Here is a 71,058-nt window from a genome sequence, read left to right on the forward strand (position 1 = left end):
GAGAGGTAAGCGCGACTAGGAGTGAGGGCCCAGGTGACCTATGACTGTTCGCGGGGGATGGGGCCGTCAGGAGGGGCGTGGCCTCCACTCCATGCCTCTGAAATGTGCTGGCCTCTGTCTGGAAATTGCTCATTTTTCTTACCCCTGAGCTTGGCAGTCATTGGGGAATTTCTGGAGGGAGGGGGGATCCTGGAAGGAAACTACCGTGGGACCTGTTGTTTCCCCAGAAGCTCAAACACAAAGAGAGGATGGAGTGGAGGTGGTGCTGCAGAGGGGGCTGTTTTTTCCCTTAAGAACAAGCCGCCTCCTGTCGGAAAAAGGAAGGCCGTTATCCTTTCATCTCATGTTTTTTTCCTCCAACCCCGGGTCTCTGTGTGGGATTTCAGCAGCGGGAGAGCGGGTGGCAGGAGGAGGTCTCTGCATGAAACAGCGGCAGTCAGGTGGGTGCCCGCCCTCGGTGTGGATTGCACTTCGAAGCCCCACAGTGACCTTGTGACTTGCCTGTTGTTATCCTCATTTGCCAAAGGAAGCTCAGAGAGGTAAACAGACTTGCCTGGGGTCACACAGCATGTACTCATGGAGCTGCTACTTTTTTTTTTTTTTTTTTTGAGACAGGGTCTCCCTCTGTCACCCAGGCTGGAGTGCAGTGGTGTGATCTTGGTTCACTGCAACCTCCACCTCCCAGATTCAAGTGGTCCTCCCACCTCAGTCTCTTGAGTAGCTGGGACTACAGGTGCATGCCACCACATCTGGCTATTTTTTTTTTCTTTTTTGTATTTTGTATTTTGTAGAGACAGGGTTTCACCATGTTGCTCAGGCTGGTCTCGAACTCCTGGGCTCAAGGATCCGCCTGCCTTGGCCTCCCAAAGTGCTGGGATCACAGGTGTGAGCCACCGCACCTGGCAGGAGCTGCTATTTGAACCCAGGTCTGTGTGGTGCCAAAGTCATGTTAAAGCTTCCCCCTGGATGGGAAGAATGGCAGGCCTACACAGGCCTGCTATCCCCAGTCTTATTCTAGATCATGCCAGGCCTTCCCTCCATCAGAGCTTACTGTTTCCATGACCTCCTGGGTGTCTTTCCTGTCATGCCTTCTCCTGCATGTGCTGCTGAGTCAGTGTGAGGTTGGCTTCTGGGCACCTGGGTGAGTGTGTGGGGACTTGGGGAGACGGCATCTGGTGGGATTTCAGGCTGCCACATACTCAGCCTTTGGGTAGACAGAGAGAGCTGGGTTTTGGGGGACTGGAAGCCTATTGCTAGGAACTGGGAACAGAAGCAAAGTCTGTGCCTACAGCTGGAAAGGAGGCAGCAGTCACAAGGACCCCAGATCCACTGTCATGGGGTGTGCGTTTGTCCTTAGTCCTGTGGGAGCTGACGGACGGGTTAACTTGGAGGCACCAGCAGAAAGCCACAAGGCTGAGACTGCCCAGTGGCGAAAATCGTGCACCATGTGTCTGGGCCCCTCCCTTCCACTCTCCCAGAAGGGCGCATCCTCGAGCCTGCCCAAGAGGAGAACAGAGGTGGCCCTGGCTGTAAATAATCCCCAAGAGCCACAAGGCCCAAGGTGCCCTACAGGGAGAGAAACAGCCTGTTTGCCTCCTAGGAGCCAGAAGACCAGGGGAGAAAGCTCAGGAGAGAATCTAGTTCACAGGGTGAAGATCCATGGAGTGCCTGCTACGAGCGGGGCTTGAAGGTGTGTGGGTCCAAAGAGGTAGGAAACAGCCTCCTCACACCCTCAGGATGGCTGCTATTAAGAAAGCAGAGAGGGCCAGGCATGGTGGCTCATGCCTGTAATCCCAGCACTTTGGGTGGCCCAGGTGGGCGGATCACCTGAGGTCAGGAGTTCGAGACCAGCCTGGCCAACATGGCAAAACCCCGCCGCTACTAAAAATATAAAAATTATCTGGGCGTGGTGGTGTGCACCTGTAATCCCAGCTACTTGGCAGGCTGAGGCAGGAGAATCACTTGAACCCAGGAAGTGGAGGTTGCAGTGAGCTGAGATCGTGCCATTGTACTCCAGCCTGGGCAACAAGAGCGAAACTCCATCTCAAAAAAAACCAAAAAAACAAAACAAAACAAAAAAACAGAGAAGAGCAAGTGTTGGAGGACATGGAGAAATTGGAACCTTTGTGCACTGCGGGTGGGAATATGTAATGGTGCAGTTGCTATGGAAAACAGTATGATGGTTCCTCAAAAAATGAAGCAGAATTAACATAAGATCTGGCAGTTCCACTTCTGAGTGTATACCCGACAGAATTGAAAGCAGAGTCTCAGAGATATTTGCACACCCACATTCACAGCAACATTCTCACGATAGGCCAGAGGTGGAAGCAACCCCAGTGTCCATGGGCAGGTGAGTGGATAAACAGAGTGTGGCACACGTGACGGAATGATCCCTCAGCTTCAACAAGGAAGGAAGGACAGGCCATGACACAAGTGAACCTTGAGGACATTATGCTAAGTGGAATAAGCCAGTCATGAAAAGACAAATACTGTATGATTCCACTGAAACCTGGTACCTGGAGTCGTCAAATTCACAGAGACAGAAAGTAGATTGGTGGTTGCCAGGGGCTGGGGGCACAGGAGGGAAGGGCAGTGAGTGTTCAATGGGTGTAGTGTTTAGACTTCTAGGGATGGATGGTGATGATGGCTGCACGACACTGGGAATTTACTTCATACCACTGAACTATACACTTAACAGCTAAGATGGTGACTTTTATATCATGTATATTTTACCACAATTAAAAATAATTTTAGGCCAGGCACAGTGGCTCACGCCTATAATCCCTTTGGGGGCTGACGCCTATAATCACTTTGGGAGGCTGAGGCGGGTTGATCACGAGGTCAGGAGATCGAGACCATCCTGGTTAACATGGTGAAACCCCGTCTCTACTAAAAATACAAAAACAAAATTAGCCGGGCGTGGTGGCAGGCGCCTGTTGTCCCAGCAACTTGGGAGGCTGAGTTGGGAGAATGGCGTGAACCCGGGAGGCAGAGCTTGCAGTGAGCTGAGATTGCACCACTGCACTCCAGCCTGGGCGACAGAGCAAGACTGCATCTCAAAAAATAGTAATAATAATAATAATTTTAAAATTAAAACAAAAAATAAAGTGGCCTGGTGTAGTAGCTCATGCCTGTAATCCCAGCACTTTGGGAGGCCGAGGTGGGAGGATCACTTGAGGCCATGAGTTCGAGACTAGCCTGGGCAACACAGCAAGACCACCATCTCTGTTTTTTTAAAAAGTAAATAAAAAAATAAACAAAATGGACGCGGACTAACTGGCTTCCAGGGGCCAAATTGGCATGGTGCCCTTGGCATTGTATTATGTAATCTTTCCATCAACCACTGTGAGAGAGAGCTCCCTTCGTTCTGATGCAGAAACCGAGGCTCAGAGGCATGCCTTTTCTTGCCCAAGGCTTTCACTGGTCTTTATGTCTCAGGTGAGCGCTGATTCGGTGCATTGTGCTGGGCTGTAGCATTGGCACTCCGTCTGCCAGGGCTTCTGATTTCAGCCAGGGGCCCTCATGTACTCAAAACAAGAGAAGAGGACAAGGACCATGTAATTGGTTGTGAAAATGTGTGGACAGATCAGGGAGGCCTGAGTCATCAAGAAGGCTTCTTAGAGGAGGAAGTGGGAGAAGTCCAGAGGCTATGGCTGGGCCACCACTCTCGCCCTAGCCCTTACCAGGACTCTGCTGGGTGGGAACAGGCTGTGTGGGATTCCTCAGGAGAAGGGCACATGCCACTGGAGCCATGGGGAGGAGCACCTCCCTCCATCCTCCTGGTGCAGGAGAGCTGGCACACACTGTCTCATTGGAGTCCCCAGCAGTCCTCACTGGGGGATCTTTCCACACCTGGGGAGGGAGTCCCTCTGCCTGAGAGCTGTGTCTTGGGCCTGCCACTCTGGCCTCCTCTCTCAGCAGCTGGGGGATTTGACGCTGTTGGTGGGTGTGGGCCCCTGAGATTTGCCCACCTGGAGATTCCTGGGCTTGGGTAGGGTTGTCAGATTTTGCAAATAAAAATACAACATGCCCAGTTAAATTTGAATTTCAGATATAAAAATGCATCATTCTTCATATAAGTATGGCCCCTGTATTGCATCGGTATTTCATGTGGCAAGTCTAGTCTTAGGGCTGTGTCCATTAGAGATGGGGCAGTGGATGATGCTCTGGGTGTTCCAGGGCCTGCCACAGACATTGGCTGTATTAGTCTGTTCTCACACTACTATAAAGAACTACCCGAAACTGGGTAATTTATGAAGAAAAGAGGTTTAATTGACTTGCAGTTCCACAGGCTGTACAGGAACTATGGCTGGGGAGGCCTTGGGAAACTTACAATCATGGCAGGAAGTGAAGGGGAAGCAGGCACATCTTCACATGGCAACAGGAGACAGAGAGAAAAGGGGGAAGAGCCACACACTTGCAAACAACCAGATCTCGTGAGAACTCACTATCATGAGAACAGCAAGGGGGAAATCTGCACCCATGATTCAATCACCTCCTACCAGATCCCAACCCCAATATTGGAGATTGCAATTCCACATGAGATTTGGGTGGGGACACAGAGCCAAACCGTATCATTGGACATCCAGGCCCAGGCCCAGCCCGCCCCGGCTCTGCCGAGACATGTGAGCAGCCTTGGTTGGAGCTGCCGCTCAGTGGGAGCTGACCAGGCGGGTAGCAGGGGCTCATCATTACCTGCTGTGATGGCTCACAGCCTCTGTTCCTGCCAGTGTGCTGTGTGTCTCGCAGAGCCTCAGCGGGAGACTGGCACTGTCAGTAAGCTGGGGTAAATAAGCTGAGCTCTGCATGGGCCTCCCCCATCTCCTGCCTGTGTCACCAAGGCCTCCTGAATAGCACCCCTTCATCCTTGAGTCTCCTAATCACCCTTCTAGCCATTCCCTCATCCATCCATCCATCCATCCATCCATTTATCTGTCCATCCGTCCATGGACAGATACTTGTTAAGACCTACTGTGGGCCAGATGCTGTGGCAGCCACTTTGATGTATAACACCCCAGCTGCTAGGAGGGATGAAAAGAATTCATAGATATGACCTCTGGTTAGCCAGAGGACCCAATTTCCCATGCTCAGGCATCAGGTGATCTGGGGAGAGATTGTCCAGAGGCAACCTTTAGACACCAGCCACTCTAGGAAAGTTCCCGGAGGTAGCTTCAGGCTGTGATACAGTGGGAGCAGGAGCGCTGGGAGGCCAGGAGTCCCAAAAGTCAGGGAGCTGAGCTGGTTCTGCCAAAGGTGTGTGAGATGCTTCCCCCAGTGTTCTCTGTCTCTTTCGTGCGCCCTGGTGCCGAGCGCCCACTCAGGAAGAGGGAGAGCCGTGGGACCTTCGAGCCACGCTTTTCTGGCTGTTGGTGCCTGGCACAGCTCCTGCAGATAGCAGAGGCTCAGCATGGGCTCGTTGACTGACTGTCACTTTATAGATGAGAACACAAAGGTCCAGAGAGTGGAGGTAACCTGTTAGAGGTCACACAGCTTTGCAGCATGGGTGGGAAGGTGGTGGACTGGGACAGGGAGCACGGATATGGTTGTCAGGCATGCTTGCTTTCAGGCTTGGTCTGCCTCTCACCAGCTGCGTGATTTTGGAAAGACATTGAACTCTCAACCTGATAGGCCTCACCTGTAAAGAGGACGTCACAGCTCCCTCTCAGGCTGTGAGATCCTGAACTGCTGAGGGGAGGGGAGGAGTGCTCTGCAATGTCACTTGAGAGAGTCCTCATGGCCACACCTGCCCTAAACAAGCCCCTCAGGGCCTGCCGAGCCCTGGGCCTCTTCTGCTACCTGTCTGGGGTCAAGGCAGGGAGCAGTGGGCCCCAGCAGCAGACAGCAGGAATCGGACCTCCTGCTAGTCGGCCTTCCTGGCGCCCTGCAGGAACCAGGAGGCCTTGCTCCGGGGTGTGTACAGCTGCCTGGAGAGCTTTCTGTGATTTATGGCCTGAGTGCCAAGGCTGGATTTACTGCCTGCACGGGTTGTGCAAGGAGGCCCCTCCCCCGGGGCAGGGTGTGGAGGGGAGGGAGCCCTGAGCCCCTGCCTCTGGAGCTTTCCCAGTGGGGACCAGGCCTTGGTGGGGACCTGCCAGAGATGCTGCCTTCCCACCGTGGAGCCCACCCCAATGTCATTGCTGCTTTATTTTCATTCCTGTCTGCCAGAGTTCTTCTTAGCCATCGTAAAAAATTAAAACCCGATAGAAAATAGGGAATCGCCCTTTGATCCCCACCCCAGAGATGCGCATTTTAATGGTTTGGTGGTCTTACCTCCTGGTGGAGTGAGGGTCTGGAGCCTTCTCAGGTATATGTCCTTTTACCCCCCCACACCACCCCGCACTCCTCGAGCCTCTGACCCTTTGGCCTTGCCCTGCTCTCTAGCAGATGCGGGGAAGGAATGGGGCTGTCTATTAAAAAATCCACAGTTTAAAAAATGCTGCTCATAAAAATTCACCAGGGCAGGGTTTGGCATTTGTGGGTGGGACAGAGTGACAGAGGCTGCATGGTGCTTTGGTGACGGGCCAGTCCCAGTCCTGGGGTGGCCCATGGCATTGCCCCTCCTGAGGGCTGGAGGAGGAAGGGGGATGGGCTTGGGAGACAGAGGGGCATCCACTTTCCCTTTGAAGTGCACCCCACCCCTGCCCCCATCCTAGAATCAGCCTCCAACAGTAAGCAGTGACTAAAGGGCCCTGAGGCCTCTGTGACCTCTTGACTCTCTGAGATCCGGGGTCTCCTCTATGAAGTGAGAATTGCTGTGAGGGGCCAGGAGAGCACAGCCGAACGTCTAACAGTGCCAAGCCCACCACCAACATCCTTTCCTTCCTCTTCCCCCTTCCTAACTCGGGTCTTCATGTCCTCTTTGTCTGTCTGTCCAGCCATCCAGAGCTGGCTGGCTGCTAGCGTCATGTGCATCTGCAGATCAGGAGCACCCCTGGGCCAAGGACCTGGATCCGCCTGGGTGCGGTCAGCATGTAGGATAGGTGGGCTGCAGGTGTGGCTGTGGTTCCCCAGGGAAGGGCAGGTGTCTGTGACTGGACCTTCAGGTGCTCTGACGTTTAAAGGGCAGCAGAGGTCACGGGGACTGTGAGTGAGAGCCTGTGGCTGAGTGCAGTCCCCGCTGCGTCTGGTGTGGAGGCAGCATCCAAGGAAGCCCTTGTGATGCTGTCAAGAGGACAGCTTAGCTGGGGAGGGAGGGAGGGGCCGAGCAGGGTCCTGTCATGCCTTTGGATGAGGTTGGCTTCCTGGTAGGCTGCAAATCATATTTCGCTTTGGAAAGAGCTCAGCGCGGAATCTAGACACTTGAATCTCATTTTATCTCGCAATGGAGTACTTCGCAGCTGTCACCCCGTGGCGGCTTTTATCTGGTTACCTGGAGGTCGGTACCAGATCTGCAGCTGTTGTTCCCGTGCAGGTTGTGGGAAGCGCAGAGCATGCGTCTGCGGGAAGAGGGAAGGGGGAGGACACGAGAGGACATGCAGTGGGGATGAGCAATAGTGAGGAAGGCGTATGTCTCAGTTACAAGACAGACTTGACTTCACTTCTGGGAGATAACTCTTTGTAAACTATGACAGCAGAAAGATAAGTCCAGCTAATTAAATAATTTAAAATTGAAATTGAGATGCATGGGTTTTTTTCCTAATGTGTTTCCCAAGTAGCTTTGTTCCTGTTGGAAGATGAAAGCTTCTCCTTTAGCGAATGACTTGGGCCTCTGACTTTCTAAGAGAGCAATTCCCAGGAACATCTGGTGAGTGCCTGCTGGCTGGCTGGGCTGTAGGGACCACCTTGAGAGATGGTGATGGGGAAAGAGAAGCCCTCAATACCACACTTAGGGAAAAGTGGTTTTTAAAGTCCCTCGTAAAGTCCTGACTTACCACAGTTTAGTGGCAATGACTAAACTGAGAAACAGAGTCAAGCATTTGAATATGTTTGGGAATCAGTAAAGGGCAAGAGCTTTTTTTGGTAGCTGCCTGCAAAAGGCTGCAAGGAAAGGAAGGCTCAGGGCTACTGCTCAGGCGCTCCACGAGGGTTCCCGCGACGCATTGCCCTTACCTGGTGCTTTGCATGAGAACTCAGGAGTCTGAGCTTTTTTTGGATGAGGGGTAGATCCCTCCATCCTAGTGATGTGAATTAAAGATCTTAGGTCCTCCTCTAAAGACCTCCCACAGCCTAGAACTTCAGGTTTTCATCAAGTGCCCAGGACGGAATGGGAATGGAGCTGTAACTAGCCATTTATTCCTGCACGGGAATGAGCCTGTGCAACCCATGCCTGAGAACAGGACCAGACAGCAGGAAGTGAGGCGAGAACCTCTGGGCACCGAGGGGTGGTGAAACGCAGAAGGGAAAACTGAGAGAAGGGCCGAGGGCAAGCTCCTCTTGCTGTGGCTGCTTGGAATAGTGTCTGTCCAGAATCATCAGCAGGTGAGAATGGCTGTTCCCCCATCTGTAGATTGGCAGCCTTTTTTCTTGTCTAATTGATGCGGTCACCAAAGATCAAATGCCCCCAGGGATGCCCACAGAAGCTTGCCGGGCCTCTTTCTAATAATACGGTCTATGAATACACTCCTGCCAGCTCATGGAAGCAAGTCTCCACTGCTGGCTGATGTTCTGGGAAATCCATACCCTCCCCCATTTCCTTCCTGGTTTTTGAGTACCCATGTCCCTGGTGTCAAAGCACCTCTAGGGATCTAAACTTCAAACCTTGCCTCTGGTTCCTCTGGGGTTTGGCAGGAAGACTGTTCTGTTTGGTCTTCAGCTCTCTTCAGCTCTCTTGCTCCCTTCCTCCTGCAATCTCTCCAAATCTCTGATCTGAGAGCTGATTACCCTGTCTAGCCCTCTGGACCCCACTGTGCATGGACCCCCAGAACAGCATCCTAACCTCGGTTCCACATCCACCCCTCACAGCCCAATCTCCCCACCACAGCCAGAGTAATGTTTTTTCTTTTTTCTGACAGCTTCTTGCTGTGTCGTCCAGGCTAGGGTGCAGTGGCACGATCTCAGCTCATTGCAACCTCTGCCTCCTGGGCTCAGCCTCCGCCTCCTGGACTCACTCAATCTCCTACCTCAGCCTCCCTGGTAGCTGGCACCACAGGTGTGCACCACTGTCTGGCTAATTTTTTTTATTTTTTATAGAAATGGGGTCTCGCCATGTTGCCCAGGCTGTTCTTGAACTCCTGACCCCAGAAGATTCACCCTCCTTGGCCTCTCAAAGTGCTGGGATTATAGGCATGAGTTACCATGCCTGACCCAGAGTAATCTTTTTAAAACCAAAATCAAAGCATGTCAGCCTCCTGTTTGAATCTTGTGTTAGTCTTTTTTTTTTTTTTTTTTTTTTTTTTTTTTTTTTTAAGATGGAGTCTTGCTTTGTTGCCCAGGCTGGAGTGCAGTGGCATGATCTTGGCTCACTGCAACTTCTGCCTCCTGGGTTCAAGCAATTCTCTGTCTCAGCCTCCCGAGTAGCTGGGATTACAGGCATCCGCCACCATGCCTGGCTAATTTTTTTGTATTTTTAGTAGAGATGGGGTTTCACCATGTTGGCCAGGCTGGTCTCAAACTCCTGACCTCATGATCCACCCACCTTCACCTCCTAAAGTGCTGGAATTACAGGCATGAGCCACCGCACCTGTCCGTGTTAGTCCATTTTGTGTTGCTATAAAGAAATACCTGAGACTGGGTAATTGATAAAGAAAAGAGGCTTAATTATTAATTAGCTCATGTTTCTGCAGGCTGTACAGGAGGCATAGCACTGGCGTCTGTTCCTGGGGAGGCTTCAGGAAGCTTCCAGTCATGGCGGAAGGCATAGCGGGAGCAGGTGCATCTCATACTGAGAGCGGGGATAAGAATAGGCGGGGAGGTGCCACGCACTCTTAAACAAGCAGACCTCGTGTGAACTCAGAGCAAGAACTCACTCATTGCCAAGGAGTAGCACTAAGCCATTCATGAGGGATCTGTCCCTATGATCAAAACAGCCCCCCACCAGGCCCCACCTCCAACAGTGGGGATTACATTTCAACATGAGATTTGGAGGGGACACACATCCAAACCATATCAAACCTCTTCAGCAGTTTCTACCGCACTAGGAGTAAATTTCAAACTCCTCTGTATAACCGAGAAGCCCCTGCATCATCTGGCTCTTGCCTCCCCTTCCAGCCCTGTGTGACTCACTTTCCCCTGCTCACCATTCCAGGCCTCCTGGCCATTCTCAGCAGTACCAAGCTTTCTTCTGCATCAGGACATGGCACAGGCTTATGCCTCTGCCTGAAATACTCTCCTGTCCTTCCTCCCACCCCCATCTTTTGCTAAGATTGATTTTTCTCATCCTTGAGGTCCTAGCTTAAATGTCACTTCCCAAGAGAGACCTTTTTTGACCACCCAGTCTAAAATAATTTGTAATGACATAATTTGTAATTTTTGGGGTGCTTGTCTGTTTACTGGCCTCTTCTCTGTCCTTTTGTGTGAGTTGTTCACCTTGCATCAGTCAGAGCAGGCTAAGCTATGTGCAGTAACAAACAACTCCCACATCGTAGTGTCTTCAAACCATAAGGGCTTATTTCTCAGTCATTCTAAATGTCCATCACAGGTTGGTGGGGGGCCTGTGCTCATTGTAGAAACCCTGGCTGATGGAGCAGTCACATTTCCTAACATTCTCAGTAGCCATACCAAGGACAAGAGAGCTCTGGAGGGTCTTATATTGGCAATTAATTTCTCCAGCCTAGAAATGATTATGTGTCATTTCTGCTCACAAGTGATCGGTTGGAGCTAGTCACATGGCTCCACCCAACTACAGGGCTAGGAAGTTTCCAGTGCTCACAAGAGAGGAATAGAAATGTTTGTCAGACAGCACTAAAGACTCCCACAGTAATCAATAAATACTTTAGAAGGATGGAGTGTCTAGAATGCTCTTTCCATGGCAGCAGTCGTTTACAGCATCCTTAAGGAGTCCTGCTGGGGATCTTGTATTCCTGCTGCTCAAGCCCCTGGCTCTGCTGGGAGTCAGAGTTCTGGTAGGGAAACTCAGCAGACAAGAGGTCCCTTGAGACCTGGAATGAGCCACCTTAGAGGCAGCTGAGGCTGGTGGCCTCTTGGTTCCCTTCTCCCGTTGGGACACGTTTCCCCTATTGGTGTCCTGTGTGAGACAGCCCCGCCAAAAGGGTCCTGCCACTCCTCTCTGAATATACTACACAGCTCAGGGTCTGGCATGTCCAGGATCTGAATAGATGATCCTGCTGGAGGAGTCCCCGTAGGACCCCTCCGAGTTCTAGGCAGGCAGAGAATGAAAGCAGCATTTCTCAGAAAGCCCTGTGCATCCTGTTACCAATGCAAAGGAATGGCTCTTCAGCACCCCAGAAAAGGTGGGGAAACCTCCTGCATCTGCTGTGGGTCCTAGGGGATGGGGGGCAGGTGGGAACAGTAGAATCCTGGCCTGTGGCCTGATTTCTGACCCTGTTCCCTCAACTATCATACCCTTTTCACTTGGGTAGGCTGCTGCAGCTGCTCTCCTCTCTATACTTGCATTTGACAAAGGGTACCACCACAGCAGGCCCTTTCCACCAGGCTGCACGTGGTCACACTTGATACAGATGGGCTTTGGGAGATAAGGCTGTGCCAGATTGGTGATCACGCACTTGACTGTACATCGTGGCCTCTGGTGGCAATCACTATGTAAGCTCACATTCCTGAGGCACTCACCAAGTTCCTAGCACTGTACTGAGAGCTCTATGTGGACTTTCATGTACATCTTCTTACCTATAGCATGGAGGTGCTGCTATTGGGCAGCTGGTGAAACTAAAGCCCACAGAAGTAGTTTCCTAATTAAGTAACTGCTAGTCACAGGGTAGAGCCCTCCTTTAATCCTATGCTTCCAGACTCCAAACCTGTGCACTTAATTGTTACTCCGTAAGAAAAGGTTTGGGTCTGATTCCTCTTCTAGGTTATAAATACTGGGGAGCTTCCTCTTTGAGAAGCCTCCTACCCCATCTCCTTACTGTACCTAGCAAAGTGTCTGTCATACGATTAGCACTCAATAAGAGTTTTAAATGTGAATGAGAATGGTAAAAACAGAATACTTAGTAGGCTAACACTAGGATATTCTTCTGATTGCACTTTTTTTGTTAAGTTGGTCACTTAAGACTAAGGTAAAGCTTCTGCGCTTTTTGATATAGAAGCTGATGGAGGGACTGGATCTGGTAGATACATAGCAATCTAATCAAGGCCCAAAGCCTCCAATATAGTATACACATGCATCCTAACTTACAGTGATCAACAATGAAAGAATTAATTACACTGTGCTGGCAGCCATGGATATCACATTGCATAAGAGACAGTTCCCTCCCTTAGAGATAAGAGGCAGACGTTTAAACTGTCAGTTGCGATGGCTTGTGACTCTCATGAGGTCTGCGTAGGGGTCAGCACGGTCACAAAACCTGTGGAGGAGGAGGTGGTTAGGAAGGAAAATCCACCGAGATGAAGCTGTACTGGATACAAAATCACACTTTCCTGGGCTTTGGCAGGAGAAAACCTGTTGGCAGGGAGCTTGCCCACTGCACTTCCTGCCTCGAGGCTATGGCTGGGGTGGGATTCTGGCCCTCGTAGGCGGCCTGGGTCCAGTCACCGCGATGCACTCACTAACTCCATTACTGCTAATGGGATGTCATCAGCGAAGCGAGTGGTGGCGGCAGGTGGAGTCCCGCCCCAAGACCCCCGGGCGGCGTCCCCATCGCCGCGCTCCAGCACTCTTCGCCACCTCGTAATTTTCTTCTGTTTCTGTATGATCAGGTCTGTCCTTCGCTTTTGCTTTCCATTACTTGGTCCTGGCCCTGGCCTGAATCCCACAACTGGCGCCCCACCTTGTGCACCCGCACCCGCCCTCAATACCGGCGGGCAGCCACTCCACTGCCGCAGGGTTACCAGCTGCGTGTCCGAGGGGCAGAGAGAGAAACAGAGGGGGACGGGGCAGGCGCGCCGGGCCCGCCCCCCGTGCCTGGGGCAGCTTCTCATTGGTGAAACCTCCTCCCCGGCCGCCCGCTGCTTGGAAAATCCGCCTCGGATTGGCTGACAGCCCCTCGACGGGCGTGGCTTCCGAGGAGAGGGCCAGAACGTACGCGAGGGCGCGCTCTCGAGAGGAGGGGTTGCCTAGGCGACGCCGGAGGCGCGCTCGGGGGGTGGGAAAGCGAGCCCGGCTGCTCAATGACAAATCGGTGGAGGACGGCTGGGGTCCGGCCCCGGGAGGGGGCGGGGCGCGTTTAAGAGCTGCGGGCCGGGTGCGGACGGCGGAGGCGGCGGGACTGGTCCCTGGTAAGGGCGCGGCGCCCGCGGGCCCCGGGCGGGGTGGGGCGCGGGCTGGGGAGTGGGGTACGCCGCACGCCCGCAGCCTCTTGCTCCCTCCGTGCCGGGCTGTGGCCGGGCGGCGGCAGGACATGTCGCGCCCCGAGGCCGGCGGAGGGCGACGCCCCGGCAGCGGCCCCGCTCCGCTCCGGGAGGACTCCCTGGGGGAGTCTCGGCTTCCTGGGCTGCCTGGGGCTGAGGAAGTGGGGGCGGCCTCCGCCTCTCCCTTGTCGCCGCGGTTCCTTCCCTATCCCGCAGATGGCTCTGCTTCCACTTCCTGCCGCGGGCCTCCCGCTCGGGACCGTCCACTTCCTCAGTCCTCCGGCCGCGGCTTGGGCAGGGTCAGGGCTGGGAAGTGTTGCAAAAACTTACTGCCCTCGGAACTTGCGCGCGCCGTGAACTGGGCGGTGTTCCTAAAGGGCTTCGGTTTGCTGGTTTTGTTTTGGTCCTGTCTTGCAAATGAGCATAAAGTTGTTTCTCCCCCAGCCTCCTCCCCTTTCCTTTCTGATAGGGGCCAGCGGCGAAGGGGCTTCTAAGGGGAAGCGCCTGGACTGGGCATCGCCGTCCCGGTTCTCGCCGCCTGTGGGAGTGTGAGGTTAACCGTGCTCGGTGCAGGGTTGCGGGGCGCGGAGCTTGCTGCGTCCACACTGCTTGTGTGAGCAGTGTCCTCTCTGTGCTCATTTCCAACGAGAAACGTTGGAACTTTGGTGTTCTTATCAGGTGAGTCTTCGGGAGAGAAGTGCTTGTGCCTGGCGGACTGAATGAATTGGCCTTGGAAGAGACTTGGCTGATTGCTCATCTGGGTTACCTGTGACTCATCTTCAGCCCTTGTAGAACAGTGCACTTTCTGCTCTGTCCTGGTTTCCTAACCTCATTTCTTCTGAAGTTCTGGGGATGGATGGTGGGCATGGAGTATCAGAGGGGATAGTGAATCTTTTAGAGGTGTCAATGACTGATGTTCCAAGCAGAGCCATAAGATTGTTGGATGTCAAAGCTCAGAACCGGTCAAGGCTCAGAATGCTCCTTAAACCTGGAGCAATAGAAGCACAGTGTCGAAGTTCCCAGAAATGGGGCGACCATGAAAGGTAGCACTGCATATTGGGAAAAACAGGGAGGGGTGAGTTTGAAGACCTGGGTTTGATGCAGGTTCTGAGAGTTTACCAGTGTTGTGATGTGGAGCACGGTCTTTCCCCCTCTGAGCTCCAGAGTCAGCAACTGTAGAAGGGTGATGATAGTTATCCTAATTGTTAGGATTAAACGAAATAGGAGAGGGGGAGAAGAAGGCCAGGGAGACATATCCTTTGTGCGTGGCTTTAGTTGTCAGCCGGTCTGCTTTATTCTGACCACATCTGGGGCTTTCCTTCCTTGCCCATTCACATTGCTTCCCATTGGAAACAGCACTCTTATTGAAGATCTCAGCCAGATTTCCCTCTGCCCGAGGAGTAGAACATTTTCCCAGGATTGTGTGTGGAAAATAGTGTAAGTTATTAGATATCTTTTGGGAACTTGGGACCTAGACCATAAGGATAAACAGGATTTGGAGTCTTCCACGGCATATGAAGAGATTTTGGTAGAAGATGAGGGTAGAAAAGTTCTAAATTCGTGCCTTGACTGAAGATGGCTTGAGATTCCATGAAAAATTTTAAGCCTGAGAATTGAGATAATCCTTTTTTTGTTTGTTTTTGGGGGCAGAGTCTTGCGCTATTTCCCAGGCTGGAGTGGAGTGGTGTGATCACCGCTCACTGTAGCCCCCACCTCCCAGGCTCAGGTGATTCTCCCACCTCAGCCTCCCAAGTAGCTTGGTACAGTCTTGCACCACCATGCCAAGCTAATTTTTGTATTTTTTGTAGAGATGGGGTTTCACCATGTTGCCCAGGCTGGTCTCGAACTGCTGGGCTCAAGCCATCCTACCACCTTGGCCTCTCAAAGTGCTGGGGATCACAGGTGTGAGCCACCCCGTCTGGCAGGGATAATCCTTTCTTCCAAATCACGTAATCCTACTATGCCTCTTTGCATTTAGTTGCTAAATTCTTACCCCCCTCATGTAATTTATGGAAGTTAGAAATATCATTAGAGACCTTTCTTGAAAGCTAAATTTGGAGGCAATGTAAGACTAGAGTGCGAAGAGATCTAGGTGAACTCTGTAGTTTTCCAGTGTAACTTGTCTCCAGATGGTATACAGGAGTCCCACTTTTCCTTGGCTCCAGTTACTGCTAAACAGCCCCTGCTCTAGACATGCAAGACGCTTGGTTTTTTTTTTCATTTTGTTTTTTTTAAATGAATGCATGTTGTTCTGAATGTTATCGCAAAGAGAGCCCAGCACAGAGGAAAAGGAACTCTTCCTTCATCACATGGCGGAGTAGTTAAGGAGGAGAAAAACTAACAGTTACTGAGCATCAGCTGTCTGCTTGGCACAGAGCACTGATCCAAGCCATACCAGTTAAATATGTGGCCTTGGAGATTTGACCATGGGCTGTCTCCTTTAGCTCCTCAGTTCTTTTGGTACCTAGGAATATAAATATTGGTGTATGTGTACATATATTCTTAGATATTCCAAAAAGCAGAGGGGCCAGTAGGCAAGAGGGTTAATGAGTCTTGGATAGGTGACAGTGGAAAGGAAGATGAAGAGGATGTGGAAGTGAGTGTCAAAGAGGGACGGTGTATGTGCTTACTAGAAGCAATTGCAAAATTCTAGCCAGGTCTCAATTTCAAGTTTGTCACTTTAAAAAAAGTAGCTGCTTATAATTTTCCTTAGTGTTCTCCTGGCTGTTTTTGTTTTTGGTGATGGTGGCTAGTTGTTTTTTAGTTGAAATCTAAATGCAGAAAAGAAAAATGCCATTAATTGATAATTACCAATATATTGTTTTCATTGTTGCTTTTGTCAGTGCTTTGTGGGCATTTTTTATATATAGCATTGTTCCAAGCTATGTGATTTTACTGAGTATACAGCATGAGATGAAGGAAATACAGTAGTTTGGTCCTGCGTGCCTGGCTGCCTGTAAAGTTTGCCTACCTTTTGAATGAGTTTTCTGTTGCTGCATAACAAATTTCCCCAAACTTAGCAGCTTAAAACAACAGACATTTATGATCTCACACAGTTTCTGAAGTTCTGGAATCTGGAGACAGCTTGGCTGGGTGCTTCTGGCTCATGGTCTCTCCTGAGGTTGCAGTCATCTGAAGCTCGACTGGGACCAGAGGATCTGTTTCCAAAATGGCACATTCACATGGCTGTTGGCTGGAGGCCTCAGTTCTACACCATGTGGGCCTATCCACAGGGCTTTTCACAACATAGCTTTTCTCCCCAGAGCAAGTGATCTGACGGGGGTGGGGAGAGAGGGAGAGAATGAATATGATAATGATCAAGATGGAAGCAGCAGTATATTCATGGCTGATATGGTTTGGCTGTGTCCCCACCCAAATCTCACCTTGAATTGTAATCCGCATAATCCCCATACTTTGTGGGAGGGACTCTGTGGGAGGTAATTGAATCATGAGGGCAGTTTCTCCCATACTGTTCTCCTGATAGTGAGTTCTCATGTGATCTGATGGTTTTACAAGCATCTGGCATTTCCCCTGCTGGCACTCATTCTCTCTCCTGCTGCCCTGTGAAGTGGTTCCTTCTGCCATGATTGTAAGTTTCCTGAGGCCTCCCCAGCCCTGCGGAACTGTGAGTCGATTAAACCCCTTTCCTTTATAAATTACCCAGTCTCGGATATTTCTTCATAGCGGCATGAGAACAGACTAATCCAGTGTCTAATCTTGGAGATGGCATACCATCCCTTCTACCAGCATTCAGACCAGACCTGGCACAATGTGGGAAAGGACTACAAGAGGGGAGGTCAGGGCACATCAGTATTCTTGGAGGCTAGCCACCACAACTTTTTTAAGGTTTAGTCCAGACATCATTGAGAAAATCTTTCTTTCAGATGTTTACTGAAGTATACTGTAGGAGATGGAAAGACAGCTGAGGTCTTTAGTATTGTAGAAGCTTTAATACTATATGTGAAACTTTTATGTTCTTTCTTCCGGTTCTTTGTTAGATGCTGGAATTAGCCAAGTATGCAGTAGCTTTGGAAATTAGAAATTCAGATCTTGCTGGTCCCTAAACCAAAAGGAACATCTGAATTTTTTTCTTTAACCCCAAAACAAGTTGGTAAAAAAATATTGCCAAAGTAATCTCCTTTGATGAATGGCTTAAAATTAGTCATTCATTATCTGTGTGTTCTTAAAAATAAAACTCATTGGCAAAGTAGCTGAAAAATTTTGGGGAACCTAAACCCTCTTACTCCTCCCCATTATTTTAAAACTTTGGATACTGCTTGTTTGCCTAGCAATTCTTCAGTTCACTTTTGAGACCCTCATACATTTTAATTATTGACCTGGATAGAAGGGCGCTATTCTTTTAGCTCCAGATGAAATCTTCCTGAAGTGCCTATAGGTGGAGAGAAGAGTTTCTGGATCCTGAGCCTGAGCCTGGCTAAATGATCTCTAAGTCCGTTCCATCTCTGAAAATTCTATGATCCTTATTTTTTTTTTATAACGAATATCCTTTTGAGTTGTGCATATTTATAACAAAATATTTCATTGATCATGTTAAATTGCAACCTCAGAAGACAAGCTTTTCTGAGAATAGCTTTTGTTCTTCCCAGTCCAGTTGAAGGTTGTTAGAGTCACTGTTAGGCAGAGTTGAAAAGTCAGCACTATTTGTACTTCCTCTGCTTCCTATTTTTGGCCCCTTGCCCATCCTCTGCCCTAATTTATGAGCTAGTATCTTTCTTTTCTTTCATTCTACTTTCCTTGTAATCCCCCTCCTTCCTCCCACAGGAAGGATTGGCGGCCAGTCCTTTACTGCTGATAGCTGATGCTGTTGTTAGGAATGAATTTTAGCCAATGTGTTACCTCTAGTAATACTTGCATGGCAGACCTTTAAAAAATCTCAAATTATATGTGTTCACGTAGTAAACACTGCCATTTTTTTTTTTTTTTTTTTTTTTGAGACGGAGTCTCGCTCTGTCGCCCAGGCTGGAGTGCAGTGGCGCGATCTCGGCTCCCTGCAAGCTCCGCCTCCCGGGTTCACGCCATTCTCCTGCCTCAGCCTCCCGAGTAGCTGGGACTACAGGCGCCCGCTACCACGCCCGGCTAATTTTTTGTATTTTTAGTAGAGACGGGGTTTCACCGTGTTAGCCAGGATGGTCTCGATCTCCTGACCTCGTGATCCGCCCGCCTCGGCCTCCCAAAGTGCTGGGATTACAGGCGTGAGCCACCGAACACTGCCATTTTTTAACATCCTAAGTAGGTCTAAAATTTAGTCACTTTCCTCATGTGCATTGTTGTCTCCTTAGTCCCCACCGTGTTGCCGGCCTGGCCTGGTGCATACCCACATCTGCTCTTGACCCCTCTGTTTTTCTACTCTGTAGCCAGAATTACCTTTTCAACATTCAAGCCTAATTATGTTACCCATTGACTTGAAACACTTCAGTGGCTTTCCAGTGCTTTCAGTCAAAGGTCCCAAATCCCTCAACTTGGCCTACACTGGGGTCTTGAATGATCCCGCCCTTCCTTACCTCCTCAGTGTCATCTTGTACTGGGCTCTGCCTCTTTCTCTCTGCTGCAGATAGCTGTGAAGGTCTTTCTTGACTGGACTTTGCTTCCTCTTGCTTCAGGCTTTCCTGAATGCAGTGTGTGTGTGTGTGCGTGTGTGCGTGCGTGCGCGCGCGCATGGGGGTGGGGGGATGTGGGAGGAGTCCTGCTTCAGGCCTTCCTGAATGCAGTGTGTGTGTGTGTGTGTGTGTGTGTGTGCAGGCACGCGTGCGTGGGGGTGGGGGAGTGTGGAGGAGTCCTAGGTAGGAAAGCGCTTGGCACATTCACAGGGCTGGAGGAAGGCAAGGAAAAGGCCACGGAGGCCATGGCCAGTGGAGGGTTTAGCTGCCGCTCATGGTGAGCCTTTAAGGAGCGTTAAGCACAGTTTCATGTGCAGTGTTAGAAGCCCCATTGGAAGGGCTGTGTGGAGAACAGATTGAAGAGGGGCTGGAGTGGTAGTGAGGGGTCACTTAGAAAGCTGGGGCTGTTGAATGAATGGTGGCAGAGAAGATGGAAGAAGTGCATGGATTTGAAATGTATGTTGGAGATGGAATAGCTAGAAATGGTCATGAATTGAGCTGGGGAGAGGCAATGGGAGTCAAAAATGACTTCCAGGTCCCTGGCTTTGGTAACGATACGGATACTAGCGTGTCCGGAATTGGTGGGTTCTTGGTCTCACTGAGTTCAAGAATGAAGCCGCGGACCCTCGCGGTGAGTATTATAGCTCTTAAGGTGGCGCGTCTGGAGTCTGTCCCTTCTGATGTTCAGATGTGTTTGGAGTTTCTTCCTTCTGGTGGGTTCGTGGTCTCGCTGGCTCAGGAGTGAAGCTGCAGACCTTTGCGGCGAGTGTTACAGCTCTTAAGGTAGCGCGTCTGGAGTTGTTCGTTCCTCCCGGTGGGCTCGTGGTCTTGCTGGGCTTAGGAGTGAAGCTGCAGATCTTTGCGGTGAGTGTTACAGCTCATAAAAGCAGCGTGGACCCAAAGAGTGAGCAGTAGCAAGATTTATTGCAAAGAGCGAAAGAACAAAGCTTCCACGGTGTGGAAGGGGACCCCAGCAAGTTGCCAATGCTGGCTCGGGCAGCCTGCTTTTATTCTCTTATCTGGCCCCACCCACATCCTGCTGATTGGTAGAGCCGAGAGGCCTGTTTTGTCAGGGCGCTGATTGGTGCGTTTACAATCCCTGAGCTAGATACAAAGGTTCTCCAGGTCCCCATCAGATTAGTTAGATACAGAGTTTCCACACACAGGTTCTCCAAGGCCCCACCAGAGCAGCTAGATACAGAGTGTCGATTGGTGCATTCACAAACCTTGAGCTAAACACAGGGTGCTGATTGGTGTATTTACAATCCCTGAGCTAGACATAAAGACTCTCCACATCCTCACCAGAGCAGCTAGATACAGAGTGTTGATTGGTGCACTCACAAACCTTGAGCTAAACACAGGGTGCTGATTGGTGTATTTACAATCCATGAGCTAGATATAAAGACTCTCCACGTCCCCACCAGACTCAGGAGCCCAGCTGGCTTCACCTAGTGGATCCCGCACCGGGGCTGCAGGTGGAGCTGCCTGCCAGTCCTGTGCCGTGCACTTGCATTCCTCAGCCCTTGGGTGGTCGATGGGACTGGGCGCCGTGGAGCAGGGGGTGGCGCTCGTCGGGGAGGCTCGGGCCGCACAGGAGCCCATGGAGTGGGTGGGAGGCTCAGGCATGGCGGGCTGCAGGTCCCGAGCCCTGCCCCGTGGGAAGGCAGCCAAGGCCCGGCGAGAAATTGAGCGCAGCGCCGGTGGGCCAGCACTGCTGGGGGACTCAGTGCACCCTCCGCAGCCACTGGCCCGGGTGCTAAGTCCCCCATTGCCTGGGGCCAGCAGGGCTGGCTGGCTGCTCCGAGTGCGGGGCCCACCAAGCCCACGCCCACCCGGAACTCCAGCTGGCCTGCAAGTGCCGCACACAGCCCCGGTTCCCGCTCGTGCCTCTCCCTCCACACCTCCCTGCAAGCCGAGGGAGTGGGCTCCGGCCTTGGCCAGCCCAGAAAGGGGTTCCCGCAGTGCAGTGGGGGACTGAAGGGCTCCTCAAATGCCACCAAAGTGGGAGCCCAGGCAGGGGAGGTGCCTAGAGCAAGCGAGGGCTCTGAGGACTGCCAGCATGCTGTCACCTCTCACTAGTAGTGACTTCAGTAGCTAATAAATGGGGGATAGTGAAGGAGCAGATTTTAAGAGGGAAGAATCAAGAATTCTATTTTGGGAATAAGTTGAGAATCTTGTAGCAGCCCAGTGGGCAGGGGCAGCAGCAAGGCTGTGAGCCTGGGGCCAGGAGAGCGGTCAGGGCTGCATCCTCAGGTTCGTAAGTTGTCTGTACAGCCACTGGGCTGTATGTGGTGCAGATGAGGAGGGAGCAAGACTGAGCTCTGAGAAGTGCTGACATCTAGAGGGGGAGGAGGAATGCCTGGCAAGTGGCGCCGAGAAAGGGCCCAGAGAGCCACCCGGGAAGCACTCAGCCTGTGGGAGAATGTGGGCTGTGGAAGCCAGGAGGGATGGCCTCAGGAGGGGGACGCTGGAAGGGGCCCTATACAGGCCTGCTGCGGGCCTTCCCTTTCCGGGCAGCGTTTTATCACTCTTGCTACTTGCTCATTTTAAAGAGGAGGAGGGCATGGGAAGGAAGAAAGAAGAGTTTTTATTGGAGCTAGCTACGTGGAGTTTGTGGGTGATCTTGATCTCACAAATTTCTGTGAGCTTATGTTGGGAGGAAGTTGGATTGGAATGGTTTCCGTAAATAGTGAGGGAAGGAAACAAAGGCTTTTGCTACGCAGTGTGGGGTCTGTGGGTCAGGAACATGATTAGAGACTAGGTTAGTGGTGCCAAATCTTGGGCTCCACTCCAGACCTACTGAATCAGAATATGCGTTTTCACAAGATTCCCAGGTAAACTATGCATTAAAGTTTGAGAAGCATTAGCATAGATAATTCCTATAGAGGAATTGTGTCATTAGCTAGAAGGATATATGGGGGTCAAAAGCGTGCATGCATGTGCGAATCTTTAGGGTGAAGATTCAATAGAACGTGTCTACATGCTGTTGGGGATGATCCTGTAGCAAAGTAAAGACTGATTGATGCTGCAGGAAGAAGGGTAGTGGTAGGAATTAAGTTCTTGGGCATGGTGGTCGTGGAGGGCTTGGCCTTTACTAAGAGCAGGAATGTGTACTCCATGAGGCTGGAGACAAGGAGAAGAAGGGCGTGGAAGGTTTGTAGATTTGTTGAAGGAGCTCTGAGGGAGTTAGGGTTTGATGGCTTGGTGTTCTCTGGGACAAATGAGGTTAGGTTATCTGTCAAGAGTGAGCAGAGGAAGGGCACAGGGGAGAGTCACAGCGAGATTACTAGGAAGTGTGGGGGAATGCCCATTCGTGGTTTGTGATCATAGGTGCATTGAGAGTGGAGTGCTGGGAGGCTGCTTTCTTGAGTTTCTTTCCCTCGACAGCAGCATTTGCATGCCGGGTGCAGGTGCTGAAAACAGTGAGTGAGATGGAGGGGAAGGGAGCAGGGAGATGAGGTATCTGCAAGAGGGCTTTTCTCATGTCAGGCTTTGGGATCTAAGCTGGTGAAGGGAGGCAGTGCAGCCCAGAGGGTCTTGTTATGCAGAGAGAGAGTGCTGGAGGCCAATGCTTGCAGGTGTCAAGAGGGCAGAGAATTGTGTGTGGGGGTGGTATTTGAACAAGTGAGCAAGAAGGATGGAGGCTGAGGCTAGAGGGTTAGAGGAGATAACTGTTTCTGGTGACGGTGAAGTTCAGGTAATGACCATGATAATGTTAGACAGAAGGAAAGAAAGGGTTTTCGGAGAAGAGAGGATCAAGGACTTGAGAGGGGCCGAGCTTGGCTGGGACATCCACGTGCACAGATGTCACTGGGGAGGGCGACAGGAGTTGGGTAGAATGGAAGTCTGCAGACCAGAAGCAGATGTCCTCAATAAATGAGGGAAGTGACCAGGAGGTCTGTAGCCGATAGTACCAAGGTGAAGGACAGGCTATTATGGCTGGAAAGGCCAGGCCTCAAAGGTATGGGGGCTTTTGTAAGACGGATGGGGCTAACAGAGGTACTGAAGTGCAGGTGACATTGGGGAGGGAGGAAGGACACATATCTGGTCTGTCTGGTCCTGAAGCACATGGCATGGGAGGAGAAATAGCATCTGCTTGATGTGGTGTCCCCAGGGCACACCCAGGTCTCAGAGCTAGAAGGTAGAGGAACATTCTTAGAAGGGGTGGAGGCTCTCGAAGGGTTTGCTGGTGTGCCTGAGGTTGCAGGGACCAGGTGGGTTAGCCAGTTCAGGAGATGGATGCAGTTCTGCTGGGTTGAGAGCCCTAGTCATAGGGAAGAGTGGGGACACCTGCACTTCTGGTGGTGACTGTTCAGGACAGATGTTCAGCAGTGTGCTCCCCTTAAGAGGAGGGTGGTCCTGTTCTAGCACCGTAGTTCCCAAACATGGCTGGGGAGGTGGCAGCTTCCTTGTGTGATCCTCTCAGCCTTCACATACTGACACAGCAGGGAAGAGAAGGCAAGACTGTTTCTGTTAGAGCCGTTTCGGGAGTTGCTGGGGAGATTTAGGACAGGGACACCCTGAAATGCCCATTGGTTATGCCTCTAAGGCAAATTACGCTGTGTTTTGGGTGATGAAGAAAGAAGGGTGTGAAGGGCTTCTGTTGATGAAAATATGCCTGTGCTTGTTTCCGGGTGGAGTATGCCTTTGGTACGCGTTTTCCATGTGTCCCTCTCCACTGCCCTGAGACGTAGGCAGGGCAGATATTGTCAGTGAGTGGGAGTGACTTGCCTAATCCTCTAGTGAGTCAGTGGTTGAAGGAGGACTCAAAGCCAGGCCCCTTCATTCCTCAGGACAAGGGGGACTGCGTCTGAGCAAAAAGTCTCTTGCCTTATCTCTTTCTTATGGACTGGCAGCTTTTCCTACCTTACCATATATTTGGCTCTGAGGCCAGTTTCTTTCTCAAGACTTTCTAGAGTATTAGAGTGATATTTACTTATTTATTTTGAGGTAAGTTCTCACTGTCGCCCAGGCTGGAGTGCAGTGGTGAGATCACAGCTCACTGGAGCCTTGACCTCCCTGGGCTCAGTGGTCCTCCCACCTCAGCCTCCTGAGTAGCTGGGACTACAGACACATGCCACTACACCCAGCTAATTTTTGTAGAGATGGGTTTTGCCACGTTGCCCAGGCTGGTCTTAAACTCCTGGGCTCAAGCGATCTGCTTCTTTGGCCTCCCAAAATGTTGGGATTACAAGCATAAGCCACTGTGCCCAGGCTAGAATGATATTTAAAAAGCAGCTAAGTGCTTACTGAGAACTTCTTTTAATAGGTATTCCTTTGTTTAATCTTCATAACAGTCCTAAGGATATAGCCCTCCTGTATTTCATTTTATTTTTGAGACGAAGTCTCGCTCTGTCACCCAGGCTGGAGTGCAGTGGCGTGATCTTGGCTCACTGCAGCCTCTGCCTCCCAGGCTCAAGCAATCCTCCCACCTCAGCCTCCAAACCCAGCTAAGTTTTTGTATTTTTGGTAGAGATGGGGTTTCACCATGTTGCCCAGGATGGTCTCGAACTCCTGAGCTCAAGCATTCCGCCCGCCTCAGCCTCCTAAAGTGCTGGGATTATAGGCATGAGCCACTGCGCCTGGCCTGTCCTATATTTTATTTTATTATTTATTTATTTTTTGATACAGAGTCTTGCTCTGTCGCCCAGGCTGGAGTGCAATGGTGCGATCTCGGCTCACTGCAACCTCTGCCTCCTGGGTTCTAGCGATTCTCCCTGCCTAAGCCTCCCTGGGAGCTGGGATTACAGGTGCACGCCACCACACCCGGCTAATTTTTGTATTTTTAGTAGAGATGGGGTTTTACCATGTTGGCCAGGTTGGGCTCGAACTCCTGACCTCAGGTGATCCACCTGCCTCAGCCTCCCAAAGTGCTGAGATTACAAGTGTGAGCCACTGCGCTAGCCTATTTATTTATTTATTTATTTGAGATAGAGTCTCACTCTGTTGCTCAGGCTGGAGTGCAGTGGTGTGATCTCGGCTCACTGCAAGCTCTGCCTTCAGGGTTCAAGCAATTCTCCCTGCCTCAGCCTCTTGAATAGCTTGGATTACAGGCACCCACCATCACACCCAGCTAATTTTTGTGTTTTTAGTAGAGACGGGGTTTCACCATGTTGGCCAGGCTGGTCTGGAACTCCTGACCTCAAGTGATCCATCCACCTCGCCCCTCAAAGTGCTGGGATTACAGGCGTGAGCCACCACACCTGGCCTTGTCCTGTATTTTGTAGATCAGACTGAGGACAAGAAATGTTAACTAAAGCTGTTAGCTTCTTAATGGCAGAATTCAAGTCAAGGGTTTGTTTTCCTGTCCCACACTGTAGTTGGTATATAACTACTTTTTAAAAATTCTGGTAAAATGTACATAAGATAAAATTCAACATTTTACCTAATTTCAGGGGTACAGTTCAGTGACATTAAGCATGTTTACTTTGTTGTGCAGCCATCACCACCATCCATCTCCAGAACTTCTTCATCCCAAACTGAATCTCTGCACCCATTAAACACTGACTCCCCACTCCCCTCTTCCCCCACCCCCTGGCAGCCACCATTCTATCCTGCTTTCTGTCTCCCATTGTGATTGTTTTGGGTACCTCATATCAGTGGAATCATAGTATTTGTGCTTTTGTGTCTTGCTTATTTCACTTAGTATAACGTCTTTAAGGGTGATCCATGTTGTAGCATGTGTCAGTTTCCTTCCTTTTTAAGGCTGAATATTCTACATTTACACCACATCTGATTTATGTGTTTATCTATTGACGGACATTTGGGTTGTTTCCGCCTCTTGGTTATTGTGAATAATGCTGATGTGAACATGGGTGTATAAATATCTGTTCAAGTCCTTGCTTTCAGTTCTTTTGTATATACAGCCACGCATCACTTAATGACACATACGTTCTGAGAAATGCTTTTAAGCAATGTCATTGTTTTGCAAACGTCGGGGTATACTTACACAAGCCTAGATGGTGTAGCTTACTACTCACCTAGCCCGTACGGTACAGCCTTTTGCTCATGGGCTGCAAATCTGCATGTCATGTTACTGTACCGAATACCGTGGGCAATTGTAACACAATGGGGAAGTATTTGTGTAAACATATCGAAACGTAGGAAAGGCCCAGTAACAGTACAGTACTATAATCTTATGGGACCACCGTTGTATTATGTGGTCTGTCATTGACTGAAACTTCTTTATTTGGTGCATGACTGTATAACAACTATTTTTGTTGTATATTTTCTCTCAGGTCTTTGTTTTAGAGCTTGTGCTCTGTGTTGCCTGCCTGTGCATTTTTCTCCCTCTTTAGTGAGCTTTCTGACCCATAGATCTGTGTCCTTGAAATAAGTTTCAACATTTCACATCATACTTGAAGCTCTTCCCCACCCCACTGTAATCCACTCGTAGAGCACAGACCATGTAGTGGCTCAGAGTATGGACTGCTAGGGCTCCAGTCCCAGCCCTGCCATCCGCTAGTTAAGTGACCCTGGACAAATCATACAAACTCTGTTTGAGAGTATGCAATATACTAGAGATGCTATAGAAGTAGAAGTAATAGTAGAATCTGTTTAAGTCTCTAAATAGGTTTTATTTGAATAAATAATTCAGGATAGGGACATGTATGCTAATTCCAAATTTGCCTTCAGCTGTTAGGAGTCCAGTAGCTCTAATGTCTCCACGGCTGCCTCTTCAGGTAGCAGGAACTTCAGAGTGAATCTGTATAAATGTGTAACCATCTGTAAGGCTAGCAGAATCCCAGATTCCATGGGTGGGTGGAGGAGGACTTTATTTCAGAAATAATTGTATTAAAATAAGCTTCCAAATTACTCCCACCATTTATTGTTGCTTTATAGTTCAGGAAAGTTATCAGATAAATGAATTAATGTTTCAGAGCTTACTCATCTGCACAGTGGCTCATGCCTATAATCCCAACACTTTGGGAGGCTGAGGCAGGAGAGTCACTTGAGGCTAGGAGTTTGAAACCAGCCTGGACAACATAGTCTCTACAAAATTTTTATTTTATTTTTTGAGACGGAGTCTTGCTCTGTCGCCTGGGCTGGAGTGCAGTGGCGCGATCTCGGCTCACTGCAACCTCCACCTCCCGGGTTCAAGCGATTATCCTGCCTCAGCCTCCCAAGTAGCTGGGACTACAGGTGTGTGCCACTACGCCCAGCTAATTTTTATATTTTTAGTAGAGACGCAGTTTCACTATGTTGGTTGGCCAGGATGGTCTCAATCTCTTGACCTCGTGATCCGCCCACCTTGGCCTCCCAAAGTGCTGGGATTACAGGTGTGAGCCACTGTGCCCTGCCAAAAATTTTTTTACATTAGCTGGGCGTGGTGGTGTGTGCCTGTAGTCCCAGTTACTTGGGAAGCTGAGGTGGGAGGGTTGCTCGAGTCCCAAAGTTTGAGGCTGTAGTGAGTCATGATCACGCCACTGTACTCCAGTCTGGGCGACAGAATGAGACCTTGTCTTAAAAAAGAAAATAAATAAATAAAAAGCTTACCAGTTACCATTTATCCTTTTGAGGCCTCACAACCCAGGTGGAGAACACCAGCTCTGGTGTTTTATCTACCAAATATTGAGCGTCCACTAAGTACCAGGCACGCTGGGCACACAAAGATGAATGGGCTTGAAGTGTGGTGGGACAAACCGACCTCATCTTGGGGGAAATCACGACTTTCCCTAAGTGAAATGGTAGACAATATTGACAGGCATGGGGGCCCCCTGAGACTGGGAGGATGAGCTGGCCGGGGGGTATCTAGGAAGGTGAGGAGGAAATATTGCAGCTGAGTCTTAAATGATAGGTGATCCTCCTCCATCAGGAGGAAGGGCAGTCCTGGCAGTAGGAATAGCATGTGCACAGAGGTACAGACCAGAAGCAGCCTCCTGCTTACAGGAAGGGACTCCAAAGCCTTCTAGTTTTTGTTTTAGTTAACTTCATTTGTTTTTGTTAATTTAGTTTTTCTTTTTTTGGAGGGGGGGCGTGGGAAGGGACAGGTAAAGAGGTATCCATTAGGGAATAGAAATATCTAAAACAAATTTCCTTAGGCATACAGGAGGGCTAATTAGAGTTGTTTTGCATATCTAATGTCACAAAAAACAGTCAAAAATTGAAAGATAATTTAGATCACTTAATTCAACTTTCTGGTTTTTATAGACATGGAAAGTGAGTCATAATGTGTATGAGCATATAAACATTTTCCATTCCCTGGTGCTAATTAGAATAGCAGCTACACAAGGGAAGGGGAACTTGACCAAGGAGGTCACTTGACTCAGGCCAGGGTCTGGGTATGAGATCGGGAGGGCTGGGCCTATCATGTCTGAAGCAGGGTCAGGGAGCCAGGCAAATGAGTGAGGCAGATGGAAGTAAGACTGCAGCAGGCTTACGCTGGCTTTCACATAGTGTATGTCCCTTCCAGAAGCGGCAGCTGCTCCACAGCACCAGCCGAGTGGGACTTAGGAATGTCAGACTTCTTGATTTTTTAAAGAGATACCAAAAATTTGGACTTTTATGTGAAATCGTTCTTTAAAAAATGTAAGTAACTAAATGAATATATATATATATATATATTTTTTTCCAGATGGAGTCTCGCTCGGTTTGCCAGGTTGGAGTGCAGTGGCGTGATCTGGGGTCACTGCAACTTCTGCCTCCCGGGTTCAAGCGATTCTCCTGCCTCAGCCTCCCAAGTAGCTGGGATTACAGGCACGAGCCACCATGCCCAGCTAATTTTTGTATTTTTAGTAGAGACGGGGTTTCACCATGTGGGCCGGGATGGTCTTGAGCTCCTGACCTCGTGATCTGCCCGCCTTAGCCTCCCAAAGTGCTGGGATTACAGGCATGAGCCACTGCGCCTGGCCTAAATGAATTTTTAAAAGCACTATATGAGCAAACAAAGCATGTCTGCAGGCCACCAAATTTTACAAATTGGCATCTCTGCTTTTGCCACGTGGTGAAAGCTGGTCCATAGCAAGGAAGAGAGACAGAGCCAGCACGTGGCGAGAATCACAGGGATGGTCTGGCAGCTCTCAGGGCCCTGTGTCCAGTTGCTCCTGAGTCCCAGCCCTATCCTCGGCCTCCTTCCTGTAGCATAGTTTTTCGTTTCGAGTCAGTGACATACATTAGTAGTCTGCTAGTAAATCCCCCTTTGTGGTATAAATTAATTTACCTTATGTTTGTTTTTAGTGGAAATTTTCAAACATATACGAAGGTATAGAGAATAGTACATAATGCGCTACCTTGTCACCACCAGTCAATGAATGGCTGATCCGACCAGATGCCATGGCTTACACCTGTAATCCCAGCTACTCTGGAGTTGGGGGCAGAGGGCCCAGGACGGGAGTGTGTGTGGGGGGTGTTGCTTGAGCCCAAGAGGTTGAGACTGTAGTGAGCCATGATCGCACCACTGCACTGCAGCCTAGGTGACAGAGCAAGAACCTGTCCTAAAATAAATAATTAAGATCCAATCAGTGTTCAGATTTCCTCAATTTACTTTGTTCAAATTAGGCAAAATAAGGAGTATGTGTTTAAAAAACTTTTTTTAAAGCGGAAGAAGAGGCCAAGGCAAGTTTCAGAGCAGGAGTGAAAGTTTATCAGAATGCTTTAGAACAGGAAGGAAAGGAAAGAAAAGAAGGAAAGTCCAACTTCATTGTTGCCAGTATTAACTCTGTATCCTACACTAATTCTTTGTTTATATATAAACAAACAATCTTTTTTAAACAAATGACATTGTATTATATGTTTTCTGCACATTTCTGATAGAATTTGGATCATTGCCATTTTGTACCTCCTCCTAAATGGATACATCTGGACATTGTTCCTGGTCAGTACATATAGCACTTCTCCGTTCTTTTCAATAGCTGGATAATCTAAAATTTGGTTGTAATTTGGTTTGTTCCTTCCGTGGGTTCATCGTCTTGCTGACTTACAGAATGAAGCTGCAAACCTTTGTGGTGAGTGTTACAGCTCTTAAACGTGGTGTGTCTGGAGTTTGTTCCTTCCGGTGGGTTCGTGGTCTCACTGACTTCAAGAATGAAGCCGCAAACCTTCGCAGTGAGTGTTACAGCTCTCAAAGGTGGCACAGGCTGAAAGAGTGAACAGCACTAAGATTTATTGTGAAGAGTGAAAGAACAAAGCTTCCCCAGCGTGGAAGGTGACCCGAGCAGGTTGCTGCTGCTGGCTGGGGTGGCCAGTTTTTATTCCCTTATTTGGCCACACCCATGTCCTGCTGCTTGGTCCATTTTACAGAGTGCTGATTGGTCCATTTTAGAGAGCGCTGATTGGTGCATTTTACAGTGTGCTGATTGGCGCATTTTACAAACCTCTAGCCAGCCACAGAGCGCTGATTGGTGCATTTTACAATCCTAGCTACAGAGGGCTGATTGGTGCATTTTACAATCCTCTTGTAAGACAGAAAAGTTCTCCAAGTCTCCACTCGACCCAGGAAGTCCAGCTGGCTTCACCTCTCACTATCATAATTTATGCAAGAATTCCCCATTGATGGAAATTTTAAAGATTATTATAGCATTCTTTGTAGTGACAAAAAATTATTCTTGTAATTATATCCTTATACTTTTGTAGAATAAATTCCTGGAAGAGGTTTACATTCATATAATTCTTTTAGTAGTTGCTTATTTTTTCCCAAAAGGGTGTGGCAGTTAATAATATCAGTAGTATTCATTTCCCCAAACTCTTGATGAACCCAATCTAATGTTTTATTTACATTTCCTTGACTACTAGAGAAATTGGGTTTAGCTTCATATGTTTGTTATCTGTGCCCACTTTTCTGTGAAGTACTTCTTCATTTTTTGCCCGTTTAAAAAACTAGGTTGTTTGACTTACTGCTTTGCAGGGGCTTTTTATATATTAGGGATATTACTTTGTTTTGTGTTGCAAATATTTTCTCCTTATCTGTTTGTCTTTCAGTTCTTCTTATAATTCTCCTTTGCTTTTCAAATTATTTTCCCGTTTTTTAGCTGTTGAATTAAACAGTTCTTACCATATTTTGATTCCCTGCATTTTTCCATTACTGCTTCCTGTTGGGAACGCTTGTTTGAAAAAAATAACAGGAAGTTGAATTTTAACTATACTGTTGAGTTTGAGCTTTTGTAAAGTCAAAAGACAAAATTATCACAAATGTAGTTTAAAGATCTTAACTGGCTTTATTTGCAGTTCTGGTATCGGGCAGCATGTGATTCCATAAGATTGTGTTCGAGTGAGCTGAGGAGAGGAGGCTGGCTTTGCGGAAAGAAAAGGGCTGAAAAATGCAGAAACATAGAACCCAAAATAGGTTGTTTCAAAGTTACTTTCTTTGTAAGGCCGGAACAGGGAGACACAACAATGGAAAATAACTGGTTAAAATCGGGTTAGTTTTTGTTGTAAGGATTAAAACAAAGGAAAGGTCTTTTCTGTGATTGTAGGAAAATGTGAATTTTCTGACTCAGGTGTGCCCTCCACCTTGACCAGTCTCCCCTTGGTGTTCTCCCAAAGCAGAGCCCTTCCTTCTCCCTTGTTTATTTAATATTCATTATAGTTATGGATTTCTGGATTCCTAATTTTTCAGGGGTCTGTTTTCAATACTGTTCTTGTTTTTGTCCCTACATTGTCCCAGCTTTAGGATTGCCAGACTCAAATATTATGATTATGGCCTACTAGGTGACCTTCAGTTCATACTGTCTGGAGGAGTGCTGAATGCAGTTATTGGCAGGTGTGTAATGTTTGACTGTTTGCTGTGTGCTTCTGTTGCCATAATACTCAGGGCACAGAATTTTAGGAGGGGGACTGAGAGATTAGGTTTCCCCTAGGTTTTCAGATTCTCGTTTGTGATTTTCATGACAACCCTATGATACTGCAAGGTGGCATTTGGACACGACTTACCAACGCATTTCCTCTTTGCTCAAGCTTAAGAAAAGACTGACTATATTGGCCTATGGGACTAACGCTAGTAGAAACCACCTCTTCCTCCTAACATGTATGGTTTTATGTACTATGATTTGCTTTCAAAATACATTTTACTTCTCAAGTGAATATATGTTCTGGTATTTGGTTTTATGCTAAGTGGTAGAGAGCCCTATCTAATATTAGTGTTTCATATAACATTACATAGAAAAACCATTTCCCAGTGCTCTTGCCCCACTTTCCCGACAAGTCATCTAAGTGGACATCCTTAGTTTGGAGTGTCTTGTTATTCTGTATCCTTGTTGATTCAGTGCCTTACAAGCTAAGATGGGCTGGAGGACCCGCCTAGCAATGACTCCCTGTTTTCTCTAGAATCAAAGTTTCTTAAGATGGCACTTCAGGCCCATTTATAGACAGAGCTATCTTTGGAGACTCATTACCCAGGCACTTCCCCATCCCATACCTTATGCTTCAATATTATGTGACTCCTGAACCCACTGTGATGTTTCATGCCTTTGTTGCTTTGCACATGCTGTGTGTTAAGCTGGAATATGTTCTCACTCTCATCTGCTGAATGGACTATTATTAACCTTTGGAGCCTCCCTGATTCCCTTTTCCTGGAGTTCATTATGCTTTCCATTATATCTTGTACCATCTTTATCTTTGCATGTGAGAAATTACATTAAAATGCTTTATTTATAGAAGTCTTTCATTGGGAAGACTGAATTTTCTAAGGGGAGAAACCCAAAACTTGGCACAAAGTAGAGCCCAAATGTTTTTTGAACAAACTTGAGTCAAACAACAGAGCTTTTGGGTGAGTAGATAGAAACATGTTGAAGGGTGCCATCTTAACTCAGGCTGCCATAACAAAATACCATAGACTGGGTGGCTTAAACAACAGGAATTTATTTTCCCACAGTTCTGAGGCTGGAAGTCTGAGACAGGGCACCAGCATGGTTGGGTTCTGGTGAGGGCCCTTCCTGCCTTATAAGAAGAGGAAGAGATACCTGAGCTGCCTTCTCAGTGTGTCCTCGCATGGTGGAAAGAGCCCAGGTATCTCTTCCTTCTCTTATAAGTGCACCCATTGAATAGGATCAGGGCCCTACCCTTATGACCTTATGGTTTGCAAGTGGTCCCCGCCCCACAGATGTAGTTCTGAAATTGTTAGTGAATTCAGTGGGGGAAGTCTAATTGCTTTGGGGAAAATGAATGTCTGTGCGTCATGTTAGGGACAAAGTATACGGATACCTGCAATTTACACTGAAATACATCAGAAAATGAGGTGCACTGATGGGTAGAGAGAGGGACGACAGATGAATGGATTTGTGATAAAGCAAATGGAGCAAAATATTGATTGTAAAGTCCAGGCAGTGAGTGTATGGATTCACAGGACGGTTCTTTCAACTTTTCTTAGTGTTTGAAACTTTTTGGGATAAAATGTTGGGGAAGATACCTGTATTTTTTTAAGAACACATTTATTGGCTAGGCATTTCCATTATAGGTATTAAATCATTAACGTGAGCTTCCTAAACTTAACTGATTTTTTTTTCCTTCCTGCTCTTTCTCCTCCTGTCTTTATCTAGTCAGTTCCTTCAGCTCTTAGTTCATGCGATGTCCCTCCAGGAAATTTCCCCTGACCTTCCAGCCTGATACAGATATGTCTTTCTGTGTTCCCAGGGCACCACTTGCATACTTCTGCCATAGAATTTACTATCTTGTACTGTAATCATTTACTTACTAATCTGTCTGAACCACTAGTCTTTGAGTTTTTTGAAGGCAAAGACTGTGTTCTGGAATGTTTTTGGTACAAGAAAAAACAAACACAACAGTGGACTCTTTGTGGCTTAAATAGTTAGAAGTTTCTTATCTCTAATACCCTGTGTCATTGCCCGTTGGGTCTTCCTGCCCACTGCACAGACAAAACCAATTCACTGAGACCATGGTATTGCAGTAAAGAGAGTTCAGTGGACTCGAGGCTGGCCACATGGGAGAACTGGAATTATCAGTCAAATCAGTCTCCCTAAAGGCTCAGAGTTTAGAGTTTTTCAAGGATGTTTTGGTAGGCAGGGGGTTAGGGAATGGGTGCTGCTGGTTGGTTGGGGATGCAATTATAGGGGTGTAGAAAATGGTGCTTGTGCCCTGAGTCCACCTCTGGATGGTGGCGAGGAACCACAGGACTGGTTGAGTCATAAGTCCATGTGGGGTCAGTCTGAAAAACATCTCAAAAGACCAATCTTAGGTTCTGCAATACTGATGTTATCTATAGGAGCAACTGGGGTAGTCCACATCTTGTGACCTCTGACCACATGACTCCTGAGCAGTAAGGGATTATAGGAAGGAGGCCTATATTTTAGCAGAACTCAGGCCCCTCCCATAATCCTAATCTCCTGGCCTAATCTACTAGTTTTATAAAGGCAGTTTCAGTCCCTGAACAAGGAAAGGATCAATTTTAGGGAGGGACTATTATTATCCTTGTTAAACTAGAAATTCCTCTCAGGGTTGGTGTGGCCTATGCCCAGGAATAAGAGAAGACGCCGACCTGTGAGACCAGAGGCAAGATGGAGTCAGCACGTTCAGCTTCTTTCACTGTCAGAATCTTTGCAAAGGCAGTTTCACCCAAAGTCTGGAGGTTGCTGTTTCTAGGATTGGTTCAGTGAGGGGCATGTGGTCAGCACCTCTACCTTCCCTGTTCTTTCCCTTAATTATGCCAAGTTGACTGAAGCAGTGATACAGGCTGGAAATATCCACCATGGTTATTTCAGTTTTTGAACTTTAAGCACAGATATTTTGGGAAGTATTGGCGTGTGTTGAATAGTTTTCAATTCATTTATTATTTCTTCTAGAGAAATTGACTTGTTTTTGAAAACAGCAGTTCAGAATTAGATAACTACACGTGTTTGAAAGGATCCCCCCCAACCTGGAAAAATATCCTTTTCAGACAGCCATAATAATTCATAGAACCAGGATTGATTCAGAGAAATTGTGTGACAGGTTGATGGTCTAGAGGTTCCAACCTCATTCACAAACCTCAGCCCTGTAGGAAACAGTGTGGACCAGAAATGAGGCCAGAAGTAGTTTCACCTTCCTAAACTCAAGCCTTTTGGGGAGGTCTGCCTCTTATTCCATTTATTCTATTTTAGCCACATTTCAGATGTGCTTACTTATCTAGTTACTTGCTTAGCTCACTTATTTAAAAAAAAAAAAAACACGTAATTTGCAAAGGGGGAGTGGAAAGAACGCCTGGTGTAGGCAGGCGGTCAAGAGTAGGGGGGAGAAGAGCAAATGTGATCTGGACTCCTGGCAGCCAAGGCCTTTCACTAACTGATGAGTGCCCTGAGGTTGTCAAGAGAAAGCTTGGTTATGTTCAGTCTGTGCTGTTTCAGAAGACAGAGAAATCTAATACATGAAAAGTAACTTGCAACACTACATAAATAATGGCCTCAAACAGGTTTTAAATATAGGAAGGTATAGATAAAATTCTGGTATACACAGTTAATAGTGAGTATCTCTGGGTGGTAGGATCATAGGTGCTTTTTATGTGTATTCTATAAATTTGCTATGAGCATCGTTACTTTTAAAATACTTAAAAAGTATCTTAAGCATTCAGAATGGTTCTTTTTCGACTCCATCAGGTCTTTCAATGATGTCATTTTTTTCACATTTTGCCTTTGTCTTTGTTAAAATTGATCAACTAATACTTTTTATAATATTTGCCTGAAGAGTCCTGCTTGTTACTGCCATTGACTCTCATGAATTGCGATTTGCTTGTGTTTTGTGAGCTGGAATTTTAGGCTTTAGCTATGAGACTCCCGAACACTCATTGCCCCTTGTTCCCCCAGAGAGGTTTCGTTTAGCATTGCCTGGGCCTCCAGCACTATGAGCAGCCTGGGACCGCTTTTCATGTTACTTCATTGGCTTTGGAGGAGTGTTGTGGGTATAGGTTTTCAGGGGAGAATTCCCTACAGCCAGAGCCCAGACAAGCTTCCTTGTCATTTTCCTCTGTTGGCGCACAGATGGTGTGCTCCTTCAAGGGTCTTGACTTCTCAGTTCTCAATTGAAAAGGTGTCTCAATTCTAACTGCTACCTTGTGTGTATGTCTGGTCTCCCAGCGATGTGAATGTGTGTGTGTGCATGCGCACACATGCACATGTACGTTAAATCCTAAATTACCAAGAACAGCAACCATCCAGAACTGCAGGAACTGCCGCTCTTACTGCTCTGATTCTCTCCTGTTTGGAGATCCTTACTTTCTTTTGAGCTCAGCTGTGCATTTAAGAGCAATTCTAAGCCTTGGCTGCTCATGAGGATCACCTGGGAATCTTTTAGACTTTCCCATGCCCAGGTTGCATCTCAGACCAATTATTTCAGAATCTAGGGTGGGACCCAGGTGTAAGGATGTTTCTGAAGCTCCCTGCATGATTCTGTTGTATAGCTAAGAATGGGAACCACTGATTTAAGATGATGTTGTTTTATTTCGCCCAGTGATGTGTGTGTGTGTTGTGTGTGTTTATTTTTCTAGTGGGGATGTTTTCAGGCTATCTCGTCAGCAGTAAGGGAAATAGGAGTCCACCATGTTGTAGTTAGAATGAACACTCTCGTAAAGTGGCCTCGTTGTCTGGAGTGACATCCAGAGTTCTTGGTCTCATGGCCAAGGAAATCAAGGATGCAGACACACCAAGGGTGAGGTTTAGAGCAGAAGTTGAATAGGAGAAAGAAAGAGAACGGTTCTCTCCCACAGAGAGTAGTCCTGGAAAAAGGGTTGCCATCCTGCAGTGAAATGCAGGGGTTTTTACAGATGTGCTAGTGGGGAGGCAGTATCTGATCTACATAGGGTGTGGAAAACCAGTTAGGACCAAGTGTGCCATCTGCATAAGGCATGACTCTCTGGCAGCACCCAACACAGTCTTTTACTATGCAGGCGAGTCCTCAGCCTGAGCTACTCTATGTTGCTTATTTCTTTCCTATTGCACATGTGCTAAAAATGGGGGAGGTGGAACCCCCATGGTGGACCTGCCTGGCCCCAGGTAGCCCTTCTATTGGTGCAGCCGCTGGCATGCAGCTGTGCAAGCCTCTGGCTTCCTTATCTATGTTTGTAACCTGATCTTCCAGGCTGCTCTTTTTTAGAAAAGAATTGATTTCTTGGGCTGTGTTTTGTTAGAAGGGAAGTTCTGGCCAGGTGCAGTGGCTCACACCTGTAGTCCCAGCATTTTGGGAGGCTGAGCAGGGGGTGGATCACTTGAGATCAGGAGTTTGAGACCAGCCTGGCCAACATGGTGAAACCCCATCTCTACTAAAAATACAAAAATTAACCAGGCAGGGTGGTGCGTGCCTGTATTCCCAGCTACTCAGGAGGCTGAGGCAGGAGAATCACTTGAATCCAGGAGGCAGAGGTTGCAGTGAGCCGAGATCGTTCCATTGCACTCCAGCCTGGGTGACACAGTGAGACTCTGTCTCAAAAAAAAGAAAAAAAAAAAAAAAAAAAGGAGGAAGTTCTGCCGAGGACTCTTTGCCCTCACTATCTGCCTAAATGGTCTCTTTCTACCTCCTGTATCACTCTTACAATTAGATGGGATGGAAAACAACATTGGTTCATTCCTACTGGGTGCTGGGTCTGTGCCTTGGTGTTTTCCATGTGTATCCTATTTAGTCCTCAGAACATTCCTGCAAGGTAGGTGGTGGTTGGTTTTATGCACATAAGAAAACTGGCTTGGAGACATTGAACTAGTTCTAGGGTCACGCAGCTCACAAATGGCAGAACCACACTCAGGCCTGCCAGATGCCCAAGCCCTGCCCTTTATTCTTGTGTTTTGGTATATGTGAAATAGATTTTTCCATACAAATTGGTTAAAATAAAGATTGGCACTTGGGTTATGGTAGATTCCAGGTCCCTGTTAAATATACTTACTTGGGATGCTTTGTTGTCCCATAATACTGGAGTTGCTCTACTCATTTTATCTTCCTTCTGATTAGGGCAAATTGATTTTGAGATTTCTCCTTTTAACTCTCATGACATGAAGGGGTATTTGTTCTTGAACTCACTTCTTTAATCAACCAGAGGGATGTGTGGGGCTGTGTAAGAGTGTGAGAGCATATGTGTGTGTGAGAAAGTGTATGAGAGCATAAGAGTGCATGGGAGCATGTGTGACAGCATGTGTGTTCTGTGAACATGTATGTGTTAGAGCATGAGAGCATGTGTGGTATGAGCATGTGAACATGTGTTACAGCATGTGAGATTGTGTGTGGTGTGAGCATGTGAGCATGTATGTGTGAGAGCATGTGTGTGGTGGCGTGAACATGTATGTGCGAGAGCATGTGAACACGTATGTGCATGTTAGAGCATGTGAGCCTGTGATATAAGCATGTGAACATGTGTTAGAGCATGTGAGAGTATGTGGTGTGAGCATGAACATGTATGTGTGGTATGAGCATGTGAACATGTTAGAGTGTATGAGTGTGTAGTTGTGTGTGTGTGAAAGCGTGAGTGCACCTATGAGAGGACAAGTGTGTGATAGTGTATGGAGTGTGTGTTGTGAGAGCATGTGAGCTTGTGAGTGTACATGAGAGCACAAATTTGGAAGTATGTTGTGAGAGCATTGTGAACGTGTTATGAGAGTGAATGTGTGTATATGGGTGTGTGTGATAGTGCGTGATAGTGTGAGTGTGAGCTTGTGTGAATGTGAGCATGTATGACAGCGTGTGCTAGCATGTGTGAGCCTGTGATAGTGTGTGAGAGCGTGTGAGAGCAAGTGTGTGAATATGTGTGTTTGAATGTGAGAACATGAGCATGTGTGAATGTGAGAACATGTGAGTGAAAATGAGTGTGTGAGCGTGTGTGTGAATGTGAGTGTGAGTTAATGTGAGCGTGTGTGAGCGAGTGTGAATGTGTGTGAATGTGAGTGTGTGAATAGGAGCATGTGTGAATGTGTGTGGGAGTGTGTGTGAGTGACCATGTGTGAATGTGAATGTGAGAGCGTGTGAGTGTGTGAATGTGAGCGTGTGTGAGTGTGAGCATGTGTGTGAATGTGGGCATGTGTGAGTGTGTTAGTGACCGTTTGTGAATGTGAATGTGAGAGCGTGTGAGAGCGTGTGTGAGCGTGTTGTGAGTGTGTGCGTGTTGTGGGGTAGAGGGTAAGAGGGCAAAGCGAGGAGTGAAGCTAAAGAGCTGGGGATTGAGGTCCCAAGCTGTTCTCCGCGGCAGCCGAGAACCGAGCAGAGAGGTAGGAAACTGGAGCTACGAGCGGTTTGGTCTCTGCCTCAGTGAGGCCCTGCTGAGGGTCTGATGATTTTTGGTGACTGGGTGTCCTCTCCACCCTGCCCAGTGAGGCGGGCGTGGGGTGTGCGCTCCTGTTTCTCCCCTCTAGCCTTGGCTTCGCCCCAGCTGTGCTGGGGTAAGTGACTTCCAGAGTTGTTGGAGGGCTCGCATGTCTGCCCTGAGCCTGAAAGGATTACTTTCGTGTTGGAATGTCTGGGTTAGTTAGGCTTTAATGGAGGATGTGAATGACATTTGGTTTTAGCTAGGTTGAAAGCAAATCGCCTCTAAGTCTTTGTCTTTGTCATCAGCAGCTCTTCAGTGGGTCATCTGTGTGTCACAGCCTCAGAAGACCAGCAAGATGGCTGCCAACAAGAGTAAGGGCCAGAGCTCCTTGGCCCTCCACAAGGTGATCATGGTTGGCAGCGGAGGCGTTGGCAAGTCAGCCCTGACGCTTCAGTTCATGTATGACGAGGTAAGCCGTGCTAGGCACAGACCACCTTCCGATGGCATTGGCCGTAGCAGTGTCCCTGCTCCCGCTGTTTCTGTGCCGGTCCTCCCGTACACAGGGGTTCACGGAGCAAGTCTGTGTTGAGGTGGCTTCTGAATAGCTTCCTAGGAAGGTCTAATCAGCATAAGATCTGGATTGCTGATTCTAGGTAAATAATTTCAACTCCGGCGGGGATGTGAGAGATCTCTGCTTGCATCGTTTCCATTGTTATACTTCGAGCTTTCTTTCTGACAAAAGCCCAGGGGAGGAGAGAGGAGCCTTTGTACAGATTTTCCAAACAACACAAGCATTTAGCCTTGCGATTGTCAGTCAATCGCAAAGTGAAAGAGAGTGAAAGGGGAGCTGAGCTGTCATACAACTTAATCCTTTCCCAAGTGATAGACATCAGATCCAGTTCTCCCGTGCGGCAAGGTAAAGCTTGCACTATCCTTGCCCAAAATTTACGTCACCTACTTAATGTGGATAACATCACTGGTGTTGAGTTCAGTGTGACAACACAGCCTTGATCCCCGGAGCTACAAAAGTCCCTGCTTGAGCTGTTTGCTAGGATACTTAGCCTACTGTGGGCTCTACATCTGCAGATTCAAGCAATGTAGAATGAAACGTTGCGGAATGAAAATATTCGGGAAAAAAAACCCAATGAAAAATAACAATGCAATGATAAAAACAATACAAATTGAAACATGCAGTGTAACAACTGTTTGCGTAGCCTTTACATTGTATTATGTATTATAAGTAATCTAGAGATGATTTAAAGTGTACGGGAGGATGTTACATGTAAATGCTGTGCCATTTTAAGTAAAGGACTTGAGCATCTGCAGATTTTGGTATTTGGTGGGGGTCCTGGAACCATTTCTCTAGGAATACCGAGGGATGACTGTAGTACAGGCAGGGAGAGTGTTCCGAGCAGAGCTTAAACCTCAGGGCCTCTCACTTGCATTGCGGCCACATGGCTTTATGAGATTTGCGAAAGAAAGCTATCACAACCACGTCAGTTAAGATCTCTACCTCTTTTCACTAGACTTTCCCGTTGTCCTGCTTCCTCTTATGCTGGGTGCAGCTGGAGTGGCCATGGGCATTTTCGGCCTCTAGCTGAGGGAATTTGTGTTGGGCTGGGTTAGGTGGGAATAGTGGTATGTGTTGGTGTGGTTTGGAGTCACGCGGCATGTGGCAATTATCGCTGGCTGCAGGAGTACTCCAACCGCCCACTGTGCTGACGTGTGAGCATCGTGATGTGAGGTGCAGGGCCGGGGTGGATCCCGATGTGAACCTGTCCTGTGGCACCTGACACAAGTGTGTGAGAGCTAGAAGCTAGAAACTGGGCCAGAAAAGTCTTTGAGATCTTACAGCTTGTACAGTGAAGCTCAATAGAGGTTTCCTAAATTTGGTAGTAATCCCAAAACTTTCCTTACTAGAAATGCCATGTAGTCACATGCACATGTATGTTTATTGCAGCACTATTTACAATAGCAAATACATGGAACCAACCCAAATGCCCATCAAAGATAGACTGGATAAAGAAAATGTGGCACATATACACCATGGAATACTACGCAGCCATAAAAAAGAATGAGTTCATGTCCTTTGCAGGGACATCGATGAAGCTGGAAACCATCACTCTCAGCAAACACAGGAACAGAAAACCAGACACCACATATTCTCACTCATAAGTGGGAGTTGAACAATGAGAACGCATGGACACAGGGAGGGGAACATCACATGCTGGGGCCTTTTGTGGGGCGGGGGGCAAGGGGAGGGAGAGCATTAGGACAAATACCTAATGCATGTGGGGCTTAAAACCTAGATGATGGGTCGATAGGTGCAGCAAACCACCATGGCACATGTATACCTACATAACCTGCATGTTCTGCACATGTATCCCAGAACTTAAAGTAAAAAGAAAAAAAAAAAAAACTCATGTAGTTGTGAAGCTGAAAGAACCTCTTCTAAGCTGTCAGAACAAAAGACATTTTCATTAACCATGCTAAAGGAAAGACTAAATTATTTTTTATTCTCTATAGGAATGTTTCAAAATCATTGGCATATGACAAGAAAAAGTATACAGCAAACAAAAAAGTAGAAGGTATTCTAGAGGTATGTCAGGCAGTTTAATTAATAAAAATATTGGTATTTTGCTGGATTTTGTGATGTCAGTGCTGTTTGTATTAGTTTTTTTATTACTGTATAATAATCACAAAGTTAGCAGGTTAAAACAACATACATTTGTCATTCCATAGTTTCCATGGGTCCAGAATTGGAGCCTCAGCTGAGTCCTCTGCTCAGAGTCCCACAAGACTCCAGTCAAGGTGTCAGCTGGGGCTGTGACCTCTTCTGAGGCGTGGGGGTCCTCTTCCAGGCTCCCTAATTGTTGGTAGAATTTAGTTCCTTGTGGGTGTAGGACACAGGTGCTCAGATTCTACAAGTTGCCCGCAGGCCCCTGCCATGTGCCGTCTCCATAGGCAGCTCATACCACAGTGGCTTGCTTCTCCAAGGCCGGCAGGACAGTCTCCAGTCTCCAGCCAGCCTAGACGGTCTTATAAAATGAAATGGAAACATGGGAGTATTCCCTTCGCCTCACTGAGAGTCACCCGGGGGTGAGATCGCTGGAGTACTCATCTTTAAAACTTTATAATGGATTATGATTTCTCATTCAATGTCAACATTTACTTTAATGTCCAGTATTACGTGTGTAATTTTGTATCTTAAGGAAGGGCCCCCATAATGAATAAGCTTCAAACCCAAACCTGGTTATCCTCCTGGGTCATGCTCCCCATGTCTTATAATGAGACACTTTTGTGTTTGGTACCTGCTTTTCTTTATCTTATTCTGGGGGGTCAAACTGGATAAATCTAATGTAATCTGCTGAATTTCCCCAAAACATTTTTGCATAAGAGAAGCAGGTTGGGAGATCTGCATCTGCTTTGGAGGTCTTTTGTTTGTTTTTGCTCAAAAACTTATAATTTGCTTACGAAAGCTTTTTTCTCCCCTATAACAGAGGTTGGGGAAGAGAGGGGGTGGTGAGTAGGGGAATTAGGATTAGGGAGATAGGATTAGGGAAGTAGTTGTTAACAGAGGTGAGAGAGGGGGATTTTGCTTCCCCAGGGAATATTCGTAAGTGCCTGGAGACATTTTTGGCCATCACAGCTTGGGGGAAGATGCTACCAGCATCTAGTGCGTGGAGGCCAAGGACGCACTCAGCATCCTACATCACACAGGACAGCCCCCAACCAAGTATTAGCCAGCACAAAATATCCACAATGCCACTGTTGAGAAACCTGCATTAGAGGCAGAGCCGTGGCAGATCCGAGGAGAGAAGATTCCCCTACAGTGTTAGTGATTGAGAGGCCCTGGGTTGCCAGTTCCAAGAGCAAGTTCAGATACAGAGCTGGGGCCGGGCGCGGTGGCTCACGCCTGTAATCTCAGCACTTTGGGAGGCCGAGGCGGGCAGATCACCTGAGGTCAGGAGTTCAAGACCAGCCTGACCAACATGGAGAAAACCCATCTCTACTAAAATTACAAAATTAGCCTGGTGTGGTGGTGCATACCTGTAATCCCAGCTACTTGGGAGGCTGAGGCAGGGGAATCACTTGAACCTGGGAGACGGAGGTTGCAGTGAGCCGAGATCGCACCATTGCATTCCAGCCTGGGGAACAAGAGCGAAACTCCATCTCAAAAAAAAAGATAACAGAGCTAGCACTGCTGAGGAGACTAGGAGAGCCTGGTCTGGAGGTTTCTGGGTGTGTGTGTGTTGGGGGGGGGGTGGGTAAGAGGAGGGGGCAGATGCATGCAGAAGATTCGAGAGTTTTTTCTCTTCTTTCTGTTCTCTTCACAGAGACCAGGGAAAGCTGTGCCTGGCCTTAGTCTGTTTTTCTCATGGGCTAACATACTTGAGAACTGGAAAGTGGCAGTTATTGAAGAAATTGTAAAATAAAATTGGGGCAAGGAAGGAATAGAAATGAAGTGATGTATGTTTGGGGGAGGAGTTCTAATCGATTTTCTAAAACGGTGCTAATAGAAACTTCCATGATGATGAAAATGTTCTGTATCTATACTGTCCAATACAAGTGGCTATTGTGCATTTGAAATGTGGCTGGTGGCTACTATATTGGACAGAATGGTTCTAGAATCATAATTTTTTAGCTCGAAGAGACCTTAGCAGTAATTGTCAAACCTAGCTGATTATAGAATTTCCTGGGAGACTTTAAAAAAAAAAAACACCTCCTGAATAATATTGGTGGAGTTGGAGAACTGGGACTCTTTCAATGGTGCTCTTCTGGTGGTTCTGCCGCGTGGCCAGGTGTGGCAACTCCTGCCTGAGAGATCATCTAGTCAGGAAATTGAGCTCTGTGTTCAGGGAGGCCGGCTGTCTAAATCAAGCTTGTCCAACCTGTGGCTCAGGATGACTTTGAATGTGGCCCAACACAGATTTGTAGACTTTCTTAAAACATTCAGAGATTCTTTTTGCAATATATTTTTTTAGCTCATCAGGTATCGTTAGTGTTAGTGTATTTTATGCGTGGCCCAAGACAGTTTTTCTGATGTGGCCCAGGGAAGCCGAAAGATTGGACACCCCTGGTCTAAAGTCTCCTGCACCATTCAGACTCTTTGTTCATAGTGCATGCTTAACCCTTATTTAAAATTTTTTAGCTTATGTGATGGAATTTTCATGAAGATTAGATTATGGAAGGAGCCATAGTCCCAGAGTCTTTATTCTTGTCTAAGCTCTGACTTTGAGAAAAATTGGAGGGAGCTGCCAGGGTGGCAGCAGTCAGATTTTAAGCTCCTTATGCTCGGCCTAACATACTCGTTTTTGCCTTTTTTGGGAGAGTAAGGTTGGGGATGGAGAGGCTTTGGCAGCAACCGTTTCAGACTTTCAGTCTCTGGCAGCTAGAGGAAAGTCAGCTTAGAAAGAAAGGGTCCGCGTGAAGTTTGTCTTAGACTCTTGGGCATCTGAAACTGAGCCATGCAGAGCTCTGCAAGGCCAGTAGGGGATACGTATGGTTCATGCTAATGGATACAAAGACTTGTATGGTTCATGCTAATGGATACAAAGACTTTGTGATTTTCTGTTTCCAGCTGAGCAATGTAAATAAACATCAGGGTTGTAATGGAATGTTGGGGTAATCAGCATACTTTTCATTGAGTACAGAGGTATGTAGGTACAGCAGGACATTCTGACTTCTGTGTCAAAGGAGCCAGTGGAACTCTGGCTGGCTTTATCCTTGGAAGCTCAGAAATATACAGTTGAGATAATTTATGGTAGAATTCAGAGATTTTCAGGGGAGAGTCGTGTGTTGGATTTTTTTGGCGTGTATTTTTCTTTTTGGAAAGGAGTTAAAAGAAGGACACTTGAAAGCACAGGCAAGTTTTCACATCTCTATTTGGAGATAATTTATTAGTACACGTTGAAGAGAACCTAATACTAAACATGTCTTAATATTTTTATTTTTGAGTAGCTGTTAACTGACAATACAAGGCTCTTTTTAACAGTCTTCCTCAAATAACCTTTAATTCACTTGGACATTTTCAATTCCATTTTTAAGTTAAAAAATTTTAAATCACAGCCTTATTAAGATGTAATGCACATATGAAATTCGCTCTTTTTAAAGTGTACAATTTTTTTTTTTGAGGTGTAGTTTTTCTCTTGTTGCCTAGGCTGGAGTGCAATGACAAGATCTTGGTTCACTGCAAGCGCCACTTCCCAGGTTCAAGTGATTCTCCTGCCTCAGCCTCCTGAGTAGCTGGGATTACAGGTGTGCACCACCATACCTGGCTAATCTTTTGTATTTTTAGTAGAGATGGGGTTTCACCATGTTAGCCAGGCTGGTCTCGAACTCCTGACCTCAGGTGATCTGCCTGCCCCAGCCTAAAGTGTACAATTTAATAGGTTTTTTTTATATATTCATACAGATGTGCAACCATCACCATTATCTAATTTTAGATCACTTTCATCACTCCAAAAAAAACCAACCTACGTATTAGTAGTCATTCCCCGTTATTGCTTCCCCGTCCCACCCCTGGCCTCCGGCAACTGCTTTCTGCTTCTATGGATTTGCCTATTCTGGACATTTCATATAGATGGAATCATACAATATGTGGCCTTTATGTCTAACTTCTTTCACTCAGCATCATGTTTTGAAAGTTGTTCCATGTTGCAGCATGCGTTGGTACTACTTCATTCCTTTCTCAAAAACCCACACCACTGAAAGCCTCTTGGTACACTGTGTTAGTTCATTCTCTTGATGCTGTGAAGAAATACCCAAGACTGGGTGGTTTATAAAGAAAAGAGGTGTATAGCCTCTTTTCTTCCACGGGGCTGGGGAGGCCTCAGGAAACTTACAATCATGGCAGAAGGGGGAGCAAACATGTCCTTCACAAGGCACCAGGAAGAAGTGCAGAGCGAAGTGGGGAAAAGCCCCTTATGAAACCATCAGGTCCTGTGAGAATGAACTCACTATCACAAGAACAGCATAGGGGTACCGCCCCCATGATCTCATTGTCTCCCATAAGGTCACTCCCCCAACACATTGGGATGATAATTCGGATTACAACCTAAATGATGAGATTTGGGTGGGGATGCAGAACCAGACCATATCATACATCTTGCCAAATTACTTTTCAGATGAATTTTATACTTCCGTTATGAATAAGAACTCCAGTTTTTTGATATACCTAATGTTAAATGACGAGTTAATGGGTGCAGCACACCAACATGCACATGTATACATGTGTAACAAACATGCACATGTATACATGTGTAACAAACCTGCACGTTGTGCATATGTACCCTAAAACTTAAAGTATAATTAAAAAAAAAAAAGAATTCCAGTTTCTCACCCTTGCAGGTGTTTGCATTATAATTTTATACTGACAATAATATTGCCAAGTGTTCTGCTCTGTGCCTGGTTTCCTCATCTGTAAATTGGCATATCTGCCCATATTGTTTAAAAACAAAAAATGGCAAAACAGAGCTATAAAGAACAGAAGTGTTATGTAAAATGTTACTTCTATAGTGTCCTGTTCATAGTGTGAAGTGCCCATATGTGGAATTTTGTTTTTTGGCAGATTTTATTCCCCTTAAGACTTTGTTAATTACCGATAATGTTTATTTCCTCAGTTTGTAGAAGACTATGAACCTACCAAAGCTGACAGTTATAGAAAGAAAGTGGTTCTTGATGGGGAAGAAGTTCAGATAGATATTCTGGACACCGCTGGGCAAGAGGACTACGCAGCCATTCGAGATAACTACTTTCGGAGTGGGGAAGGGTTTCTTCTTGTGTTCTCAATCACAGAACATGAATCCTTTACAGCAACTGCCGAATTCAGGTATGTCTGAAATGAAATAGCAGAAGCCCCCAGGAAGCTTTTTGCCTTTTCTCATATGTCTTAGGCCTATGAAGAATTTGGGGCTGAGCATACTAGGAGAGGGCTGAGCTTGTTCTCAGGAATAATTCTGTCTAAAGAATCTTCTGGGGCTTTCTGAATCTTGGCACATTATAGACTATGATGATTATAATCTCTTTGGGCTTTCCTGATCTGTGATTTCTGAATAAAATAATTTTAAGAGTCTTATTGTCCCCGAAAACAATGAAGCTATTCCATATAATCAAGAACATATAATTTTGTTCCTATAAATACTCAAGAGATTTTCATTGATAAATTAACCATCTATCCTTTAAATAATGTTACTAAAAAAAGTAGCAGGTTTAGTCTGTGTTGAAGGTTATGAAACAATGACCGGAGAGTGAAAGATGGGAGTCAAAATGACCATTTGCTGCTACTTAAGGACTTTCAGCACAGTGGAGGGACGAGAACGCGGCTTTAGAGTCAGGAGACCTGGTTTGAATCCCTGCCTTGCCGCTCACTGACCATGGGCAAGTTTACTTAGTGTCAGGATTTTGTTTCTTTCTCTGGAAATGCACTTGTGAGTTGAGAAATGAAATGAAAGGATGTATTAGACTGTGAATTTCATGTGGGCAAGAACCTGGCTACCCTCCATTGTCCCCTGTCACAGTGTAGACACATGGTGCTTCCATAGTGAGTAGAATATCCATTGTTATTTATTTTAAAATATGGCAACTATTCTCCATGAAGGTGTTAGAGAAGAAAGAAAAAGAAAATATAGCAGTGAAAAGAATACCTTCAGTTCATTTTGTTATAAAGAAATAGCCTTTTGGGCATAATTCTTATGCTCTATAAATGTCTCTTTACCCCATGCCCTTCCCATTTCTCCTACATAATTGAGTTTTAAAAAATCTGTTCTTCTTATAAACATATCTATCTAGATGGACTTTTTAAGAAGCAGATCTAGAGTTTAGTAGGGAACTGAAGAGAAAAAACCCAAAAATCAAATCAGTTTTTTTCATTCTTCAGCAAGTTCTGGTCTGACAGTAAGGTGGTCAGCCAGAGGTGAAAAGGAGAAAGCTAGCTATCCTTCCAGGACTTGGATGGAAGCATCACTGAGCCAGGGAGGCCTCGGGTGAGCACAGGTCACCCAGCAGGGCTAGTGAAAGATAATAGGGAGGTGCCTCAGTGATGCTTCATAGCTCCAGGCTTCAGAGTCGAAGACCTACTTTTCTGGAAGCAGAGTGCGTGTGGTGCAGTGACTAGTTAAGTGACTATGACTCATTATGAGAAGTTCTATTAATTTTTAGACATTTCAGACCTTCCTAAGGGCTGCTCTGTTTGAATGTAGCCCATGTATTTATAATTGTTTGCATCTGCGTAGTCCTGTTTTTAATGCCTCATAGAGGGTAAAACAGGACAGATGCACATACTCTCTTCTTTTCTTCCCTGTCCCGAGCCTTTTGATTTCCTGTTGTTCTGTGACTTACTTAGAAGGGAAGTGGGCAGGCGAGTTCTCTGCAGAGGATATGGAGAAATACAGGTATTTCAAGTGCCCCTTGTCCTCTCCTCAGTCACCACACATGCACAGATAGCACTCGGGCGTTCTCACAGAGTTGGAGCAGGGCTCCCCTCATCGTGGAAAAGGGTTTTGGTTGTTAGGTAGAAAGAGAGATCCTTAGAAGAAAAAGGACAGATGAATACCTAAAACCAGAAAGAAGGGGAAGTTGACCTCTGCGTAGGTTTCTCATGTTGTTGGGAACAGAAGAATGCAGGTCGATTATCTGAGCCCTGTGGCTAAACTCAAGTCACTTTACTTCATGTCTGTTAGCAGTTTTAAAACAGCATTTGTGTACTATCTTCCAAATAGAAAGGCCCCAATGTAAAATGACATGTGAATATGCTGTCTTCCTTGAAACTTTTCCTGGAAAATATTTTATGAACTAAGATAAGTTCTGTCATAAGAGACCAGAACTTGGTACTCCCATTTTTGGATCGATACGTTTATCAATGAGGTAATTTTGTGTGCCCCTGCAAGACTAATGAGCCAGAAAGCTATCAGTTTTTATTGTTCATAGTTTATAATGATCACATGACTTCAAATGTATCATGTTCTTTGACCCCAGTTCAAATGTAGGCTATAACAAGGCTACACAAAGCCAATTTCAAGCATCTTTTCATCTTTTTTAGTTTGTCTTAAAATATTTGGTATCTGGCACTTAAATTGACTACATGAAAATTTTAGTTTTTTTTGTTTTTTGTTTTTTGTTTTTTTTTGTAGATACAAGTCTCCCTATGTTGCCCAGGCTGGTCTTGAACTCCTGGGCTCAAGTGTTCCTCCCTCCTCAGGCTCCCAGAGTGCTGGCATTACAGATGTGAGCCACCACGCCTAGAAAATATTTTTATTATTGTGAAATGTTACCCTATACCATATAAAAATCAATACAGATCTCTACAAAATACATTTTTGAAGGGGACTCTTTTTAGAATGTATTGGCATATAAAAGTAGAAATATTCTCATGGGACCAAAATAATGGAAATGGGGTATTTAATTTTTTTAAATATTTAGTTTTGATTAGTACTTTCAGATAGCTGATAATTTTTAGTAGACGTAAAATTTAATATGCTATGAGTAATGGTATTTTTGTAGAAGACACTTTTGAAGTACTTTTCCATAGGGCTTGTCGTATTTCCTTTCATTTTTTTCACTTTGTAGTAGAAAAATGGTACGTATTGGAATGTGATTACTGCCTAACATATCTGTCTCGATTCTGTGGCCTATAACATTACTGTATCTGCATGGAAACTGGGGATGGGATGACATACTTGTCGTGTACACATGCAGATCTAATCAAAACTGAAGTTTCAAAACAATACAATATTCACCTTTCCTACTTGAGATTCCCTTGGATATTTCTGATCTGGTCAGTTCTATTCTATAATCTATTTCACTGCGGCGGGGAGCAACTGCTGGTTGTGACCCACTAGATTGGTTTTGTGATCCACTAATAGGCTGCCACCTTCCATATAGAAAACACTGGATTTCATAGCTTTTATGTCACAAACAAATATTTTCAGGGGAATTAAGCATTTTATGGAGATAGTTCCCTTAGCTTGTTTTTATTGCAGAGATTGACCATTTTTCTTCTTTTTGTTTTTTTTTTGTGTGCATAAGTTGGGGACCCTGTTGTGATGTAAAATCCTGGGCTCCTATCCAGACACTTACTTCTGTAAGACTGAGCCCAGAAATCTGCATTTGTGATGAGCATCCCAGGGGATTCTGATGTGGGCAAACTGAGAAGCATACTTGGAAAACACTTGTCTTGCTCATGACTGCCTCTAGGGAGTGCTTTCTCAGAACGTGCCCTAAATCTAGTGATTTTTTTTTTTCCTTCTGCCTTAGGAAAGCCTTTTATTTTAGATGGGTTCACAAAACCAGGGTTCGTTCTTTAGTTTTTTTAGCTGCTGTATTTTTGGTGTAACACCTTAGGGAACAGATTCTCCGTGTGAAGGCTGAAGAAGATAAAATTCCACTGCTCGTCGTGGGAAACAAGTCTGACCTAGAGGAGCGGAGGCAGGTGCCTGTGGAGGAGGCCAGGAGTAAAGCCGAAGAGTGGGGCGTGCAGTACGTGGAGACGTCAGCGAAGACCCGGGCCAACGTGGACAAGGTAGGCGTGAATTCTGTGTATTTCTCAGAAACAGACCTGAGAAACAGCAGAATGGAGGCATCTCATCTGCTGGGTTTTAGGGAACCATTTATGAAAACTAGGTGAAGATTCTGATTCCTATGAATGTCTAAGCCATTATCATGATTATAATGAGAAACATTGAGAGGATGTCACCTTGTATTTCAGACAACTCACAGAACCTTTTACTTTGTCATGAGGCTTCATTAGAGTATGCTTAATGTGTTCTTTTGGGTTTTTCTTTTTTGAGACAAAGTCTCACTGTGACACCAGGCTGGAGTGGTGTGATCTCAGTTCACTGCAACCTCTGCCTCCTGGGCTCAAGCAATCCTCCTACCTCAGCCTCCCAAGTAGCTGGGACTACAGGTGTGCACCACCACATTGGCTGTTTTTTGTGGAGATGGGGTTTCACCATGTTGCCCAGGGTGGTCTCAAATTCCTGGGCTCAAGTGATCTGCCTGCCTTAGCCTCCCAAAGTGCTGGGATTACAGGTGTGAGCCACCACACCCGGCGGACTGTGCTTACTGTTGGTGTGGTCCTGGGAAGGATGGTGGGACGAGGCCATTGGTTTGTGAAGGCTGGGCTGGAGGGATGGACGTCATTAGCTTCTGTGTGTGCTCTCACCTCCCACAGCCTTGCTCTTCAGGAGCAGGGTGGGCGGGCCTGGCTGCTTCTAGGAGGTTCCCCTGGAGGTGCCCTTGAAAGATACGTGGAGCTTCTTGATTTTGCTCTCATTGAGTTATTGGTCAGTTTTGTTCTTTTCACCTTACTGTTCACTGACAGAGCCACAGTGTTCCATCTTTGTAGTGTAGTCTCTAAATAGTATTTGCTCTCAGAAATCAAATCTCTGGGATCTCTTTTTTTTTTTAATCTCTTATCCCATCCCAGCATACTTTCTCATTCAAATCTCTGAAGCTAATAAAAGGGTGACCTTGAGTGACAATGATGAATGCTGACAATTTGAAAATCCACCTATCAGGGATTGCTATTGTTAGGCCTTTTTTCTTTTTAAAATTAAAGTTCAAGGTGGTTGCCACACAGCTAAAATTTTAACGCTGTACCTTAAAGATGAGGCTTTCTGCCTTGACCTCATTCACTAGCTCTCACTGCATATCCATGTGCTTGTAGAATCTAAGCACATAGCACTTTGGCGGCCACACAGTGGACACGTCTGCTTTTTGTTCTGCAGCATCAGCATCTGAATCCCCTATATCCTGTCTTCTGTTTCTCTTTCTTGTGCAGAAACATTCCCCTTTGCTTCATTACCTGACAAGGGAGAGATTTTTATCCAAGCTTTATTTTCACTTGAAGCGATGCTAGAAGAACGTTGGTATTTAGAACGTCGGTATTAGAAGGGGTTTGCTTTAGACGCACTTCGGCAAGATGCATCTATGTGTATGTATCGTACATAAAAACATGTATCTTAGGAGACATATACATATAGGATAGATATACATATAGGATACATATATTCTACAGCCTAAGTCCGTTTAGTTGTAATCTGCAATGGGAAGCGCGCGTTCCGTCGTCAGCTTTTCTTTATATTGTCATCTCTCAACTCTTACGCTCTTATATTATTGTGCTACTTAAAATATTTGTATTAAATTATTTTCCAGCTGTGGAAACCACACAGGAAATCCAGAAATATGGCTCATTTTAAAAAAATCAGGGAGACTCTCTCAGCTTGGAACTGTGGATGTGTATTTCCTGGATGGGTTGTCGCGTGGGGGGTCTGTGTTGTCATCTCCCCTTGTCTGCTGGACCAGCTTGACCTGCCAAACAGGAACCAGCAGAGACTTATGACTGGCAGCATTGTATTCACTTGTAAAGAATTTCTATGAAAGGTGTGATAAGATCAGCCCGTGAACAACTTTGTCATCATTTTAACTTGGATGCACTCCATTCCCCTCCTCTTGTCTTTTGCTGTTAGGACAAAAAGACAAACCTGTAGCATTTGAAACTGTTCACTGTTGCTGTCTTGGGCAGTGCTTTCCTGAGAGGCTGGCAAGAAGGGATGTTTGGGTTGGCCTGATCTAGCTGGGGGCTGGGGTTGGGGGTGCTTTTCTGTGCCTGGAGCTAGTGGTAAATGCATGTGGGGCCCCACACTCCAGAGGCTTGATCTTGCTTCTCACCAAGAAGAAGGTGTGGCCATGAAGGAGCTTGTGGTTTTGTGTGAATGTCTGAAGATAAGGGCTGTGCTCAGTCCCACACTTGCAGTCTCCGTCATTCTCTATGAGAAATCTCAAATGTCTCTTCGTAGGATTCATATTTTGTCTGCTTGGGTATAATCAGTCCTCTGGCATGATTGCTGGTAGCAGAGGGCAAAACCCAAACTACTGTGACAAAAGGATAATCCATATCTAAGTAACACACTGACCTTCAAAGGACAAGTCTCATCAGTTCTTGATAAAGTTCCTCTCAGCTGACATCACAAGGGTCGGAGGAGTGGTTGTCCTGAGACTGAGGGTGGGGGAGTGTGTGTGGGGAGGGATAGGGTGGCCAGAAGGACATCTCTCATCCTCCATCTTCTCAGTCGCCTAGTGCAGGAGCTTTAGTTGTTGATGCTTTACGCCCTCCTTCTCCCATCCTACTGCCTCCCCAGGGTGGCTGTTGTGGAGTTAGCTGGGAAAGCTGTCATGCATAATGATGTTCCAACCTCCGTGGGGTCCTTGTAAGGATTAAATCAGATGCAGGGGTGTCAAGAGCACCTGGGAGCAGGGACTCATTATGGCATTCTTCCCTTCCCTGGTGGTTGGAAATGCTAGAAAGTCTGCTTGCTGTTATTACTCTCAATATTTGTAAATTTTATAAATGTATAGATCTGTTATATGCAAAAATATGTCTTACCCTTCATCACACTTACTGTAAGATTTTATCATTTTGAAAGCCGCTGTTAGGCCGGGTGCAGTGGCTGACGCCTGTAATCCGAGCACTTGGAAGGCTGAGGTGGGCATTGCTTGAGCTCAGGAGTTCAAGACCCGCCTGGGCAATATGGGGAGACCCTGTCTGAATTAAAAAAAAAAAAAAAAAAAAAAGCTGCTGCTGCATGGCAGTGACAGTACGATGATTCTGTCCTTGGCTTGAGCAGTTGTGTGATACGAGCAGTTGTATGAGAGATGTTTGCTTTGTATAATTAGAATTTTTTAAGGTTAATTTTTCTTATTTGCCCCAGAGCTATTGTTTCTGTTGACATATGGTTTATAAAAATCAGTTTGACTTTATGCTTTAAAATGTAACTACATATCCTGCTTAGTCAAATTATTTCATTGAATCCTTAAATGCTGTGTTCACAGTGTCAGGTTAACAAAAGAAAAAAATCATTAAATGGCTCTTTCTTCACTATTCTTTTTACTCTTTCCTCCTCACCCCCAGGTGTTCTTTGACCTAATGAGAGAAATCAGAACAAAGAAGATGTCAGAAAACAAAGACAAGAATGGCAAGAAAAGCAGCAAGAACAAGAAAAGTTTTAAAGAAAGATGTTGCTTACTATGAGTGTCAAGGTGACGGATGAAGCCAGCTGCTCCTAAGGACACAGGGCTGGGTTGGTAAAGAGAAGGCTATGGTTAACTTCTTGCTTGTGCTTCCCACTCTCCCCAACTTCATTCACTCAAACTTCTTTAAATGGGGAAAAATATTTGTGACTCAGTGGCTGGCAGAAGAAATAAGCCCATGCAAGTGGAAGGGCTGCTTTGTCAGGAGGTTGTGGAGTTTCTTTCTTCTCCCCTTCTTCCCTCCCAAAAGCTTAGCTATGTATGAAGTGCCACAGATAGGAAACAGCTGTTAATTACAAAGAGAAAGAATTGTCATAGCATCTTATTTTGTTCCTAGTTTTATAACATTACCATCCTTCGTTTCGAACTACAGATGTTGTAGTGGGTTTCGGAGGAGGGAGTGGAGTAAGATGCCTTCCCACTTTTATCAGTTTAGTAGTAGTACTGAGAAAAATCCCTTCAGCTCTAAGAACACTGAAAAATCCACCGATTTTTTGGGTAAGCTTCTTGGCAATACCCTGTGGATCTGAAACAGCTAAAGAAATGAATTTGAATTGCGCCAGATAGGTCAATACCAAGCTTCTGATTCCTCCTCACATATGAAAAGTGAAAGTTGTGAGTTGTTTTCCTCTTATTTAAACATTGGCCTATTATAATCTGTGTTGGTTATTTTTCTCCTGTAAGCATCCTGATTTTTATGTAGGGACTTTTCTTTGGCAGACCAAGTGAAGACTCAGGAATGGTGTGCATTATAAATGACACACGTTGCCACTCGTGTAGATATTTTTAAGTTCTTTGGCTAAGTCCTCTCCTAACTGCCTGTCCTCTGGTTAGGCCCCTCCCTCTCCACTAGTGGTGAATGCATGTGTCTGTCTGATCAGCATCACTGCACACGGAGGTCTAGTGAGCCTCTTGCTAAGTGTCACACACACTCTTCCCAAAGACGTGATGAGTTAAAGTTGTATTCTGAAATCGTGAAGCCAGAGCCTGTGCCAGACCTTCTGCTACCTCTCATAGAATTGCTCTGTAATTCTAAATTTAAAATTAGAAGTAGAGAGAGATAAAGCCATCGCCCCTTTGCCTCTGAGAATTGGCTGCTGTTTCTAATATAATTATTTTCTAAGATAGCCAGATAGTTAGAAAAAGATTTTCATTGATGACATATCTTTAAACTTTCTTGCATCAGTATTCTAAATTGAGCAAACTAAAAGATTTTCATCAGGAAAGGAGCACTGTGGTAAAAGCCCAGTATTCACATTTTTTCCCCATTTTTCAGAAGCAACATTTCATATATAGGTGCCAAAAGTGAATCGGGGTGTGGAGAGTGGGAACCTTTTGAATTTATGATTATCACAGAGATGGTAGAAATTATGATCTGACTGGAAAACAATCCTGTATCCCCTCCCAAAGAATCATGGGCTTTTTTTTGAATAAAAAAGCAGGCAAATAGACTTTCTCGGGATTTCAGCCGTCTTATTTTATCCTTTTGTCATACATGTGAAATGCAAGTACTGAAGGAATGGCCAGTTATTCATTATTCTTGTCAGGCGTTCTTCAATATCTGACAAACTATTTCAATTAATACTCGAGTTGAGGGAAATCAAATGGTAAGTATCAACAGTCCTTTAAACTTCATCTTTCCTCCATCTCTTCTTAAAATTTAAAAAGTTGAGGGTAATGACACTCTTGAATTTTTGAAACAAGCTTTTTGTTTTCATCCTAGTTTGCCATCCATTTGATACCAGTTCTAGTCAAGAGTGGGTAAGTTTGAGCCGATCACAGTGGCTCACGCCTGTAATCCCAGCACTTTGAGAGGCTGAGGTGGGCAGATCACCTGAGGTCAGGAGTTCGTGACCAGCCTGAGGGAAACCCCATCTCTACTAAAAATATACAAAAATTAGCCGGGCATGGTGGCGGGCGCCTGTCATCCCACCTACTTGGGAGGCTGAGGCAGGAGAATCGCTTGAACCCCAGAGACAGAGGTTGCAGTGAGCCGAGGTCGCGCCATTGCACTCCAGCCTGGGCAACAAGACTCTGCCTCCAAAAAAAAAAAAAAGGTAAATTTGGAATATGTACAAATGAATTAAAGATGTTATGACTTGTTTCATGCTATAGAAATTATACTTGATATATTCTATTAGTATATTTCTAAAATTTAATTGGATAGCCATTAGAAATGGATCTTCTAACAAAATAACTTATGAGATTCTTAGCTATTGAAAAATAATGAAGCCGTGCTGCTTATAGATTTGAAACACAGTCACTAAATGTTTAGATGTTATGTCCATAGCTTAGTGCTATTTTAAAAAAATATTTATTTTAGAATTATTTGAGCACCTACTTGGTGTCGAGCTCTATTCTAGGTGCTGGGGATGTGGTGTTGAACAAGATAGGCAAGATCTCCACTCTCCTGGAGCTTAAGCTTTAGTAAGGAAAGAGAAATGAAAACATCAGGATAACTGCTTTGATGAAAATTGGGTAATATGACAGAAAATGTCTCTAAGGTATAGAGCCGATTTAGATTGGGTGGCCAACAGGCTTCTCCGAGAGAGTGATGTGTTAACTGAGACTTGGTGACCAGAAGCAGCCAGCGCTGTGAGGAATGGGTGGGCTGGGTGCAGGAGCTTTCCAGACTAGGAGACAGTTAGTCCCAGGATCCTGGAGTGTTCAGGAAGAAACCAACAACCAGGATACGGCTGGAGTACAAGGGAGCAGAGCAGAGTATTAGAAATAGATGTAACAATCTGATTTCATCAAATAATGTGGGGAAAAGTATGTTGACATATTTTCTACAAGTGCCCTATTAAATCTAAGGCACCCTGATTACAAGATAACATAAACAATTTATGTACCACTAGGAACCCTACCAATTAAATGAATTCATCTTGATTCCAATGACATAAAAATGTAGGAGAAAATGTGTCTTTTAGATTAGGTCAATTGTGGCATATAATTTAAATGACAACTGAAATACAAAACTCACCTCTGTTGGTCTATGAGCTACTTTCTAATAAAGCACCATAGAAGCTTAACAGTGTTTGAAAAGTACTAATATGTTAATGTTATAGCAGTAAACTTGACCTTGATATTTTCATTTTAAAAGTTTATTATTATTACTATTTTTTGAGATGGAGTCTCGCTCTGTCGCCCAGACTGGAGTGCAGTGGCACGGTCTCAGCTCACTGCAAGCTCCGCCTCCTGGGTTCATGCCATTCTCCCACCTCAGCCTCCCAAGTAGCTGGGAGTACAGGTACCCGCCACCATGCCCGGCTAATTTTGTTTTTGTATTTTTTTTTAGTAGAGACGGGGTTTCACTGTGTTAGCCAGGATGGTCTCGATCTCCTGACCTCATGATCCGCCTGCCTTGGCCTCCAGAAGTTCTGGGATTACAGGCATGAGCCACCACGCCTGGCCAAAATTATTATTTTATGTTTGTTTGAGATGGAGTTTTGCTCTTGTTGCCAAGGCTGGAGTGCAATGGTGTAATCTTGGCTCACTGCAACCTCTGCCTCCCGAGTTCAAGCAATTCTCCTGCCACAGCCTCCCAAGTAGCTGGGATTACAGGCATGCGCCACCACACCTGGCTAATTTTGTATTTTTAGTAGAGGCAGGGTTTCACCATGTTGGTCAGGCTGGTCTCGAACTCCTGACCTCAGGTGATCCTCCTACCTTGGCCTCCCAAAGTGCCAGGATTACAGGCATGAGCCACCATGCCCGGCCTAAAATTATGTTATCAAAATTCTAACTGCATGGGCTTTAAAGTCCAGTGGCCTGGAAGTTGTTGTGATGGAAGGTCTTCAGTTTCACTCTTCCCTGCTCCAGCTTCAAAGCTCACATCTAACCCTTCCTACTCTCAGCTCATTCATTGGGTACTCCTGTATTTCTAAATAATCATCTTATGCCATTATTTCTTTTCAACCTCAGACCTTTCCAGTAAGGATTTGACATAACAGACAAGGATTTAGCTCACCTGTTCCCCTCACCCCCAGTTATGACTGTCAGCAGTAATTTCAGTTTTAATTCCTTTCTTGGTGACTGCTATACCTTTAAAACTGTATATTTAAACTTCTGTTTTCTTATTTGGTCAACTCTCAAAAGCGCTGTGTGGTTCTCCACTTGGAAGGGTGAGGGTGTGAGCAGTCCTGCCACCATCTCTTGACCCTGTCTCCTTCCCAGCTCTTGTCAGTTCTTTCTTCTTTATTTACATTATCAGGATGGATGACATGGACATTCCATTCTGTGACCATAATTCAGGCGTTGATGCTTCTCTGTAGATTAATTCTGAAAGTTGAACACCAATCACGGATGATACGGTTATTCTCACTTATGTGAACCTGGCTCATTGTCGAGCTGAGCACCGTGCAGCAATCATGTCTTTTACTGTGCCGTGCAGGCTGCCACTTGAAGGAGCATTCCTAGCGTCTGGTCCAGCGGACTGTTGTCAGCTGCCTGGATCACGCCATGTGTGGGCTTCAGCTTTGATTATTTCCTATGCAGTGCCCCTTCACCCCCTCGCCATTTTTCCTGATGTTGGGTTGCTTTTTTTCTTGAGAGAACACTCATGTGCTCTCTTCCCCCTCATGCCAGTTTCTTTCTCTATCGCTTGGAATCTGCTTCCATTCTTCTGAAGATATTCTGCTTAGAGCTCATGGATTGCGCGATCTCATTTGGACGGGTTACTTTGTAGGAGGTGAGATTTGTATTGGACACTTGGGTCAGTTCCACACTTTTCTGAATTTCACGTCTTCCTTTCTTGGTTTTCATCCTCGTTTTGCTGGAGTGCATTTTCGGGAAGGACGTGATGGAGAGCTTTCAGAGCCCCTCGGCATGTATGACAGTGTTGGTACTTTTGCCCTTTATTTGATTGCTAGTTCAGCTTGGAGTAAAATTCTGGGTTCAAAATTGTTTTCCCTGGGAACGTGGAAGGCTTGGCTCAGAGTCCAGGAGGGTGCATCATCACTGATCAAACTGGTGCAGCCCTCCCTGGTCGTCCCTTTGCAGTGGGGGCCCTGGCTTTTCCCTCTCTCCCATTATCGGGGCCTTCTCCTTATCTGCAGGGTCTGAAATGGACACAGCTGTGGATCTTAAGTGTGGCTGTTTTGTGACTCATCCTGCTTGGTAGTCGGCAGAGGCTTCCAATGAAGACTCCTGCCTCTTCAGCTCTAGAAAAAGTATTTTTGAAATTCTTTGATCGCTTCTGTTTTCTCCTTCCAGAGCTCCTGTTACCACCTTTGGAACCTCCTAGATTCATGTCTGCTCCATCCATTTCCTATATTTTCCATCTTTATTTTCTCTCAAATTTATCCTCCCTCCCTGTGTTTTTCCAAGCACTTTGCCAAGCACTGTTGTAAGTTCTTGAGATAGAGCAGTGAGCAAAACAGACAAATTCCTTGCCCTTTGGAAGCTTACACTAGTGGGATCAACTTTGTCTTCTCACTTGCTCACCGTGTGTATGTGTGAACAAAAGCTTTCTTTGTCTTTATTTGTTCCTTTTTCATAGCAACTGTTCTTGGCGGCCTTATGGATTCAATATCTTGACTTTTGAAGGGTATTAGATCTTTTGAAAGTTGTATTTTTATTCACTTTTTCTTCTTTATTTTTTAAGCTGCAGTTTTTCTCACGTATCTAATGATTCCTGCTTGTCCAGCCATATTCTTAGGAGGAAATAGAAAGTCGGCCAGGAGTTCCATGTACATGAGTGGGGCTTGTGAAATAGCAGGCTTGACTTTGGGGTGAATGGGTAGAAAACCAGTCATAGTGCTGGGAACCCCTAATGCCTAATCGAGGGAAGGTGTGCTCTGGGGGCCATTGGCCAGGCTGGATGCCTTGGTTCACTCCAGACAGTTTCTTCCAAGAGAAGAGCACTGGTGATGGACAGAGCTGCCTGCAGGGGTGGGGTGGACCGTGTCCCACACAGACCTCTACCTAGGCTCTCTAGCCACGCACCGTGGTTCTGCTGCTCCATCTGCCGGTTGAAACTGAGCCGGTCCTGTTGCCCTCATCTCAACAGATCCTTCCTTATCGAACGGCTCACGTCTGGGTTTCAGCTTCTGTAAATTTGTCAGATTCACACATCAGCTAGTGACCCTTCCATTCTCTTTGCCCTTTGGGCTTTTTAAATACTACTATTTGAAGAGAGGCTTCAGGGGAGACTAACTTTTGGGCTCAGCTTTCCATTTTGCCCTGGTTTCATTGTCACAAATACTTAAAATTTCCTTTTTTTGCAGATCAATGTTAAATAAAGATTAGAGTGAACACATTGATTTGACTTTATGCAGGGGTCATTTTGAACTTGAGGGCCTATGGCAATCTCTGTTCTCCAGGAGTATGGACCTCAGCATTTGGGGTCAGACCTGGGTCTGGCCAGTTGTCTTTATTTAATTTTTGAGACAGGGTCCTGCTTGGCCACCCACGGTGGAATGCAGTAGTGGAATCATGACTCACTGCAGTCTTGAACTCCTGGGCTCAAGCAATCCTTCTGTCTCAGTCTCCACAGTAGCTGGGAATACAGATGCACGCCACCATGCCTGGCTAATTTTTAAATGCTTTTGCAGAGATGGGGTCTTGCTCTGTTGCCAGACTGGTCTTGAACTCCTGGGCTAAAGCGTTCTGCCTGCCTTGGCCTCCCAAAGCGCTGGGATTACAGGTGTGAGCCACCATGACCGGCCTGGCCAGTTGTCTTCTGATACCAACTTTCAAGTGAGGGAATTGTGAGTTTTCACTAAGCCTGTGTTGATTTCACTTATATGTTTTGCTTTTACCTCTTGGTGATCAGTTTATTACCTGTGCAGGTAACAACCTGGACTGCCCGTGTGGAGTAGTACATCGTTTGTCTTATCTTTTTTGAAATGTAGCTGACTTGGGATGTTCTCTTGTTTTTATATGGTCAACAAATCTAAGTTAATTTACCTGTGCTGTTAGCGGTTTTGTAGATTTTTTGTTCTCAGGTTTGGGACGATCCTGCTTGCCAGCTGCAGTTGGTGAGTTACCTGCTCCTTGGTGATGCTGCTTTTTAAAATGCATATTGTCAGTGCAGACTTCCTGATTTCCTTTTGTAAGTTGCTACACGAGGCCCGCTTTGAGGACTTTTTAGAAAGGATGTAGTACAAGTTTGAAAACTAATTTGGGCCCTTGGGTTTAAGGCTGTTCTTCTCTATTTGAGTAGATGTGAATGAAGAAAGAGACTTCCTCCAACACCCCTCCGCCCCAGCCTTTGTCTAATTCAAGTGCTAGAGCTTGTCCTGACACACTGCAGCTTGCTGTTCATTTCTACTTGTTCAGTTGTGTGCCACCAAGCTAGACGCGTTCAGTCACACTGACAGTACTGTCAGGATGATTCATTGCCACACACGTAGCTCAAGTCGGAACGGGGCCTCTGGTCGTGTCTGAGAAGCACAGAAACCTGGCTGAGCTGAGGATTCGGCCTCCCACCCAGGTTGGTGAAGGTGCTGCGGCCTGGGAGCAGGAACGGAGCCCCCAGCTGCCAGGAGTGTGAAGCTGCTTCTCCGCAGTGCAGCCTCCACAAGCCTTCTCAGGTGGCAGTGAAGAAGGACCAGATACCTAAACGGTTTTCAAGTTCCGGAATCCTTGGGAAAGTTAGTGTCCATCAACTTCACACGTTAAAACAAGCTTACGGCTGGGCGCGGTGGCTCACACCTGTAATCCCAGCACTTTGGGAGGCTGAGGCGGGTGGATCATGAGGTCAGGCGATCGAGACCATCCTGGCTAACACGGTGAAACCCCGTCTCTACTAAAAATACAAAAAAATTAGCCGGGCGTGGTGGCAGGTGCTTGTAGTCCCAGCTACTCAGCAGGCTGAGGCAGGAGAATGGTGTGAACCTGGGAGGCGGAGCTTGCAGTGAGCCAAGATTGCGCCACTGCCCTCCAGCCTGGGTGACAGAGCCAGACTCTGTCTCAAAACAACAACAACAACAACAACAACAACAAAACCAAGCTTACTTATTTCTAGTAGTTAAAAACATCTCAAGGTGAGTGTTGCACAGGAATCAAAGGGATGAGCTGGTTAACTTCTTATGGGCTAAGTCATCAGTTACTTCTTGTGTATTTTCAGTAGTTGCAGCTGGGAAAGCTTTCCTAAAATCTGATTTATGTGGCGAAAACACATGTATGATATTATTTTAATCCTGTGGTAAAACTCCGTGAGTCTAGACTGCCTTAATTAGCCACACATTGGTTTGAGTGAGAATCTAAGACAAGAAGATGTCCTGACCCATGAAGTTTCTTCATCCCAGCGCAGCTGGAAACGTAGCCCCAGGCCAGGGTTTCTCAGCCTGGGGGAGGGCTGCGGCATTCTGCAGGGGCTGGCACTCAGTGAAGTGGGGGAAGTGCTGGGGACTCGATTCTGGCTGTGGAGACAGTAGTGGAGTGTGGCTTCCTTAAAGGCCCTGACTTCCTGGGTCAAGATAACTAAGATACCTGCGTAACTTTAAGTCAGCACTTATCCATGTGCGATTGGCCAACTTATCAACTCATCTGTGCAAATTATGTTCTTTATTAGGGAAAAATTGCTTTTGGTATGTGAATGGATTTTTTTTTTTCTCCTGCAGAGATTCTTGAATTGTATGGGTGTAGGAAAATACCCCTTTCTTCTTTTTGTCTTTTCATGGCTAAGCCGTATTCCTTACCTCAGGCCCAGGGCAGGGGCTACATGTTCCAGAAACACACATCAGTCCCCATTGCAGTCGCTTCCACTTCTGCCAGGCTGGTTGGGGCAGAGTCACCAGGGACCTCCCCCTGCACAGTCAGTGGCTGTTTCCAGTCTTTACAGTATTGCCAGTGCTCTCATGCCTGACTGAGCTTTCTCCTGCTTCTCCTTTCACCTCTCTCCCTGCTCGGGGTCTCACTCCTTTACTGCCCACTGTGGTGGTGCGCACCTGTAGTCCCAGCTACTCGGGAGGCTGAGGCAGGAGAATCGCTTGAACTCGAGAGGCAGAGGTTGCAGTGAGCTGAGATCGTGCCACTGCACTCCAGCCTGGGTGACAGAGTGAGATGGAAAAAAAAAAAAGAATAAAGCTTATTGACGTATAACATACAAACAATAAAAGGTCTTTGTAAAGCCCCGTTCTGACCCTCTGCTCACCCTTAAGTACCGTGTGGCTGCTCTGCAGCCTTTCTGGACGCGCCGAGGGCTTTCCCTGACGTGCCTCATGAGCCCCTCACAGCTCCTTCTGCGGCTTCGTGCTCCTCTCAGTCCCTGTTGTCGTGTGAGCCCCGTGAGCACAGAGACCACACACTGTTCACTCTGTGTCTCCGGGCCCTCTACTGATGTGGACTCATTGCAGGATCTTGGGTGTTGGCTAAACTGAATGAGTTAGCTTAAATGTAAAATCATGTCGCCTTGAGGAAGCGCTTCAAGTTTCTCTATAAAGCAGGGGCTCTCTTTTGAGGACTGGTACCAAGAGACATAGTGAAATAAGAGCTAGAGCAGTGATCTTAGAAGTCTGACCAGGTTCTGTTTCTCTAAACCCAGATTGGAGGACTGATTGTTTTCTCAGTGAGAAAGTTTTCTGCTGAGTTGAAAGTAGACACTTGCCGTCTGCCTTGCCGCTCCCCACCCTTAAATCCGGTGGTGGTGAGCTCGCCCTCACGTTCTTTTCTGCCCTGTTTTTCTTCCGTTAAACGTTTGCTGGCCGGCATGCTTTCTCCCTGGTATCCCCCAGAACATAGTTTTCCGTTTCTACTTTTCAGCCTCCTCTTCTTCCTTCCTTGTTTTCCTGACCTCACACGCTTTGGAGTGGTCTGGTAGTCATGGTGGTCTTCCCACTCAGGTCTCTCCCTGTTTCTGTCCACTGTAGGAACCCCTGCCTTGGCAGCTGGCTTAAGCACTACCCAGATTGCACTCCTGCCTGTCGCCTGCAGAAGTAAGTACAACTGATTTAGCCAGCATTAGAGCAAACGATGGAACTGCCTCAACTGAACACACACCTAAGTGAGCCATGGCGCACCAATGCTGTGGAAATGCAGCTTTGGATAAGCCTTCTCCATCCCCCACCCCAGCTGTTCCTCCAAACCTCTCCTCTGTAGGGATTCTGGAGCGCTCTATCAGAGCCCCCGGGGACCTCACCCCATCTGGATGCCTGCCATCCCTCCACCTGCACCCTTGCCGTTCAGCACTCTCCTTCTTCCTGAGCAGTGCCTGTACTTGGCATAGAGAGGTTGCTCTGGCTGAGGAATCACACACAGCTCTGTGAATTTCAGCTCTGCCCCATGTGGGCTTTGTGAGCCAGCAAGTCTGTAGAACGAAGGTGGTTAGAGTGGCCTCACAGGTGATTGTAAAGATGGATGCTATGCAAAGCCCCTTCCTTTCCCCTCATCGCTCTGTGCCTTTTCTCATGCAATTCATTCCACCTGGACTCTTACTCTCCTCCAATTTCTGACACAGTTCTACCCATCCTTTCAGGGCCACCACCCCGCAAAGGTGCTCCTTCCTCCACACACATGTCCCACATCTCGAGCTCCACACTGTGCACGGCAGCCTGAACCCCCCCTGGTCATCCCTCCTGGTCACCCTATTGAACTCTTTTCAGATGTCCCCGCTCTTTTCCTAGAACTCCTGGCATGCCTTCTTTGGCTCCTCCTGGTCGTCTGCCTCCACTCTGTGCTCTGATTGCCTTCTGACCATTCTTTTGGGTAGGACTAGGGTCTGCCCCATGTGTCCATCCTTGTCGCACCTGACTCCTTCAACAGAGGGGGCTGTCAGCGTCAACTACAGGTGCTTTCACAAGAAGTTGGCTAAACCTGTGACGGAGCCTTGCGTTCCATATTCTGGCTGTCTTGCATAAAAGTCTTCTAGCAATCTTTCCACGTTATGGGCTGTGAAGAAACTTTATATTTCAAAGAGGCAAGAGACCACTCACCTGTGACTAGAAAGCAACTTTAAAAGTTGAAATTTCTTTCCAAGTCCCTTCTTGAAATGTGTGTGAAATGTACATGTCTAGCTATGAGGATAAACCAGCTGAGTGAGTGCACACACAAACTGTGCAAGGAAGATGTGTTAAGTGTGTGAAACTCACCTCCTGTGTGAACCTGAAGCAGTAATTATTTCTGGATGAAATAATTCATTGCCTTCGATATTGATTATATAGGCTTTGTGGGTGTCTAATCCAGAGGGTGGGCTTGCTCTGCCAGCCCGTGATCAAAGGCTCAGAGCGCTTTCCTAAGGTTTTACGGATGCTGGGTCCAGGAATCAAACTCAGGCCGAGCTTGCGGCAGAGAAGCTTGGTCCAGGTGGTACTGAGTGGGTGGTTAACGGAAGTGAGTGCCCTAGGTTGGTGAAGAGAATATGTCAGTATATTTCAGAGGCCCTGGGTTTATAAGCAAGCAGTTTATAAGCACCTACAGGAGGTGAACTTTGACTGTTACCACGAAGGTAGTTATGAACTTTAGTTCAGAGCTAAATCAGGGAGAAAATAACCCTATAGAAGTTCTGTTTAACAAAAGAGATTAAACTTTTTGTACTCTACCTGTTCATTAGAAAAACAACTGCAATCCTCCTTCCTCCACAGAAAACAAGGATGATCAAATCAGAAAATGAGTATATGACGCCTGATTTGATCAACTTTGAATTTACATGGTAACAAACTGCCTTTGGGAGAACTGGTATGACGGGATAAGTTAAACGTTTCCATTTAAAGAGAGTGTATGCTGATAGATACAGATCCTTTGTGTGCTTTTGGCAGCACTGGAGCCCTGGTTTTCATAGATTGTTTTTCCAAAATCTCTTACTGCAAAATCATAGTAGTTCTTGCTGGGGTGGGTGGTTGGGGGCAGAGTCTTTTTTTTGTTTGTTTTTTTTTTGTTTTTGATGAGTTATTTAAAAAAATATGCCTTTGAAGAACTGTACAATGTAATGTACCTGTTGTCTGTATTATTTTGAATGTTCATGAGAGCTTCTTAAAGCATTTTAAGGTTGAAAATTTCATAGACTTTAAAAGATTTATAACATATATTTTATTTACTGCTATATTAGATGGGTTTATTACCAGTAATAAAGAGGTATATCTAATATTTACTCTGTGGTTCTACAGCTGTTTATTCTGTTGCGATTGCCAGAATTCTTGTGTATTGATAAGCGCTCTTTCTGGACAGTTGTCTGAATTACTGCACCTTTTCCCACTGAAAACACCCCTCCCAGTTCCAGTGCTTCATGGATGAACAAAGCCAGCGAGGACCACTAGAGGTCATTCTTCTGCCTCGTCAGGTCTGCAGAAGCTCCCCAGGGCACCGGAGTGTGTATCCAGAGGCTTCTCAGTGTCCACCAGGCAGTCCAGCCAACAGGAAAGCATGCGTAGTGGGTGAACGAGGCTGTCAGAGACTCTCCTGGACTCTCCTTCCCTGGAAGGAGGGTGAACCTAGCAAGCTCCTGGGTAGGTCCATAGAGTCAGTTATGCAAACAATATTTGTCCAGTGGTTGTTTGTGGAAACTCCTGTGCCGGGTGACTGCTAACGTGGGTGATAGTAGGGCTTCAAGGATAAGTGAACATTAGCCTCGCCTTTAATTACTTTCCAAACTTCTAGTGCTGCTGGTCATTTCATGGGCAGGAGCATCACTTCGACCAATATCCTGCTCTGTCTCATGCTTTGGGCTAAGCACTGGGATACAAAATGAAATACACACAGCCCTGACTTCAGGAGTCTCCACATTGTTGGAGAAGATGAACATGTATGCTGATAAAAGTAATACCATGCAGTATTGCACTAGGTAGCACAACTGTCATCGTGTGCAATAATGCTCTATGCTAGCAGTGTGCATTTGTGTTAGGAGTAAGTAACCCAGGCTAGAGAGGGAAAGAAGGAGGGCTTCTTACAGGAAGTGACGAGATGAGTCTTGAAGGGTGGGAAAGTAGAGAGGAAGACAAAGAAAAGAGGAAGTTTGTTCAAGACAAGAGACTATGAGCGAAGTAGAAGCAGCGAAGCAGCCAGCTGTGTCTGGGGAGACACACCATCCTGATGGGAAGATGCGGAGGCCAGATGGCGGCAGGCTCTGGGAAGTCCCATGTGAAGGGGGACCCAACTCTCTTTTGAAGTGCCTTTGGGGAGTGGCTTGTAGTGGACCACACTGGAGCACAAACACATCCAAGCAACCTCTGGTCACACCCGTCCTCCACCTGCTGCCACTGCAGACTTCATCTTTAAGGGAAGACTCAGAGCTGGCAGGCCGGGTTGTAAGGATTGTTTGTAACAGGGTCAGGGGCAGCCTGTGGAAAGAACGTAGGCTTTAAAAAGAGCAGCCTGAGTCTTAGCAATGAAGCTCTATGCCCATTTATGAGTTCCTTAATCTCTCTGAGCATCATTTTCTCATAGTTTTTCTTAAGTGGGGATGATGCCATTTTACTTTTTTGTCCTTGGAAAGATGTAATGAGTGTGTATATACATTTATATACAAGATTTAACTTATGGTAGATGCTGAGTAAAACAGTACATGATGATACTCATCTCCACTAGCTATACACACACACACACACACACACACACATACATATATTTTTTGAGACAGGGTCTCACTCTGTCACCAGGCTGGAGCGCAGTGGTGCGATATTGGCTCACTACAGCCTCGAACTCTTTTTTTTTTTTTTGAGACGGAGTTTCACTCTTGTTGCCCAGGCTGGAGTGCAATGGCCTGATCTCGACTCACCACAACCTCTGCCTCCCGGGTTCAAGTGATTCTCCTGCCTTGGCCTCCCAAGTACCTGGGATTACAGGCTCCTGCCACCACGCCTGGCTAATTTTTGTATTTTTAGTAGAGACGGGGTTTCACCATGTTGGCCAGGCTGGTCTCAAACTCCTGACCTTAGGTGATCTGCCCGCCTCGGCCTCCTGGAGTGTTGGAATTACAGGCGTGAGCCACTGCGCCTGGCCTCACAGTGACTTCCATGTTTCCCTGGCAGGTGATTGGAAGGTTCATGGTATGGTGTCTGACACAGAGGCCGCAGGGAGATGAGCAGATTTCTGGAGAAGGAGGGAGTGAATCGTGAGAGGGTGCATGTGAGAGCCAGCCCTGTGTAGGACTGGAATGTCGAGCAGGATGCTTCAGGGCTCCGGTGAACAGGCTGTCCCCCTGCCCCGACAGGGCCAGGCTCCCGGGGCTCCCTTCCCTGCCAGCAGCTCCTCTGGGACTCAGCACCTCCTCCTGCATTTGCCACGTCTGCTCTGCTGCTGTGACTGCTGACTGATTCTCTGTATATGTCAAGTGCCATCTCTGACATCGGACACCCTTGTTTGGTTGATGTATTGGTTACCTCTTGCTGCACAAATTTAGTGGCTCAGAAAACACACATTTGTTATTGTATCTTACAGTTTCTGTGGGTCAGGAATGTGTGTACTGCTTGGCTGGGTCCTCTGCTTAAGGTCTCACAAGGCTGCAGCCAAGGTGTCAGCTGGGCTTTTCTCCTCTGGAGGCTTGGCATGGGAAGAACACACTTCCAAGTTCCCAGAATTCAATTCCTTGCAGCTATAAAAGTGAGTTTTAGGCTGGGTGCGGTGGCTCATGCCTGCAATCCCAGCACTTTGGGAGGCTGAGGTGGGTGGATCACCTGAGGTCAGGGGTTTGAACAAGCCTGGCCAACATGGTGAAACCCCATCTCTACTAAAAATACAAAAAAATTAGCCAGGCGTGGTGGCAGGCGCCAGCTACTCGGGAGGCTGATGCAGGAGAATAGCTTCAACCTGGGAGGCGGAAGTTGCAGTGAGCCAAGATCGTGCCATTGCACTCCAGCCTGGGCAACAGAGCAAGACTGTCTCAAAAAAAAAACCAACAAAAAACGTGAGTTTTAGTTTTTTGTTGCCTGTTAGAGGAGCTGCCCTCAAGTCCCTAGGACCTCCCATGGTTCCCTGCGCTGTGACCTTCCCCACGGGTCGTTCATGACGTGGCAATTGGCTTCTTCATGGCCAGCAAATTGTAACATAATGTAGTCAAGATGGAGTGCCATCCATCACACTGGCCATATTCCATTGGTTAAAAGTGAGTCTCAGGTCCCGCCCACACTAGAGGGGAGAGAATTGCACAAAGGCAGGGGTGAGTACCAGGAGGTGGGGCTCAGGGGGCTGCCCCAGGCTTTGTTGCCACAGCGGGCTAGTCACCCTCCCATGCAAAGCAGACCCCGAATGCCAGGGTGGCTTCTTTTGGGTCAGGACTCAGTTCTGGGGCTGGGCTGCTGTGGCTAGAAGGGGGTTAGTTTGCCCAGCCTGGAGCATGGCAGCCTCTTCGTGCTACCTGCCTCTGGGCACCTGTGCCAAGGGGTCCCTGGCATTGCAGGCCCAGGGCATCATGTCCTGTTCTTCGGGACCCAGGGGCGAGGGGAATTTGCTTGAGTTCACACCGCAGTAAACATTGTACTGGTAAAAACCTGTACGCTACTCATGAGATTCACTTTTTCTAGGTAAGCGGGTGGTTTGGGTAGTCTAAGGATTGACACTGGCATTCTTTGGATGCTGTCTCAGCTTTTCTCATGTTCCATCTCCTCAGAATGGGTAGTAACACATTTATTGATTTTTTTTTTTTTTTGAAATGGAGTTTCGCTCTTGTTGCCCGGGCTGGAGTGCGATGGCGCAACTCGGCCCACCACAACCTCCGCCTCCTGGGTTCAAGCGATTCTCCTGCCTCAGTCTCTCAGGTAGCTGGGATTACAGGCATGCACCACCACACCCAGGTAATTTTGTATTTTTAGTAGAGATGGGGTTTCTCCGTGTTGGTCAGGATGGTCTCAAACTCCTGACCTCAGGTGATCCGCCCGCCTCGGCCTCCCAAAGTGCTGAGATTACAGACGTGAGCCACCGCGCCCGGCTGATTTTTCTACACTGATTTTCAACACTTATAATAAATCAACTTTTCAGTAGCTGTTTTCTCATCTCTGTTTAAAATACTCAGCATTCCCCATTTTCTGAACTTACGAAAAGTTTTGACATAAATAATTAACAGTTTAACAAAAAGCTTTAACACTGAATATGAGAACTTTGCCTTTCGAATTTAAAGAAAAAAGTCACTTGGCTTTTTTTTTTCTTTTTTTTTTTTTTGAGACAGGGTCTCACTTGTCATCCAGGCTGGAATGTTGTGGTGCCATCATAGCTCACTGCAGCCTCAATCTCCTGGACTCCAGCAATCCTCCTGGCTCTGTCTCCTGAGTAGCTGAGACTACAGGTGTGGCCGGCTAATCGCTTGATTTTTTTTGTAGAGATGGGGTCTCGCTATGTTGCTTAGTCTAGTCTCAAACTTCTGGGCTCAAGTGATCCTTCTGCCTCAGCTTCCCAAAGCATTGGGATTATGGGCTGGGCATGGTGGCTCACGCCTGTAATCTCATCACTTTGGGAGGCCGAGGTGGGTGGATTGCCTGAGGTCAGGAGTTCGAGACCCGCCTGGCCAACATGATGAAACCCCGTTTCTACTAAAAATATAAAAATTAGCCAGGCGTGGTGGGGGCACCTGTAATCCCAGCTACTATGGAGGCTGAGCCAGGAGAATTGCTTGAACGCGGGAGGCAGAGGCTGCAGTGGGCCAAGATCGCGCCACTGCACTCTAGCCAGCCTGGGCAACAGAGCAAGACTCGGTTTTTTTTTTTTTTAAAAAGCAAAAACCCACAAAGCATTGGGATTACGGGCGCGAGTCACCGTGCTCGGCCTCACTTGACTTTTCTGTGCTTCACCTCCCTCATCTGTAAAATGAGGGGGGCAGTAAGCCATTCTCTGTTTCTGAGGTGCTGAACTTCTGGGGCTACCCTCTCCCAGGCTTGTGGTTAGGATCAAAGGAGGACAAAGCACAGGTGTTGGCTGCCCAAACACACACCAGGGGTGTAATCACACCACAAAGAGTTCCATTGTGATGCTGCAGCTATTTTAAATAGAATTGCTTCTCTTCTCTCTCAGGCTTATTTGCTTATAATGCTTCATTTGTAT

The 71,058-nt window shown here is 46.6% G+C and overlaps 1 protein-coding gene across 5 annotated transcripts; it reads left to right on the plus strand.

Moving 5' to 3' along the window:
* Positions 1-13,057: 13,057 nt before the first annotated feature.
* Positions 13,058-55,601, plus strand: RALB (RAS like proto-oncogene B). 5 transcript variants are annotated; one of them, XM_016949615.4, is made up of 5 exons: positions 13,058-13,290; positions 39,429-39,592; positions 46,746-46,954; positions 50,464-50,641; positions 54,032-55,601. In XM_016949615.4, the coding sequence occupies exons 2-5, from the start codon at positions 39,479-39,481 to the stop codon at positions 54,149-54,151; spliced, it is 621 nt and encodes a 206-aa protein (XP_016805104.1). In that variant the 5' UTR covers positions 13,058-13,290; positions 39,429-39,478; the 3' UTR covers positions 54,152-55,601. The 5 variants fall into 5 exon arrangements, with proteins under 5 accessions (XP_016805104.1, XP_016805103.1, XP_063647105.1 ...); XM_016949614.4 differs by having other exon boundaries at positions 13,062-13,290; positions 39,432-39,592; XM_063791035.1 differs by lacking the exon at positions 13,058-13,290 and adding an exon at positions 13,352-14,040 and having other exon boundaries at positions 39,432-39,592.
* The last annotated feature ends 15,457 nt before the right edge of the window (positions 55,602-71,058 follow it).

The sequence above is a fragment of the Pan troglodytes genome, chromosome 13, assembly GCF_028858775.2.
Source record: "Pan troglodytes isolate AG18354 chromosome 13, NHGRI_mPanTro3-v2.0_pri, whole genome shotgun sequence".
NCBI classification, from domain to species: domain Eukaryota; kingdom Metazoa; phylum Chordata; class Mammalia; order Primates; family Hominidae; genus Pan; species Pan troglodytes.

Bases quoted from the DNA above. Each gene is read 5' to 3' on its own strand.
- RALB (XM_054678903.2), top strand. The intron at 39,593-46,745 runs GTAAGCCGTGCT...TTATTTCCTCAG, and splicing joins TTCAGTTCATGTATGACGAG to TTTGTAGAAGACTATGAACC. The intron at 46,955-50,463 runs GTATGTCTGAAA...GTAACACCTTAG, and splicing joins ACAGCAACTGCCGAATTCAG to GGAACAGATTCTCCGTGTGA.